We start from the raw sequence: 72,089 nt of genomic DNA, 5'->3' as shown, positions 1-72,089 counted from the left end.
ATCATCTTCTCCGTAAATTATAACTCAGACAAGCGGCAACCTAAGTACTATTATTTCCTCCTTTACAGAAGCAGCAGCCGAGACAGAGAGGGGGTTGCCGCCTTAGTAATGCCACTTTTTAGGAAGGAGCAGGGCAGAGTGGACGGGCCTGTCCTAGAGAAGATTACTTTGACTCAGGTGTTACTCAGACAACTGGTGCCACCTTTCTTTGTATCCCCCTTATCTGTAGAATCCATGATAAAAAATAAATAGCTTGTTGGGTTGCGGTGAGCATCAAGTTACCAGGTGGCTAGAAACTGCTCCGAGCCACATCTAGAACACAGTAAGTCCTCAACAAACACCTCCTTCCTCCTCTGGAGTCAATACTGCACTCGCTCTGCTCCAGATTTTGTCATGAGAACTTTTCAGATGACTTTCCTTCTGGAAGCAGTGGTCAGCTTCTCCAGCTAGAGGCAGCATGACAAAGAGGAGCCCTTTGCTCATTAAATAAATCCCCTCACAAAGCTAAACGGGAGGGGGCTCCTGGAGCAGAGCTGCAGTGAAGAGGGGGGAGGCTGTCATTTTCATTGGAAATACATCAATGCATGAATCAGAGCAATGCAGCTCAGAGACCAGGGTGGGAAGCATTTTTAGAACTGTCATTTTAAAAATATGTTCCCTCCTGCCTTGCAGCTCTCTCAGTGGGCAGATTTTAAAATAGAAACAAGTAACTTTAATTAGGCTCTAATTAGCCCCACAAGTTTGGTGAGCTAGGATGGTTTATTTTAGAAAAAAAATTATAATAACAGACAGAGGATTTTCCAGGCATCACAACTTTAATTACAATCCCAAACACCTCAAGCGTGCTTTCTGGGCCAATTAAATCAGCAGGACAATGGCAAGACTCAGGCACTCTACACCAGACCCAAGCTATGATGATGCTTCCTGCTTGAGTTTGTTTCCAAAGTAATTTGAAAAGCAGATAACTTACAATGCTTACTTAAACAGAAGCAGGAGGCCCTTAAACCGTGGTTCACACACAGTTAACAGGGATCTCCTCTTTGCATCTGCTACCCACAAAGATGGAGCTGCTTGGCCTCCTCTTTGGTCTCCCGCTTGACCCTTGGTAGGAAATCAGGTAACTGACCAATCCGAAGAGAAAGAGACCAGAGAGAAAGACTGCTCTAGATGCCCTCCTGGCATCATCTGACGCATCAGGGAACCAGCCCACAGTGGCTTTCCTCTGAATTCAGAAAAGGGTCGTAGGTCAAGGAAAGAGTTCCTCCTCCAATTCCAGGTACACAGATAAGAAGGGAAAGGAAGTGAAAGTGGCCTTACATTTTCCTGACCAGGTTGAAATGAGAAGTCCATCCATGGAAGGACACATTTTATATTCATTCTCAAGAAAATGCATTTTTCACATCACTTGAGAGGAATACATTTGTAGCCAATGAATGGCTGGGTGGGCCCCTGCCCCCGGGTGGGCCTCACCCTCCCCTGGGTACACCCCATCCCACCCCCATGGGCACCACCCCACCCCAACCCCCACTCACAGATCTAGGGAACCCCCTCCAAACAGAAGCCTTTGCTGCTGTTTTTCAGAAGAGTATTCTGGTGCCTTCCTTTTGTTTTTTTCAAGGTTATGTTGAAAAAGAGCCACTACATATACACAATGGAATATCATTCAGCCACAAGAAGAAAACAGATCCTATCATTTGCAACAACATGCATGGAGCTAGAGGGTATTATGCTCAGTGAAATAAGCCAGGCGAAGAAAGACAAGTATCAAATGATTTCACTCATCTGTGGAGTATAAGAACAAAGCAAAAACTGAAGGAACAGAACGGCAGCAGACTCACAGAACCCAAGAATGGACCAACAGTTACCAAAGGGAAAGGGACTGGGGAGGGTAGGTTGGAATGGAGGGATAAGGGGGAAAAGGGGCATTACGATTAGCACACATAACGTAGGGGTGTGGGCGTGTGAAGGGCAGTATAGCACAGAAAAGACACGTAGTGACTCTATAGCATCTTACTACGCTGACGGACAGTGACTGTAATTGGGGTATGTGGGGGGGACTTGATAATGGGGGGAATCTAGTAACCACAATGTTGCCCATGTAATTGTATATCAATGATACCATAAAAAAAAGAGCCACTGCAGCAAGTTAATGTTGTCATCTCAAACGACTAATTTGATGGGAATAACAGTAATAATATGTGGGTAGTCCTGTATACAGCCACCACTGAATACTGGGAAGGGTACAATGTGTGTGAGGGACCATACACTGAATGACTCTTTTACTTTTCTTTGTTTTCCATGGCATTGCTCACTGGTCTGAACCTAGTGCTCCATGTAATTCATTTATTCACCTAACAAACAGTTAACTAAGTGCCAAAGGAGAGTCTGAAGGCACATAAAGGAATGAGGAAGGGTCCCTCCACTCAAGGAGCAGGCTGCCTGGCAAGGGTAGAATGGAGGGCAGAGTGTCAGGGAAGGAAAGAGAATGGGGAGGCACTCGCCAAAGCAATGCTATTTGAAACCATTAGGTCTAGTAGATGCCATTGAGATCAACTAAATAAAACAAACTTGGATAAACAGAAAAAAAGTAACTTGCTCCACCTTTCAAGTCACCAAAGGAAAGCATCCCAAGGCCAGTGACCTCCCCAGCCCATTAACTGTAACTCACGCTTTTCAGGCCTCTGCTGCCTACGAGAAGGATAACAGCCTCAAAATGATCTTTCTCCAGTTCCAGATAACTTCTCACTCCTTCCAAATAATTACAGGAATGCTCAGGAAGTTTCACAGTCTTACACATACTCTGACTACTGAAAGGCATGCCATTTTGTCTTTTCAGTTCTGTCTTACATAAGTTTGGCTTCTGGTCTCTGACAACACCAAAACTTGACATTAATACGAAGCAACATTTAATAAGTGTGTACTATGTGCCAGGGCATTGTGCTGCGAAATTTACATTTGATTATGAATCTAGAGCTTATTTAATCCTCACAACAACCTTCTGAAATAGACACTATTGTTTTCTCTGTTTTTCCATATAAGTAAACTGAGGCTCTGAGAAACAATCTTACCCAAAATAGAAAGTAGTGGAGGCACAATTGTAACACAGAAAATCTAAATGTCGAGCAAACATTCTGCTGTCACTAGGTACCACAGCTCCTGCACAGAGGCTGATTGTATTAAAGGTCACTGGTGCTACTGTTTGTGCCAAGAGCCCTGATGCCCACTGTCACGGACTGAGGCAATGACACCACGTAGCACTGTTGACCTTACTGGGTGGCTCACCAGCATCTGTAATGAGACACTAGTGCTGTCATCACTGTCATCAAGCTGGATGAAGCCCTTCCAATATCCCCCATTAAAGCAGAAAAGGTCTTTTTTTAAGAGCTCTTTTTAACTCTTATTAGATTCTTGGCTGCCCCATCCTCTCAGAAGAATTGAGGTGAATTCACAGGAGCTGTGCGAGAGGACAATTGGAGTGGCAGACACTACATTGTTCTTGAAATCACTATCCTCTGGAGTCACTGGCCTATTTTATTTGAATCCACTATCTCCCCTCAAATCTTACCTCTCCAAACAGGAGTTCTTCCCCAAGGAGCTTCCCAAAGCATCCTATAAAGGCTCCCTAGTGAACGTACATGATCATACTCTAGACAGTGCAGATACTGTGGACACCTCCAGAAGGAGAATGGATGCCACCCTAAATTTAGATTTATGTTGAGACTGATGGAGCCACATATGCATGAAGAGGATATGAAAAGGTTTATTACCTACCTTACTCTCTAAGGAGAGCAGGGCAGGCTCACCAGGTGTTCTCAAGTGGCTTGATAGAGGCAGCAAAGGAGACTGGCTGGGGCCTGCATGGTTGGGCTGGCAGCAAAGGCAGGAGCGTCAGGGTTTCTTATCAGGGAACCAGAAGCGGTGAGACTTGAACCCCATTAGCCATCAAACATTAAAAATGGAGTCAGACTCCTTATTACAGCAGACGTGTGAATCTTAGGATAAAATGGAGTTTAGGCCAAGTTAGAAAAACACTTCTGCCCAACTTCATACATATTTTGCTAATGGAAATCCAGAAGACCATACTCCACCAATGTATTCTCAAAAGTCCTGTCTGTATAAAGGCACAACTTGATGTATTTCTTCATCATAAAGATCATCTATATTTAAGGCATTTGGAAGCAACATTATCTAATTCACATCATTTGAATCTTTGTATCATTTGGGGGGTTTTGTAGATTTAAAAGGCTATTTCTTGTTCTGTTAATAATAGAAATTCTCTTGACTCTCAATTTTGAAATTCTCCCACCTTTCTACCTCCAAGTTTTATCAACTGAAACTTTACTTATACATTGTATAGGCTGAAAACACTTACATTCTTTTTGTTAATATAATTTTCTGTGCTTTAACTCTAAGTTGATGCTAAAAGTTAAAAGATTAACAGCATCAGTCTATTTGAAGTCAGTCAGTATCATAATGTGTAAAGCCAAGTCATGGGCTATGATTATATTGTCTACTCTGTGCTTCCAAGGTCTTGACAACTGTGGCTCTCAGAAAGAGCATTGACATAAATTCTCCTTTCTTTAGTTCAAATTTATGCCACAGTCTAGCTTATTTCATAATGGAACAGCCCTGTTCCTTGCATTTTTGTATTTTTTCCCGACTTTCAGACTTCCTTTCTTCTTTTCTTGTTGGGAAGGGAAATTACATACAGTACTTTCTTCACCACATCCCTAATGCCTTCCAATTTCTTACTCATTTTCTCTAATGTTTGGAATGTATTCTTTTTTCTTTTTTCTTTTCTTGAAGCTCACTAACCACCTAAACTGATTGCTTTCTATTTGGAACACAGCTTCTTATATAAGTCTTTCTTTATCTTGGACTTTGGAGTTGTCTTTCTATTTCTGTTCTGTTTGGTTTTTTTTTTTTTTCCTTAATCACATCCTCTTGTTCTTCTGTAAATCACTTCATTCTAAGAAATCCCTGTTGTCCCTGGAGCCTTTCTTCCCAAAGCGCTCTGTTCTCCCGAGCCTATCTGCACTGATCTACTGCAGTCTAAATTCTGGGACTTTATTTACTCCTCTCAAGAGACACTGCTTTATTTTAATCCATCCTCTTTCTTGGTTTACTCCCTTGGTTGGATGGCTTAAATCACTAACTTTGCTAAGAAAGAGAGCAGGAAAAGTGAATTTTCTGAGTCCTTGCATATCTGAAAAGTGTCTCATACTCCATTAAAAAGTATTGGCTGGGTGGCAAAACTATTAGTAGTCTCCTATCATCTATTCTCTGTTCTTCCATATTAAAAAACTATTTAGCTGGCCACACAGCTGCTAGAATAAAGACCACACTGCCCAGCCTCCCTTCTGGGTAGATTTGGCCAACGAATATAAGAAGTGTTATGTGACAGTTGCCTGGAATCATGAGTGAGAGGCGGTTTACATGACCCATTGGTACTCCTCCTTGTCGAACTTTCTTTCCAACTGCTGCCTGTAACATGAATGCTATCATCTTGTACCATGGAGTCAAGGCCACACATTAGGAAAAGCCTAGGTCTCTGAATGTCAGAGCAGCTCATGAACACTTACCAGGACTTTTACATAAGAAAGAAGGAAATGAAGTATTTTCAAGCCACTGTTATTTTGGGGTTTCTGACACAGCTACACCCAACCCAGGGTGAAACAGTTTGGGTATAGAAACCTCTGATGAAATCATTTTCCCTGATTTCTACCATCTAGTGATATTGATGTAAAAACCAGTTCTCATTCTTTATATGTGACCTGTTTTTTCCCCTCTGATGGTTCCAAGGAACTTATCTACCTCTGACCTTCTGAAGTTCACAATGGGTCTTTTTTCATTCCTCCTGATTTGCACTGGTTACGCCTTTTCAATTGAAAGACTCAACTTTCCATTCAGCTCTAAGATTCTTATTTTATTTATAAGTGCATTCCTTCCCTTTCATTATTTCTAGTCTGTCAGTCAAAAGAGATCCTTTTTCTACTAATTGGATGCTAGACCTCCTGATTTGAGGCTCTTGAGTTTCATATTTCTTTCATAATTTCTTTTAAAATTTTTTCCTATGGTCCGATGCTACTGAAACTTAAATATGGTAACCATGTTTTAATTCCCAAGGGTTTTCTTGTTTCCTAATTGAACATAGCATCCTGTTCTGGTAGACCTATACAATTTCTTCTTGAGTCACTCTACTCATTTTTATCAATATGTAGTGATACCCCAAACTCAGCGGTTAAGAATAACAAACATTCATTTCCTCAGTTTCTGTGAGCCAGGCATGCAGGGACTACTGAGCTGGGTGGTTCTTGCTGAGAGTCTCTCACAAGTATGCAATCAAGATGTTGGCTGAAGCTGTAGCCATCCCAAGGCTTGGCTGGTGGAGGATCCACTTCTAAACCCACACACATGACTATTGGCAAGACTCAGAAGATCTGTTTCCAAGCTCACTCACATGTTTGCTGGCAGGCCTCAGTTTCTTCCCACATGGATCTCTTCTCACAATATGGATGGTGGCTCCCTTCTTCCTTGGGTTGCCTTGCAACATGGCAGTTGGCTTCATCTGGAGGAGTGAGTGTAGAGAGAGGGTGAGGAGGAGAGATGGAGAAACAGCACCCAAAATTAAAGCCCCAGGCTCTCAGTATGTTTTAACCTAATATTGGAAGTGGCCTCTCATCACCTCTGCCATATTCTATTTGCTCATTAGAGATGATTCACCAAGTTCAGGCCACACTTGAGGAAAAAGGATTAAGGGGAAGTGTATCAAAAAATCCATGGACATAACTTTAAACTACTACCTTTTCTAGGATGCTAAAGAGTTTGTTTTTAAAAGCTGCTTTGTGACCTCTAATTAACTCTGTTTGCTCCTGAGTCAGTTCTGCTTTCATCTTGCCTTTTCTTGGTCATGCTACGGGCTTTCTTCAAATATCTAGAAAATCTTACTAGTTCATTAAATGATATGATAGGGAAAATGTGAAGGTTGACTGGGCTTACACATGGACACATTTAGGACTGGTAGGTTTCAGGGTGAATAGTCAGTCAAGGAACTGGTTTGTCCCTAATTCCGTAGTGAAGAGGTCTGTACACTGAAGCACACTCCCTGAACCACCTGCCTTAGTTCTTCTGACCCCAACAGTTCAAATACGTTAGGAGAGTCCCTGTTCAAGTTTTTGCTTGGAAGTAAATGCCCAGTCACGAAGTCTACAGGAAGGGAAGCAAAGAGATTGACTAATCTATGCACAGATTTTCAATTAATCCTAGTCTTTTCAGCCCCTCAGAGGCACCTGCCATTTCCAGGTCTGGCCACATAGAGATGACAATGCAGAGATTTTGCAAGGAGCCCATTTTCTCCCATTTCCCAGAAGGCAGACTGCTCTGGAGCTACAGAATTGCTAAAATGAGAATCCAGAACTTATTGTTAATAGCTCTGTAATCTTAGCAAAGAATTTTCCTACATTTATGTCATTTATAAAATCAGAAGAATGGACTAGGTGAACCTTAAGTTTCCTCACAATCATGGTAATCCAATTCAGCCACGATTTGGAACCTTTCTTGCAGCTCTATTATTTTTGAAACATAAAAAATCTAGTACATAGTAAAAGATAGATAAAATGAATTCAACCTGAGAATATGTAGGACAATTAAGAACAAGCTTCCAAACTGGAGAGGACTCTACTTTTCCCAGATGACAAATATTACAAGAAACCCTCCTATACTTATCGCTGGAACTCTGTGATAAACACTGAAACAAATTAAGAGTATTTTCCATGAAGGTGCAATTTTTAAAGCACTGTGTTTTTTTTCATCTTTATATCCCCTTACCACAGGATAGGCCCTCAGTAAAATGTTTCAGGAAGGAAGGAAGAAAGAAGGAAGGAAGGGATGATATATCCTCTGTATTCCAGAATCAACAACTGTCCCCCCTTCAAAGTCCCTACCTGAGGGTGCCTCTTTGTCCTGCAGGAGGCCCAGCATCCGTGATACACAAGGCAGACAGTTAGTCCTTTTCATGGTTCAGATGAAGGACTTGACTTCCAGGAAGGGACTGTGCCCTTCCAGGAAGGGGATCACAGAACCAGGAGTGAAAATGAATCTGCCAGAAGGAACTACTTTAGAAAAACATTAGACATTAAGAAAATAAAATGACTTACTGTCACTGTGACCCAAAACAAGTCAAGATGGAAGCAAAGAAGGCTAGGACAAAACGTTTCCTTCTGAGCATCTATTCACTCCCTGGATCACTCTTGTCCTCCAGGATTCCACTTGCACTGTAATAAAGCCTCATTCATTCAATCCCCACTAACTGGGAACTGATGATAATTTAGTTAGACACTCAACTGAAGTTACTATTACTCAGCAAACTCTGTGTTCAAAGATTGAGCAAATTAGCCCTAGAAATACAATTAGAGGCAGTAAGCTTGCAAAACTTAAAAAAAGTAAGCAGGTTTCAAGTAACACTAAACACATTAGAAATGCTTGACAAACCTGTCATCCTTCAAGGCTGAGTTCAAGTGCTGCCTATTTCCTGTGGCTTTCACTGATTCATCAGATAAAACTGACAACTATGTTGCCTGCTTTCCTCAGCAATCAGATCCTACCTCCATTTCCCTCATTATGTCTAGTTATTTAAGGCTTGACCACCTCCTCTGCTGGGTTGTGAGCTCTTGGAAACCCCTGGTCTGGCAATGAACAGTGAGCATATGTTGTGACTAGAGCAAAGGGCATGTCTGTGGGTCGGGGTATCTGGACACGAGCTCAAGATGAGAGTTGAGGCCCATGTCTAAAATCCCAGCTTTCACAAAAGCAATATGACATAGCAGTGTCAGAAAATAGCCAGTAGGTCCTTAGGGCTAGAACACAGGGCAAAAGTGTGTGGGAAGCAGGGTAGCAGGGGAGAAGTGGATAGTGTTGAGGTAGTCAAGGACCAAACAGGAAGTGCATTGTGAGTCACATTAGAACTTTATCAGGTAGTAATTGGGCATCCACTGGAGGCTTTTGAAGCAGGGACTTGAAATGATCTGATTTCTGTTTAAAAGCTTACCTCTGGCTGATTGTGAATTGAGGAGGAGCAGTAATGGACAGAGGTAGACCAGTAGGGGTTGCTGAGGGTCTTAAGTAGAGTGCAGGGAGTGGTGCTAGGGAGCAGGAAGGTGATATTTAGGAGGTGGAAGCACTAAGACTATGTTTCTGGCTTGAACAATATGGGTGACTGCTACCCCTTTCAGCTGACTGGCAACTCCTTATATTACACACACACACACACCCTAACTCCTTATATCTCACACACACACACACACACACACACACACCAGGTGTTTGTTCAATAAAGAGTTAAAGAATGAACCAGGTGACTAGCATCTGTCTTTGTTACTGGTTCGCTGTTCAGTTTTAACCCCATCTGCCCAGGGAGAGAGTCCTCTCTGCTGACCCTTACCCCCATGCCCAGGTCTGATCCTAACCTTGTCATCTCCCAAAGAAGAGCAAATGCTAGACACCCAGTATTGCCCTCTCTCAACGCCATTCAGTTTGGATCTAGCCTTCCTGTCTTCCATGCTGGATATACAGTGATGCCCTCAAGAAGCTTCCAGGCTGTTGGGGGTGGGTGGGGGGCAGATATATAAACCAACAAGTTATGATGCAAATGAAGGTAGTTCTTATTCATTCATCTGTCCATTCATCCATTCAACAAATATAGTTGCCATGTCAATCCACTAATTGCTGTTTTTTTTGTTTTAGAGGTAGCAGTGCAAAGAATACAGCTCAGGCCCTGTGTTAAGAGGCTTTCAGTTGCCTGGTGCCACTGATCCTATTCCTGACTTCCTCCATTTCCAACATGTCTGCCACTAAGTTATCAAGAAGCTTTGTGACAAAGCCTTTCTAAGACACATATTACACAGATCCTCTATTTCTGACTTCACAACTCAAGCTAATATAAGATGAGATACTGCAGAAAACGTAAGGGAAACCTGATATCAGAGCAAGCTCATAGAAATAACTCTCATAAACTATTCCATCTAGAAGAACTAGGTCTCTGCGGAGGCATCTGTCCCTCAGAGTCCTCTGCTATAGAAATATCTGAGCAATCTGTGTGTCTTTTCAGTGGCCAAGATACTGCTTTCCTCAGACACACTCTATGGGCTCTGGGCTTCCTTTGAATTCTGAAGTCCCCTCTGCAAATCTGCAGGATTCCCAAAAATTGGGAAAAAATCTCCAAAACCAAATTGGGTTTCAGGACCTGTGGGTTTTGTTGCTAAGTACAGATCTTTGGTATCCAGATACTGTCCCCGCCAACTCCACTGATTTTATTCATGTCAGTAAACTATTAGGATGCAACAAATTTTCCTGGTCTTCTTTATTGGTTCTACTTTTATCTTAAAATTAAACCTGACTTAGCAGTCTTGGTAGAGGATTAGGAAGCACTAGAGAAATATCATGACCTATGAACAGAGAAGAGGCATCTTTCTGGACAGTTACATTCTCTCCTCTAGCATATTCATGAGGCTTGCAAAGCACCCTAAACTAAGAGTTGGGTCTTGGACCATGGTGCATACCCAAAAAACACATGAAGAATGTCGTCTCCAATGAAGTAAATTCTTGTTTCACTCATATGGCATCAATGAAAAGTCAACATACACACTGAATTGATTTGAAAAGCCTTTACAAGGAACATATGTTCAGATGCTAGGGTGGGAGATAGCCTAGGCAAGCCAGTAATAACATGTGCTGCCATTTATCTCCTTCCCATGTGACAGGCACAATTTCTAATTTCATCCTTACAACCAACTTGGGACACTGGTATTGTTCTTGCTGTCATCATCATCCCATTTTATGTATAAGGAATCTGAGGCCCTTTGAGATGAGGTGACTTACCCAAGGTCACATAGCAGCTAAGTGGCAGAGCTGCAATTTGAATCTAGCTCTATTTGAGTCCAGAACCTCTTGGCCACTGTGATTTATGTTCTCTTAACAAGAAAGCATGCTCCTTTATTTCTTTCTTTTAAAACCATAACCAATAAAATTCAAGAATCCAATAAGTACAAACCAGTTCAAAGATAGTCACACTATGTGGTAGGGAGCCATTTATTACCAGACCATGGGATGGGGGAGGTTCTGTGATTGATTGGAACTGATGCAGTCCCATGACTTCTGATCTTGCTCCACCATTTCTGGTTCCTTTTAGCTGGGCCCACCTGTCCCTGGACCTGGAAGTTCAGTCTCAGTTTCTGGGAGGCTCTTCATGACAGAAGAAAGACAATGCACCTGCCCTCTCCCCACCTGCTTGCAAGGAGGACTTTGACCTCATTCCCTGTGCTGACTCTGGGCCCCACAGTTACAGTTTCCTGCTGCCCTCCCCACCATGCATGAAGCACAGCTCTTTGCACCCAGTGAACTCCTGTTCCCAGGACTGGGTTTTTCCGCTGCTCCTTGGTGCTCTGTCTGATCTTCTGGAACTGCTACCCCAGGGCCTGCGGCTACACCCCTAGCTCCTGCCTAGGCTTCTGCTCTATAATCAAGCTAAGGTCCTGGGTGGGACCTCCTAAGGTGTTTGGTTGCTTGACTCCCAGGTTTCCCCCAGCTGCATTACCCCTGCCTGAAGAAACCCAAGCTACCTCATCTCGAATACTCCATGCCAGCCATTGGACACTGGGCTTCACACCTGTGGCATCCATTCACAACTGATGCCTACACTGGGTCATTTCCCCAGCTTCTGTCCCATTATAAAGGACAAATCTCCAATAGGATCCCAAGTCCCTTCTTTTATGCATGCCTGGTGCTTTACTGTTTAGTTATGATAAGATCAAAGAATTAAACCGTCTGGCAGTAGAGGAATGTGAAGATTAAAAGATGTCACTTTTGGAAAAGACTTCAGAGATTATTCTTCCAAATATATTATAGATGCCCAAACTGCAGCTCAGGCAGATGCCTGAAGCAAAGATGCCGAAGAACCGGCTGAACTACAGTACCTGCACTGTGCTGACTAGGCACTTGACCTCAACAGTCTTGCTCTCTCATTCCCTGAGCAGAGAGGGTTTACACCTCAGAATTGGAGCATTTACTATCTTGATTTCACATCAGTTACTTTAATCATCAGCCCTGAGGAGGTCAATACTTGAGAAGACCACATGGATAATATAAACAGAAAGAAAGGGCCAAGCCAAAGTGGGCTGCCATATGTAAATTGCTCTCTCAAACAATTCTGAAAAATCTCAGGAGGTCACTACAGATTAAGGAAGATTCAATGTACAGTTAATACAATGGCTAATCAAAATGATGGGCAAATAACTTTGAAGCAAATTTTGTCATTAGGAAAGCAAGACAATCTTGGGTATGGGAGCGGGCCTATGTCATTCAGAAAAGCAAACAGGAAATGGATTATGACAAGTCAAAAGCAGCAAAACAGTTTTAAAATTCAGAGTCAGGTATGAATTTCTCTCTGAGAGATAAATGCTGGGGAAAGAATGATCCTGTGGTCCTTGCTAACTACTGTAAAGAAAGCAAGCTCCTAGTTACACTGCCTGGGCTGGAATCTTGCCTCAGGAAGTGGAATTAAACTCTCTGAGCTCTATTTTTCTAATCTTTGAAGCAGGGATAATAATATATGATGGTTACCAAGATCAAATGAAATAATAAGAACATATACCTCATACAATGTCTAAATACTCTTAGGAGCTCACTCAATGTCAGGACTCTACCCCTAAATGACAGCTAATGGTATCTGGACAAAACTAGGCCAAATATCTCGATGCCTTTTCATGACATGGGCAGGACAGTATCTCACAATCCCACAAAAGGGAGAGACCCTCTAGGTCAATATTACATCAAAGATGGTCATAAGTGTGCTCTCCACTTAGAAACTCCCTCCTGCTTGTATCCCCACACCAATGGCAAATGCAATTTTGGCCTTTTCACATTAATCTTGTGGTGTCAAGGCAGGCAAAGCTTTAGAGTTACAGGAGCCAAGCTTAAGTCCCACCTTTACCACTTAACTAATTATAAGGTAAATAACCTCGAACAAGTGTCTAATATAACAGAAGCTCCATTTCTTTAGTTGCCATGATAAATTTGAAGAATGGCAGTGGAAACACTGGCCACTAGAAAGCGTCAGGTTTGTGAGAGAGCCCTCGTAAACAGCGTGGATGGGCTAGGAGACGATAATATCCACCATAATCCCTTCCACAGGTGTTAAGTTCTGCTCTCAGCCTATTGATAACGAATGTGTGGCTGCACCAGCCCTTGGGGGTCTTATGATTCAAAGACGCCCTTCAGCAGTAACCATCAGGGAACTTGGGGGAAAAAGGCTCATTACTTACTAGAAGTTTCATGGCACACTTGGGCCACACAGCAAGGTCATGGGTGGAGACAGAGAGAAAAGAGTATGGGTCTGGGGTTCTGCTTTTACTGGGTCAAGGGTGGAGGCCTAGGGTTTCACGGACTCTTTACTGGTGAATTTAAAAACATAAGAGCAGAAGAAATAAGTCACAGGGTTGAAAAACAGAATAGAGAATATAGCCAGTAGTACTGTGATAACTTTGCTGACAGTAACTACACTTACGGTGAACAGTTCATAATGTATGCAGTTGTCAAATCACTATGTCGTATACCTGAAATAACACTGTATATCAACTATACTTCAATAAAAAATAAAGTAAAACAAAACATAAGAGCAGGAATTTAAAGCACTGGAAGGGAAAAAAATAAGTGGTTAGTTACCTAAATCAACCAATATCTCTAAAACAAACCAGCCTGCGGAATGAGGGGTGGGGTGAACACAGGCATGGCCTGGCTCCTTATCTAGTCTGGTGGCTGGCAATATGTTTATTTGAAATCATCTTCGAAGTGGATGCCTCTTTGAAGTGGATGCCTGGGCAATCAAAGCATAAGTCAGGCACTTGCATTACAAAAAAGAAACAACTGTCAGGATTTACACTATAGCAGGCAAAACGGGGTACTTTTGCTCTATCTAACCTTGTCCTGTCTCCAGATAAAGTACTAGTGTTCATTCAGTTTGGTCTGGTAAAGGTCTCATGCCCACCCCGTTAACCAGTCACTGTTGTCAGGGGGAAAGATTTATGCTGATTTGCCTGGGACTGGAGCACAGACTACAAAGATTAAGAATGAATCAATAACTAAAACTCAGAACTTTTTCTGGTAGAAGATAGAATGGGGAGGCAGACAATACATGCCCACTGGAGCATTTCAGCTTGAAAAGGTAGAGAAGTGAGTGGATCCTGCCCCCCTCCCCAAGAGGTCCAGGTCCTAATCCCTGGAGCCTGTGAATGTGATACCTGACATGGCAAAGGGGAATTTGTGGGTGTGAATAATGAAGGATCCTGGGATGAAGAGGTGATCCTGGTTTATCCTGGTTGGCCTATCATCTCACAAATGTTCTTAAAATCAGGAGAGGAAGAAGCCAGAGTGATGCACTATGAGGACCTGTCTCTCCTTTGCTGGCTTTGAAGATGGAGGAAGGGAACCATGAGCCAAGGAATGCAGGCACACTAACAGCTGGAAAAGGCAAGAGACTGGATTCTCCCCTACATCCTCCAGGTCTGTAGTCTGGCCGACATTTTGACTTTAGCCCAGTGAGTCTGCTGACCTCCAGAACTGTAAGGTAATCAGTTTGTATTGTTTAAGCCACTAAGTCTGTGATGATGTATTACACAGATACAGGAAACCAACATACCATCCTATTACTTACTAAGACATACCACGGTGAAAACCTACTAGTTACCTATGAAGCCAAAGCAATTTACTGTTTAGATGCACATTTTCAGTGTAAGACGACCCCGAGGAGGGCCAGTCCCAGCCCTTAGAGTCCAGAACTGAAGCAGGGTAAAGGGGACCAAACCTATAGTCCATCCAGACCCCATAAAGATATTTTGGGTTTTCAGTTGCTTTGAAGTTTCTCATGGGTTCTGACATAAGTCTGCTGTCATGGAGCCAATAGGATGTTTTGTAGGGTTTCCAGGTTGAGCCTTACTTTTGGGGTAGGAGCTCTCAGTTGGCCTATAATGAACTGAGAGGGCAGATTTCTATATCTCACAGGGGAACTTGAACAAGACAAGTTCAAAGACCAGAGAGTTCTGCATATCAACATCACTCATGAGGAGGGTTTTGCTAAACACTGCACATTTCCACCCCAGTTATAGACACAGGAAATTATGGGAGCTGAAAGAAGACCCCATTTAGAATACACAGTTAAAAGGAAAAAAAAAAACTAGAAAATGTGCTGAAAAGGAAAAGACAGGAAATGAACTGAGACAAACAGCAAAATTTGACAAGTCAATTTAAGATCCATTAAATATTTGTTCATGTCATAACTGGATTTTTGAAGTTGATTGCATTAAAATACCCATAAGCTTTAAAGGATCTGAGCTTTCTGAAATAATTAAGGTTTATGTTGACCTAAGTCCTATTCTCTTAGCAGATATTCAACCTCTAAAAAAGTTCTTTATCAGGGAGAGAACGCGCTCAATCTGAGGGGGATGAGAACTGGGCTGCACGGCCCGCTGCACCCAAAGTGTGCTGGGGAAGTGATGCCTGAGCAGTGCGCTCTGACTCTGCCAACTGAACCAGTGGCAGAAATGCCACACTTGATTTCCACAGGGAAAGTAGGGACTGACTTCTTCTAGAAGCCGTCCCTGTCAGCAGTAGGGGAGCTGCTGCTGACAGCACCAGCCGGGCCTTACGGTGCCACAGGAAAAGACAGGGTTTGAGCAGCAGGTGGAGGAGAGAACACAGTGCAGACCAAGGAATCCAGGAGATTCACCGCACACGCAGTTGCTGGCCTTCCTAGGACAGCGTCACATGGGCAGTGCCAAAGCCTGCAAGCTCCATACTCAGGGGACTTGAAATGTGTTTGAGTCAGAAAAGGTCAGGAGCAAGGAATGGCAATACAAACTACAGCCGGAGAGGTTTCACTGTGCCATGAAAAGAAAAATAAGACTCCTTGTTTGCCTAGCAGTGGGGGATTTATTATAATACCTTGGTTTTAGAGTTAAATCTGGGGTGGTTTAGCTGCTCACTACCCAGAGCCTAGACCCTAGAACAGCGATGTTGTCACCACCAGAGAGGTCAACGGAAATGCTAAATTTCAGCCCCCACCTCAATTCTGAATTGGAATCTGCATTTTAATAAAATGCTCAGGTGATTCATATGCACACTAACGCGAGAGGGGAACTGAGCAAGTCTATTCCTCTCTCTGTGTGTATGGGGAAATTGAGGTGACTAGCTCAGAGCCACTAGGACTGTTGTGAACAGAGCCAGGATTAGGGCTCAGGCCCTGTGTTTTCTAACTTTCTAAAATCATATTTCCTAATTCTTCTTGTTTTGTTTCTAAGCTTTTTTAAAAGTAACATTTGATCATTTTATAGAAGGGAATTATTCCAAAATATATCACACAATACCTTTACCTTGACAAATGAAACCTCTGAAGCAAATGGGACGTTTGGACGTTCCTAATGGTTCACTGTTTCCACCCATTAGATTCTGCACTGTTAGTAAAGTTCTCCATCACCTTGTGACTACCAGCTATGGTATATAACTTAGTGTAGGGATGAGAGCCGGGGCTTTGCAGTCTGACAGACCTGGATTCAAATCTGAATTCTGCCATTCTTAGGCTGTGCTACTTTGGTTAAGTGACTTAACCTCTCTCTGCCAAATTTTCTTCACCTGTAAAACAGAGCTAATAATATTCCATAGGACTGTTGTAAAAAGTTGGTGAAATAACACATGTACAGCCCTTAGCACAAGGTTGAACATGGAATGAAAAGTCATTAAACCTTAGCTCCCATGCCTCATACCCCTAACAATGATTAGCAGCCCTGAAAAGGCTCATGGGGAGCAACACACTGTGGGACAGTCATTGGCCTGAATGCTGTGCAGGTATAGAGACTTTCGTTTTCCTTCCAACCACTTAGCTTTATACCGGATGAATGAGGTCAGCAGATTGTGACCTTCATGATCTCTGCAGTGGGATCCCCAAGAGAAATGAAACAAGCGGAGCTGCATTTGGATCTTGGCTCCACCTGCCACTCAGCTGAGTGAGCCAGAGCGCTCATTTCCTTGCCTACATAGTAACAGCCTCCGGGTCTGCCTCCGAAGGTGGAGGGCTGGAAACACAATCACAGGTAAGGAAGGTGCATGTTTATTTCAGCACAAATCTTAGAAAGCTAGAAAGGAGAAGGTTCCTTAGGAGACATCTAGTTCAACCTCCTCACTTACAGTGGAGAAACTGAGCCCAAGAGAATGAGTGGGCCGTACTTATTCAAGGTCCCAGGTATCAGAGCCAGGGGCAAATGATAGTAGACGTGACAATAAACAATAGCTACAACTTGAGCACCTGCTACATTAGAGAGTATCTTATAAACTTAATCTCATTAAATCCTCACACTTTTCTTAGACAAATACTGTAAGTGTTCCCATTTTGTAAGTGCAGAAACTGAGACACAGAGAAATTAACCAACGAACCCAAGGTCATCCTGCCATGAAGTGGAAGGCCAGGGTTTGGGCCTAAGCCTGAACACTCCAAAGCCTGTGGCCTTTGTGTGGGGCCCCACTCCCTGCCCACGCTTTGCTCAACGATCTGGAGATGAACACTGCAGAAAGGAGAAAGTCAGAGCTAGTGGAACTGCACTCTGCAAAGTCGGGCCGATTCTTCCTTGTGATTCCATATGGGACTCCACTCCTGAGTTGCTGAGTTTCCTGAAAACTGAATTTATCCACTCAGGCCCAAGGTTGGAGCTTTGTTTCTTAGCTGCTTGTGCCAGTACTTGGTCAAGCCTTAAAGCTGTTGGCTCCTTGACATACTGCTTGAATTACAAGTACCATTCCTAAGGCATCCCAGGGCCAGAAATTCCAGGGTTGTGATTACCTTACTTGAGTATAATTCCCCAGTTACAGTCCCAGTCTTCCCCATAGGAGCTATGAAGTCACAGTATGCAGCTTCCTGCAATAATGTAGAATATCAATAAGAACCCAGAATGGGTGCCCAGAGAGTTGGAGCTACCAGCTACCACTACCATGGGACCTCGGACAAATCACTTTCCCTCTCTGGGCCATACCTGCCTGACACCACAATGTCTCATCCCCAGCCAAGGATGGGCAAAGGGCCCCTCATCTGGGCTACGACTGACTCATAGGCTTCACTCCACCATAGCACTTAGCATTCGATGTTGCCAATATTCATTGACTTTTCATTCTCTGCCCATCATCCTTTAGGTTCCCCAAAGTCATGGAGCATATCATACTCATTTCTGCATCCCCGGGGCCTAGCATGGTGCTCAGCTTGTAACTGGTACTAGATAATGAGCTGTCAGCTCCCTTATGTTTCTCACAGTGTCTGCTGGTATTTTACCCTGAATAATAAAGAAAGAGAGTAACTGAGTTTCTCAATAGCAAAGCTGAATTTGCTGTGGTTATTTCTGTATATAAAAATCACCCAACACTTCACTAGGGGAAACCATAAAATAACTGGAGAAAATCAGTCATGTTAACAGGGAATCTTAGGTTTCAGTAAGACAAATGAGTTTGAAATTAAAGGCAGGGCTGAGATCAATCTATCATGATCAAAAGCACTGATGCCCCCCGCATAGCCGTAATTTCTCTCCTATCTTTTATTGCTAAAATAGGACAGAAGACAAGGCATAACATGATGATACTTTCTGAAAGCTTCTGGTAAATTTCATTCTCATTTCTAATGATATCCAAACCACGCAGAATTTCAAGGGCAGAGTCCAGAAAGCAAATTACTAGGATTCAGTCTGAATCCCCTGCACCTTGGAGCTAAATATTCTACAGGTTACCCTTTCATTCAGTCAGCCACACAGACATACTGGGAAGTGTGCTTTTGTGTTCATCACTGTGCGGGGGTACATGGAACCCAAGATGAGAAAAATTTACACTTTTGATGGGTTCAGGGTCGTTGAGAGGCACAGTGTTTTTGACATAGAAAAAATGATACTCCTAGCATAGTAACTTTATAATGGAATGAAAACTGCCTGCTGTGGAGATGAGAGGAGATAGTGACTAGTGTGCCTGCGGGCATGGAGCTTCCAGGGAAGGGGAGGAAAGAGAAGGGGAAGGTGAGGATCAAAAGCCTAAGAGGGGGGAGGACATCTGAGGAGGTCCAGGAGACTTAGCACAGAATTGCCAGGTGGAGCAGAGGCCTGGGTAGTGGGAGCATTTGTGACAGAAAGAAGCCCCTGGATGTGGAAGGGCAAGACGACAGAGTGTGTGCAAGAAAGAATGAGCAGGTTCGTGTAGCTCACAATCCTGCGGGGGAGCTGTGGAAGGGAAGGGGGGCAGAGGAGCAACTTGCCAGCAAAGGGGCCATGCAGGCGGGAGAAGAATGGAGAACTCAGAGAAGAGGAAAAAGTGGGAAGACAAGTCAGAAAGTCCTGGGGAAGGCATGAGAGCCTGGATGACGTTGGTGGAAATGGTGGTAGGGAGCCAAGGAGAAAGAATAGTTTCTTTAAATCTAGAAATGATTGAGAAGTTCTGAGGTGTCTGACTTAGGTGGAGAGACACTATGGAAAAATTAGTTTCAGTTAGTTTCACCAGTTAACTAAATCAATTAGCACCAACTGAATCCCAACTGCAAAATAGCCACTCCGTGGGGCAATAGAATCAGTGGTCCCTTGAGCCAGGAATAAGAGAGTACCCAGATGACTCCCATTTCCCAACAGAGTAACTACCCAATTCCTGACCCTCTGATGCATAGTGATCCCACCCTAATTTTTTCCTATGATAGCAAACCATCTTCCTAGAAGAAACACCCAGGAAATGTCTGGATGTACTCTCTCAAAGCCAAGTTTTCTATTAGTTTTCTGTTGCTGCCTAATAATCACAATGTAGTGGCTTAAAGCAGCACTTCTATTATCTCCCGATTTCTATAGATCTGAAAATCTATACAGGCACAGCTTCGCTGAGCCCTCTGCTTCAGGTCTCACCAAGCTGCATCCAGGAGACAGCCAGCGCCGTGGTCTTATCAGAGGCTCTAGTATCCCTCCAAGCTCCTTCCAAATGCTGGCAGAATTCCTCCTCTTATTATTGCAGAACTAATGTTCCCATTTTCTTGCTGCCTGTTGGCCAGGAGACTACTCAGCTCCTGAAGGCCATCTGCAGCTTCTTGCTCCCTGGCCTTCTCCATAGGCTCTCTCACAACATGGAAGATTGTTTCTTCAAGGCCAGCACTGGAGAGGTTTTCTGATCTCAAGAAGGGTCCAGTTCTTCTTTTAAGTGTGTTTGCCTGATTAATTGAGGCTCACCCAAGATAACCTCCCTTTTGATTAATTCAAAATCAACTGATATGGGAGGAGGCAGGAGTCACTGGGGGATACCTCAGCAACTATCCACCACACCACATTCTGCTCTTGGGCAAACTTGATAACTCCCCAAATAAACACATCATAGACATGAACAGAACAAACTGTATATGAAAATAATAACCTTGTTTTGTGTCTGTACTCAATTTTCTTGCTGGATTTCTACTTTTACAAATCCTCAAATCCCTAGTCTCTTGATAAAATGTATTCACCAGTTAACTGTAACGTAAGACTGGCTGTTGAAGTTGTTTTTTTTTTTTTTAAGCAAGTATAAGTCCAGGGAGAGGAAATCCTTGGTCAAAATACCTCTAAAAACCAAAATCAGTCAAAGGGAGAAATAAAGTTTAAAATCAGTTTATTGCTTACAAACTGCAGTCTGGCACCTTCTCTCTTTCCTGCTCCAGCAGAAGCAAACCTGGTCCTCCTCCTCACCTACAGACTCCAACCCAGGCCCTCTCTCTCCTCTGCTCCACAAGAAGCAAGCCAGCAAGCAAGCCAGCGCCTCCCCTTAACCTCTCAGGTTCAGACACACCCTCGGATGCCTAGATAATTACCCATTGCTATGAAGATGAACTTCTCTCCACCCCTGAGGAATGATGCAAATGCACTAAAGCCATACTTCTCTCCACCCTTGAGTGTCTCTTGATATGCAGATGTACTAAAGCCAGGCTAGACATTCTGAAAATATTACAATTTTACCCAAAGCAAGTTTATTCCTATCCCCCAAGTTATTACTCCATTCCCCAAATTGTACCATCTTTGGACAATGAAACTAATACAAGGCAGATTCTGAGTCTCTTTTAATATAATCCTAACAGGTTTTGAAAGCCTCATTGTTTCGTGTTAGGACAAGATGTTCCAGGGTCACCTTCTATGTTTATTAAGCAAAAACCCAAATCAGCCATCTCTTCAAACAGCCAGGTTCTTTTAAGTGGGAAATTGTATCCTCTACTGCCTGCAGCCGTAAGAGTCATCATCATCAATAGATTTTCATGGTCACACACTGCTCCATTAATCCTGTCAAGCTTGACCTGAAGTGGATATTATTCCCACTTTTTTCCCCTCTTTTTGTTCTTTTTTTTAAAGGTATTTTTGATATACACTCTTATGAAGGTTTCACATGACAAAAACGATATGTTTATTACATTCACCCATATAATCAAGTACCCCCCCCATATTCCATTGCAGTCACTGTCCATCAGTGTAGTAAGATGCCACAGATGCACGATTTGCCTTCTCTGTGCTACACTGTCTTCCCCATGACCCCCCACACCATGTGGACTAAACATAATACCCCTCAATCCCCTTCTCCCTCCCTCCCCACCCGCCCTCCCACACCCCTCCCCTTTGGTAATCACTAGTTGCTTCTTCAAGTCTGTGAGTCTGCTGCTGTTTTATTCCTTCAGTTTTGCTTCATTGTTATACTCCACAAATGAGGGAAATCATTTGGCACTTGTCTTTCTCCACCTGGCTTATTTCACTGAGCATATCCTCCAGCTCCATCCATGTTGCTGCAAATGGTAAGATTTCTTTCTTTCTTATGGCTGAATAGTATTCTACTGTGTATATGTACCACCTCTTCTTTATCCAGTCATCTCCTGATGGACACTCAGGTTGCTTCCATTTCTTGGCTATTGTAAATAGTGCTGTGATAGACATCGGGGTGCAGATGTCTTTTTGAATCGGGGTTCCTGCATTCTTAGGGTAAATTCCTAAGAGTGGAATTCCTGGGTCAAATGGTATTTCTATTTTGAGTTTTTTGAGGAACCTCCATATTGCTTTCCACAATGGTTGAACTAATTTACATTCCCACCTGCAGTGTAGGAGGGTTCCCTTTTCTCTGCATCCTCACAGGCATTTGTTGTTCTTAGTCTTTTCGATGCTGGCCATCCTAACTGGTGTGAGGTGATATCTCACTATAGTTTTTATTTGCGTTTCCCTGATAATTAGCAATGTGGAGCATCTTTTCATGTGTCTGTTGGCCATCTAAATTTCTTCTTTGGAGAACTGTCTCTTCATATCCACCACCCATTTTTTAATTACGTTACTTGCTTTTTGGGTGTTGAGGCATGTGAGTTCTTTATATATTTTGGATGTTAACCCCTTGTTATGTCATTTACAAATATATTCTCCCATACTGTAGGATGCCTTTTTGTTCTGTTGATGGTGTCCTTTGATGTACAGAAGCTTTTTAGTTTGATGTAGTCCCATTTGTTCATTTCAGCTTTTGTTTCCCTTGATTGAAGATATGCATTCAAGAAGATGACCATGTTTATATTAAGGAGACTTTTGCCTATGTTGTCTTCTAAGAGTTACATGGTTTCATAACTTACATTCAGGTCTTTGATACATTTCAAGTTTACTTTTGTGTATGGGATTAAACAAGAATCCAGTTTCATTCTCTTGCATGTAGCTGTCCAGTTTTGCCAACACCAGCTGTTGAAGAGGCTGTCATTTCCCCATTGTATGTCCATAGCTCCTTTATTGTATATTCATTGACCATATATGCTTGGGTTTATATCTGGGCTCTCTAATCTGTTCCATTGGTCTATTATTCTGTTTTTGTGCCAGAACCAAATTATTTTGATTACTGTGGTTTTGTAGTAGAGTTTGAATTTGGGAAGTGAGACACCCCCAGCTTTATTCTTCCTTCTCAGGACTTCTTTGGCTTTTAGGAGTATTCTGTGGTTCCATATGAATTTTAGAACTATTTGTTCCAGTTCATTGAAGAATGCTATTGGTATTTTGATAGGAATTGCATTGAATCTGTAGATTGCTTTAGGCAGGATGGCCATTTTGAAAATATTAATTCTCCCTACCGAAGAGCATGGGATGAATTTCCATTTGTTCATGTGCTATTTAATTTCTCTTAAGAGTGTCTTGTAGTTTTCAAGGTATAGGTCTTTCATTTCCTTGGTTAGGCTTATTCCTAGGTATTTTATTCTTTTTGATGCAATTGTGAATGGATTTGTTTTCCTGATTTCTCTTTCTGCTACTTCATTGTTAGTGTATAGGAATACAACAGATTTCTGTGTATTAATTTTGTATCCCACAAATTTGCTGAATTCAGATATTAGTTCTAATAGTTTTGGAGTGGATTCTTTAGGGTTTTTTATGTACAATATCATGTCATCTGCAAAGAGTGACAGTTTGAATTCTTCCTTACCAATCTGGATGCCTTTTTTATTTCTTTGTTTTGCCTGATGGCTGTGGCTAGGACCTCCAGCACTATGTTGAATAGAAGTGGGGAGAGTGGGCATCCCTGCCTTGTTCCTGATCTTAGCTGAAAAGCTTTCAACTTCTGGCTTTAGGTATGATGTTGGGTGTGGGTTTGTCATATATGGCCTTTATTATGTTGAGGTACTTGCCCTCTATACCCATTTTGTTGAGAGTTTTTATCATGAATGAATGTTGAGTTTTGTCAAATGCTTTTTCAGCATCTATGGAGATGATCATGTGGTTTTTGTCCTTCTTTTTGTTGATGTCGTGGATGATGTTGATGGATTTTCGAACATTGTACCATCCTTGCATCCCTGAAATGAATCCCACTTGATCATGGTGTATGATCCTCTTGATGTATTTTTGAATTTGGTTTGCTAATATTTTGTTGAGTATTTTTGCAACTATGTTCATCAGGGATTTTGGTCTGTAATTTTCTTTTTTTGTGGTATCTTTCCCTGGTTTTGGTGTTAGAGTGATACTGGCTTCATAGAATGAGTTTTGAAGTATTCCCTCCTCTTCTATTTTTTGTAAAACTTTGAGAATGGGTATTATGTCTTCTCTATAGGACTGATAAAATTCAGTGGTGAATCCATCTGGTCCAGGGGTATTGCTCTTGGGTAGTTTTTTGACTCCCAATTCAATTTCGTTGCTGGTAATTGTTCTGTTTAGATTTTCTGTTTCTTCCTTGGTCAGTCTCCGAAGGTTGTATTTTTCTAGAAAGTTGTCCATTTCTTCTAGGTTATCCAGCTTGTTAGCATGTAGATTTCATGGTATTCTCTAATAATTCTTGGTATTTTGGTGATGTCCATAGTGATTTTTCCTTTCTCACTTTTTATTCTGTTTGTGTGTATAGATTCTTTTTTCTTGATAAATCTGCCTAGGGGTTTATCTATTTTATTTTCTCGAAGAACCAGCTCCTGCTTTCATTGATTTTTCTACTGTTTTATTCTTCTCGATTTTATTTATTTCTGTACTAATCTTTATTACGTCCCTCCTTCTAGTGACTTTGGGCCTCATTTGTTCTTCTTTTTCTAGTTTCATTAATTGTGAGTTTAGACTGTTCATATGACATTGTTCTTATTTCCTGAGATAGACCTATATTGCAATATATTTCCCTCTTAGCACAGCCTTCACTGTATTCCACAGATTTTGTGATGTTGAATTACTGTTTTCATTTTTCTCCATATATTGCTTTATCTCTGTTTTTATTTTGTCATTGATCCTTTGGTTATTTAGGAGCATGTTGTGAAGCCTCCATGTGATTGTAGGATTTTTTGTTTTCTTTGTGTAATTTATTTCTAGTTTCATACCTTTGTGATCTAAGAAGCTGGTTGGTACAATTTCAATCTTTTTTAATTTACTGAGGCACTTTTTGTGGTCTAGTATATGATCTATTCTTGAAAATGTTCCATGTGCACTTGAGAAGAATGTGTATTCTGTTGCTTTTGGGTGTAGAGTTCTATAGATGTTCGTTAGGTCCATCTGTTCTAGTGTGTTGTTCAGTGCCTCTGTGTCCTTACTTATCTTCTGTCTGGTTGATCTGTCCTTCAGAGTGAGTGGAGTGTTGAAGTCTCCTAGAATGAATGCATTGCATTCTACTTCCACTTTTAATTATGTTAGTATTTTTTTCACAAATGTAGGTGCTCCTGTGTTGGGAGCATAGATATTTATAACGGTTATATCCTTTTGTTGGATTGACCCTTTTATCATTATGTAATGTCCTTCTTTGTCTCTTGTGACTTTCTTTGTTTTGAAGTCTACTTTGTCTGATACAAGTACTGCAACTCCTGCTCTTTTCTCCCTATTAGTTGCCTGAAATATCCTTTTCCATCCCTTCACTTTCAGTCTGTATGAAGTGAGTCTCTTGTAGGCAGCATATAGATGGGTCTTGTTTTTTTATCCATTCACTGACTCTGTGTCTTTTGATTGATGCATTCAGACCATTTACATTTAGGGTAATTATCAATAGGTATGTACTTATTGCCATTGCAGGCTTTAGATTTGTGATTACCAAATGTTCAAGGGTAACTTCTTTACTATCTAAGAGTCTAACTTAACTCACTTAGTATTCTATTACAAACACAATCTAAAGCTTTTTTTTCACTCCTTTTTCTTCCTCCTCCATTCTCTATATATTTGGTGTCATATTCTGTACTCTTTTTCTATCTCTTGACTGACTTTGGGGATAGTTGATTTAATTTTGCATTTGCTTAGTAATTAATTGCTCTACTTTCTTTACTGTGTTTCATTACCCCTGGTGACAGCTGTTTAATCTTAGGAACACTTCCTGATATAGCTTTCCGTCAAAAATACAGTGTAGAGATGGTTTGTGGGAGGTAAATTCTCTCAGCTTTTGTTTATCTGAAAATTATTTAATCCCTTCTTCAAATTTAAATGATAATCTTTCTGGATAGAGTATTCTTGATTCGAGGTCCTTCTGCTTCATTGCATTAAATATATCATGCCACTCCCTCTGGCCTGTAAAGTTTCTGCTGAGAAGTCTGATAATAGCCTGATGGGCTTTCCTTTGTATATGATCTTATTTCTCTCTCTGGCTGCTTTTAATAGTCTGTCTTTATCCTTGATCTTTGCCATTTTAATTCTTATATGTCTTAGTGTTGTCTTCCTTGGGTCCCTTGTGTTGGGAGATCTGTGGATTGCCATGCCTGCGAGACTAACTCCTTCCCCAGATTCGGGAAGTTTTCAGCAATTACATCTTCAAAGACACTTTCTATCCATTTTTCTCTCTCCTCTTCTTCTTATATCCCTATAATACAAATATTGTTCCATTTGGATTGGTCACACAGTTCTCTCAATATTCTTTCATTCTTAGAGATCCTTTTTTCTCTCTGTGCCTCAGCTTCTTTATATTCCTCTTCTCTAATTTCTATTTCATTTATCATCTCCTCCACCATATCTAATCTTCTTTCAAAACCCTTCACTATATTCCTTAAAGATTGGATCTCCCACTGGAATTTGTTCCTGAGTTCTTAAATATTTTTCTGTACCTCCATAAGCATGTTTATGATTTTTATTTGGAAATCTGTATCAGAAAGATTGATGAGATCAGTATCATTTAACTCTTTTTCTGCTCTTTGTATATTTTGGGTTGAACCAAAATTGACATTTCATATTTGTATACTGTGCCCTCTAGTGCCCAGAAGCTCTACTCTCTGGAGGTGCTTAGCCCCTGGAGCATTGTCAGGGATTGCAGGGGAGCAGTGTTGGTGCCTGGGGGAGTGGGGGAGGAAAGAGCTGTTTCCTGCTTCCCGGCTGCTATGCCTGTCTCCACTGCCAGAACCAGTGGGCCGAACACACAGGTATAAGCCTCTATGCTTTGTGATTGTAGTTGCTGTAGGCAGGGCTTCCCTCTGGCTGGCCTGACACCAGGGCACGGGCTGCAGGTTTGTGAGCCGGTGTTGGCTGGCCAGGATGAAGGCGGCGCAGCTGGCTGCGTGTCATGGTGTGGGGCCTTGGAGCTGTGTATCCAGCCAGGGGGATGGAGTGCCTGAAGCTTCTGAATGTTCCCAACCTGCTGGGCAGAGCATGCCCAGACAATTTTGTCTACCTGTCCTTTCTCCTGAGCAGTAAGCTCAGTGCAATCTTTATCCCTTTAGCAGCCCTTTCACTGTTAGGAAGTCTCTCAGACTGCAAACCTTTCTTTTGTCCCAGAGCAGCCGGATATGGGTCCCTGTTTTCCACAAGTAGAAGAATCTCAGTCTCTCCAGGTGGTCCACCTGTCTTAGCTTTCCAACCCCCCTAATAACCAGAACACCATGCAGTGTAGGTTTGTGCTCTCAGAGCAGATATCCAGAGCTAGGTGTTCAGCAGTCCCAGGCCTCCACTCCCCTGCTACTCCATTTCTCTTCCTCCCACCTGTGAGCTGGGGTGGGGGAAGGGCTTGGGTCCCACCGGATCACAGCTTTGGTACGTTATCCTGTTTCATGAGGTCTGTTCTTTTCTCCAGGTGTATGCAGTCTGGTGCAGCCTTCTTTCCTGTTGCTCTTTCAGGATTAGTTGTATTAATTATATTTTTTTATTATATGTGGTTTTAGGAGGAGGCCTCTTTCTCACCTGTCACACAGCAATATTTAATCCTATTCCCACTTGTAGAATTGGCTGTTGGTGTTATTTATTAAAAGAAGTTTTCCCTTCAATCTCAGTCAGCATTCTAACAGTCCTGCCACAAACTGCTGCTCCACAGGGGACTCCTGTTGCCAAAGTGCCAACAAACTCAGTTTCACTGAACTGAGCTCATATGCAAGTTTACCTTACAGCTCTCCATAGGTACGGTCCCAAGTTATACTTTATTGAATCTTCCCCTGCATTATAACAACAAAATAACAAAGGAAGCGATGACAATGGTTAAGTGATTTCAAAATGTTCTGGAGATCGCCATTTAAATTCTAAGTTCTTTTCAAAGAGACCGAACTTGCCCTGTGCTTCTGAAATGAGCAAGAACAGCATTCTCTGTTTGCACAGCCCTGATTACACAAAGGGCCATGGGAACAGAGAAGAGCCACCAGTAATTGTGAGAATTTTCTGAAAAATGCTTACTGTACACATGCACATGAGAACAAAGACAGTCTTTCCAGCTGTTTAAATTTTCTAGAGGTTACTCCTTCTGAATTATTTCAGGCATGAAGTCAATAGGAAAATTCTCATGTTATGCATGTACGAGCAGTAGCCCCCAAAGTCGTGATATAAATATAAAGACATGAAACAGAATTATGATTCTATTTTAAAAGTGAGAGTCATTCTTCCATTAAAAAGTACTAAACAGGTCACAATCTTTTGGGGGGCATCACAACCTCCCCCTAATATGTACACGTTCAGAATCACTGCATTTCCACTGGATGACAAAAGTTCCTAGCTGAGGCACGTGTACTTAGCAGGAAATTTCCTCACGCCATGCCCTTGGCTCTACCTTCCCATCAATCAATGACAATTCTAGAGAAGTGGCCTAAAAATTTCATCTAAAACTAAAAAGGATACACTGCACCTAGGACAGGGCCTAGCATGTCATAGCTACTGAATCAATATTCTGTGAATAAATGAGTAACAAATGAAGGGAGGGAGATGTTCTGAAGTCAGACAAACCTAAATTCCAATCCTGTTCTGCCCCTTACATGTTGTGGACCTTAGCAAAATGGCAACATCTGAATCTTTATTCCTATACTTACAAATTTCCATGTCTATAAATTGTAAAGAGCAATACCTCCCTCACAAGAAGCAGAGCAAGGTAGTCCCGAGCCGACTCCTGGATTTGATTCACAGCTCTCACACTCATTCATCACTGAACTCTTAAAGAATTGGGGGTGGGGTGGGGATATTCCATCCCTTGAGAATTCTTGTTGTATAAGACAACCATTCTTCTTATTGTTTAGGCCAGTATTTCTCAAAAAGTATCAGCATCATCTTGTCTAAAATGCAAATGGTCCATTGCCACCCAAAGCCACTCACTCGGGAACTTCTGGGGTTGGAGGCCAGCGCTCTGAGTCTACAAGCCCTCAGGTAATGCTATGCATGCTCAGGTCTGAGGACCACTTTGAACCAAGACATTCCACATTGGGTTTTCTTTGATTCATAGCCAAGCACCTTAACTCATACTAAAATCTCTACAAAATCTCAAAGCCTAAGACTATTCTTTCGGTTTTTATGCACTCATTGATGGTAGTCCCTCTGCCTATGGCTGAGAGCTGAGTTCACAGGTTTGGTCCAGGGACAGTGCAAGTGGCTGGCCATGAGGTCACTGTCCTCACAGTCCTACTCTCCCATCCCCCTCTTCCTTCTAACACAGGCTCATGACTCTCAGCCAAAGTGTAACATGTCTCATTCTTTCCCTTTCTCTACCTTCTTCAAAGCAGTTGCGCCACCCTCAGTCCCTCCTGCACATGGACTTATAGGCTTGCCTAGGCCTTCAAAGATGTCCTAACATGAAAGCCCTTGCTAGCCTCAAGCTGTCCTTAAGCCTACAGAAACCCTTTGAGACAAGAGTTATTGCTGTATTTTTCATATGGGGAAAAAAACCCAAGGTTCTGAAAAAACAAGGAACTTTTCAAGGTCACTCGGCTAGCAGGGTATGGAGCCTGGGTATGGGCCTGCATCTTATTGATTCCAATCACTACTCTTTCCCAAGCAGCCATACCACAACTGACGGTGGCTATCTGAATCACATTTTGGTAATTTCTGTTGGAGAGATGTGAACCAGCCCAAAGTAACTCAGAGGGGTCAGAACCCACCTGCAACCTGACTGCATAGGGTGTTATGCAAATATCCCCAGTACTTGTCCTACTTTTCAGATAAGGTTACTGCCATTAGGGACTCCTTTTTGGGAGGTCTCAAACTAAAAAGGTGGTGGAAAAGATCAATCAGGTCCTGGAAACTCAATTAGATATGCTTAAAGACTATGAGATGTATACAGCTCAGAGGCCACAAAAAAAGTGTTATGTACACTTTCCACTTCAACTGTGATTGGGACCTATAGGAGGCAGCCATTCATTGAATAACTTAGCCTCTGAGGGAAAAATTCTAAATACAGCCCTATCTTTCTTTGAAAATAATAAAAGGCAATTGAGACTCAGTTAAAGAAAGATGTCCTGTGAAAGCTACCTTCTCTCTCTTCCTCCATGACTTCTGGCACATACCTTCTCTTAACAGAGAAGCAGTGATGGTGAAAAGACCCAGAGTCAGAAAACAGGTCGACTTTCCAGCTATGCCACTTACTAGTCAGTAGTGGTACTTAGTGCAACTCACGTAACCTCTCTGAGCCAGTTTCTCATCTGCGAAATGGGAATTATAATCCCACCACCATCGCCATAGATCTTTTATTCATGGGAAACACTAAATGAGATAATACACAAGTACCTAATCAGTGGTAGCATAGGTTGGCATTAAATATCAATAAAATATAATAGTGTCCACATATAAGTTTTCACTCCTTGCCAGGCACTATACTAAGACTTCACATGTATTATTTCTTTGGATCCTCCATAGTCACTGGTCACAAGTCTCTCTCAATTACTATCTCGTCTTCTCTTTTGCATGTTTTTTTACTCCAGCCTCCTAGGAAGGCCTCTTCCCTTTAACCAGTGGGTAACACTGCAGCTCAGTGCCTCCCCACCGGCGGACTGGTTCAGACCCACACCCCACCGTAGTATATGGGAAACTGAAAGCAAAAACCTTTCCGTTAGGCTACTGCTGTGCTGACTACCTAGGTTTCAGTGTCAGAAGTTTGTTCATTTGTGGATTGGGTCACCCATGGCCCTGTAACAGAACAGATTGATAGGAAACACTGGCATCTTATCAGAACAGAGCAACATAGAGATCTAGATCCAAAGAGAGGCAGAGACAACCAGAGAGGAAATGAGGACAGGACCACATGAAAAGCAGAGCATACTGACAAATGGAAATAAAACACAAAGCAGTCAGGGTCAGGATGCCTGTGGAGCCATGCTCCCAGGGAAGGCAACAAAGCTGGGTAGTTAAAAACACGTTCCAGAACTGGGCAGGTCTGAATTCAAAGCCCTGTTTTTCTATGTACTCTGAGACTTTGGGCAAGTCACCTCACTCAGTTTCTATGTTCAAAAGGCAGGGGTGGGGGTTACCCCTTCTTCCCAGTGTTAACGCTGGGGGATGAGTGAGATGAAAAGGATGCAGAGGTCCTGGCACACCATATGCACACACAAATTGGCTGCTGACATTCCATTCATTCCTTTCCATAAGCAGCAGAGCGAGAGACAAGACGAAGAACCACGGCAGATGGGTAAGGACCAGAGGATGCCACACCCGCTCAGCTTTGCCAGGAAAGCTGCCCCCTCAGGGATCGGCTCACTTTCCAACCAGGCAAGCCCAGTACACCCGCTTCACTGTAGGTTTTCCACAGTTGGTCTTCACATAGATTTTTAATACAACAACTAGTAGTAGCAGATTCTTGTTTCTACTGTACTTGAGGGTACTCGAACATTAAGGTTTTTTTGATCAAAACATACTTAATGAATATTTTAAACTATTTGACTCAAGAGAACCTCTCATAATTCACACGTGATGGAGACCAAAACTGCGGAGGAGGAGGAAGAAGGAGCAGATAGGGTGAAAAAGGACCATGGATTTTAGCATTCATATAGCTCTGGGAAATCACCACAGCAAAGTGAACCAAACGCAGAAACAAAAAGTGAAGACATTTGGAATGGTCTTTGCATTCGCTGGAGGGTAGAACATACTTAGACCCTTTTCAACATCTCTTACAAAGTTCCAAATACTTTCATGTAATAGATGATATGAAATCCTTTAGAATAACTGTCTCATCAGACTTAAATCAACTGCTAAAGATACTTAAAATTTGATCAATTTTGTGTTGTACCATGTTTCTTCTATAGCTTAAAATCACACAAAATGTGTTTTGGGGGCATTTCTGCCCCAGGACATCTGACAAAAAGGGGTTCTTACAATATCCCACTCCTGAGGCTGACAACTGTATATTCTAGAAAGGAAGTCTCAGAAGGCAAACTCATAACTCAGAAGAGAAATGAGTCATCCAACATATTTAAAAGGGAATTTGAATTAAACCAACCCACCCATTGACTTGGTTAGAATTAGTGACAGGGCATGATTCAATTTACAAATAAAACTTTTCTTTTTTCCTTTTTATTCAAATTAAGGTATCTGTCATTAGTATATTCAAATTAAGACCCAAGGAATTTGGTTACTTATATATGCCTATGAGGTCATATGAAACTCATTGTATTTGTGTCGCGGGAAATCATTTCCCTTTCAGCATGAATAAAATTTAAAAACTAATGGTTTTACAGTAAATCATTTAATCAGGGTATAATTTCAAAAACTTACTTTTTAATTACAATATTAAAGGCACCTTTAATTGCTCTGCCTGTTTAAAATGAACAATGCTAGTGAAAGAGCACTAGAAACCATTAAAATAATCCTGTCAAAATGACTACAAGTGGCATATTCTTATCAGCCCAAATGCCTGCTAGAATCTAGGATTCTGTTCTCTTGGTTACACTTCCCTATTCTTCTTACAGGGCAACCACAAAAAAGCAGTCCATTCCCTGGTCGGTTCACAGCCCCAGCTAAAGCTGGGCAGAGGAAGAGTCTAAAGCACAGGTCACACGGAGGGGTAAGGATTTGCTGCCCCTCCATTTCCTCCGGTATGATAGTACAGTCTACTGGAGGCAAAAGGTGAGGCAGCTCTTTAGGAAGAAAGATTGTCATTAATTAAGCCAGGGATATTTTCCTAAGGATGAAGCTCCACAGATTTTCAACTCAAGCCATTGAGGGCCACCCAATTCTAGTGAAAAAGTGTCGTGCTTTGAGATGAATAGGTGTCCTTCTGCAAGCAGCACACTGTTCCTGGTTTTTTTATGGTCCTAAGGGTTTTTAGAGGAAGTTTGTTTTAGGCAGAACATGCATTCCATCCCCTTTATTAAGCACTATGCTTGTTTTACTTCATGCAGCCTTTAAAACAATCCCATGTGAAGGTTTAGCCGAGCCTGTTGGCTTCCTGTCAAATACCCATTCTTCTATCTTGCTTCATAAAGAGAACTATGATCTTATTTGGGGTAATACTGCCACTAACTAAACACATTTCCTAGACTCTCACGCAGCAATGTGTGGTCATGCTAAGTTCTGGTCAATTATATGACTTGAGGTATTATGACTATGTTAGAGTTTAAGACAGACCTTTTAAAGGTCTCAACACAGAAATGGCCTCTTTCTGCCTTCTGACCACTCTTTCTTTCTACTACAGGGAATGCAGTCCAAATGGCTGGAGCTTCTGCAGCAGTCTATGAGGTGACTTGAAGCTGGAAGCCAAGTGCTAGGGTGGTCAAGCACAAATACACCAGGGCACTGGGTCCCTAATGATGTTGGAGGTGCCATGCTAGGCTTGGACTTCCTGCTTCTAGACTTCTTTCATATGCAAGATAAATTTCCATCTCTTCTGACTGTTATTTTTGGTCTTCTGTTGTATGATGTCAAACCTAACCAATCCTAACTTATTCAGAAGAACACTATTTTACAAATGGGAAAATTGCAACTTATAGAGGTTCGTTACCTCACCTAAGGGCCCAAGAACTACTAAATGGTAAAGCATGGCTTTGAACCCAAGTATGAAAGTATGAGCTGCATGTGTGCAGTGTGTGGGATGCATGCACACACAAGCATATGCATCCACTTATCGTCTTGAGTGAATACTAGTTACATTTACATTTCGTTCTATTTTTGGTATGCCCTTCTCTCTAAAAGAAATCACATAGTTAACATTTAGTGAGCACCTAAAATGTATCAGGCATGTTGCTAAGCACTTTCCATTCAATCCTCATAGCAACTACATGAAAACATTTTCTCTCCATTTTAGAGATGAGGAAAATGAAAATCAGAGAGGTAAGTAGCTTGCCCAAGGCCTCACAGCTAGTAAACAACAGAGTCAGTACTCAAACTTAAGTCTGTCCAATATATTTCCATGGAAACTGTACTGCTAAAGGTGTCTGCTTACAACCCACAAAGAAGTGTGTAATATCCATCTCTCATAGTCCTGGGCTCTGGTAGCCAAGAAGAGTTGGCAGTCCCAAGAATGAAGACAATACATATAGGCATTCCAATCCCTAAAAGAGAAACCAATTCAGATTGTCATCCTTGAGTTATTACCCACCAATGACTTATTGCCTTCAGAATCAACATCAGGCTGTTCCCCAGGGACTAGAAAGCCCTGCCTCATCTAACCTTTGTGTTATTCTACACTTTGTTCAGTATGTCACAGTCACACAGGCTGGCAACTTTTCATACTAGTTAAGCTCATTTTGGCATAAAGAACTTGAAGTTTCTGTTCCCTATGCCTGTAGTTTTCTTTCCCCACTATTTTCACATGGCTTTTTCCTTTTCACCATTTAGATCTCTGCTAAATGCCACTCTCTCAAGGAGAAAGCATTTCCCTGAAAATCTAACCTAAAGGATCTACTGTCAACTCTATCACTTGTTTTCATTTTCTAATATTGTCTAGTTTGTTAACTTGCATGTTGGTCATCTCAATCTACTCAAATGTAAGTTCCATCAAATTTAATTTCTAGAATGGCTCATTTTTCTTTAATCTTTTATGCAACAATAATTCACTCAGCAAACATTTACTCAGTGTCTCTTCTATACTGGTTCACCTGATTCTTTTGCATTTTATGACTGCTTAACTTGAGAAACTAAGGAAGGATGATAATGACAGACACCTTTATAGAAGCAGAAAATTTAGTCCTACTCTCCAATGACTATGTTGCAGGCATAACCACTAGGTCTCTCTTCAAGGAACTCTTCTGGTATTAGAACATTGCTCTGCACAAATAAAGGCAACACTCCTGATCGTCCAAAATTTGAAGTTTTGTTCATTCCCCTATCCTTTCTCTCTCATGATAAAAGACACACTTTACCAGATAGTCACCAATGAAGGAGGATGGGGGAATCTGTGGTCAGGAATTAGTATAAATATAAAGAACCTAAGTGAGGAGAAAATTCATGACGTCATGCTCTGGATTCGAAGCAGATGAATTACATGATATTCATAGTTTCAAAGAAGATGCTCTTAAATATGCATCCATTTGGAAATTAAGCTCTTCTTTCTTACAGTACGGATATGGTTCTTACATTATATGCCCTCATGATCAGATATTCATAACCTGGAAGCTGAAGAAAGTCAATTCTCTCATTCTTAAGTCACCTATCAAATAGGACAGAGCTTTGAGGGAACAAACGATGAGGTCATTCTCTTTCTAGTTACCAGACTGCTCTTTTTTTTAAATTATATGTTTTATTTTGATATAATCTCATATTCAATGCAGTTATTTGAAATAATACAGCGAGGTCCTGTGTACCCTTTACTTAGGTCCCACCAATATCTTTTGGGAACTGTAACAATAATACTGTATCTTCTCTAATCAGGGAATTGGTGAAAAGCAAGCATGTATCTTTTTCTCCCAGTATTTTGGAGTTAAACAACTGTCCACACAGGTCAACATGGAAGAACCTTACTTATAAGATGAGCATTGCCTTAACCTATAAGGCCAAATCAATGCTTTTTGAATTCCTAACACAATCTATACTGGAGATATGAGATTAAAAACAAGCATGTTGGCAGTGAATAAAGCACTAGCTATTTTATCAGAATACCACACTGGGCCCAGGACTTGTAAACAGTCTCTGTAAAAGAGAAAATTTGTCCAATTATCATTTCATAAAAAGTTTGTCATATATTTTTAAAGCTAAAAGTACATTCCCTAAATTTTAAACACACACACACACCAAGCAGAATCACAAAACAGCTTTATTGGACATATTATACTGACTGTGAGCTGCATAAGAGATCACGTCTGTCTTATTCACTGCTAGAGCCCCAGCTTAGTGTCCAGCCCTTAAGATGGTCATTTATTAAATGTTGAATGACTTTTTGAGCAGATAAATACCTCATCAGCAAGTCACAATTTTAAGCATATTAAGAGGCTAATAATTGCTAGAGAAGATATAAGGTCTCTTTTTCACAATTGCAATAGTTTCCCCAAAAATACTCAGCACAAATTCCTGTTACAATAAGGAAACTTAGATAATCTACCTTTATTTAGAACATCCTGGCTGTTAATCAGGCTATACTACACTTTTACTATAACTTGACAGGAATAAACTTCATGTTTTACACAGTCCATCGAGTGTGGAAAAAAAAGTTTATATATCAACTACGGTACACACAAGTTTCTTGAACAATGTTAAGATCTTAGCTGCCAATTCAGCCTCTCCAACCAGAAAAATAAACATCTACAGAGAAGACACTATCCTGCCTCACAGTTTTTGTTCTGTTGTATGACTGGCTCAAGGCTTTAAGGCATATCATTTGTTGCCTGCTTATAAGTAGAAGCTGAGAATGTTGAGAAAAAAGTATCAATACCATAGCTATTAATATGATTGCTGATTACTTTCTCTTTTACATAGATTTCATTTTATATACAATATATGCTTTTAATGATTCATTGGAATCTGGTTTTAAAATTTATAAGTAATTTTACCAATCAATAATTTTGCCAATATCCACTTTTAAATCCTATTAGTCTTCAAAGTACTTTCTTATTCTCATATCCATCCTATAGGTAATGAGAAGTACATCACTCTGAACATGCAAAATCACAGTAGTCTTGAAATTTCTGTTGCCAATTCAAACAATGCATTGAGTAGAAATTAGGTAAATTGGTTGCTCAGCTGAATTCAGTTATTAGCATTAGTTTCACTTCCTATTTTATCAAGCATCTTGAGTGCTTTATACTAACAGTGACCATAAAATGTCTTTGCAAGTGAAAATAGGTGTAATTAATAAGCACACCAGGACAACAAGCAGATATCAGGACAGTCACAGGCAAACCAGGACATATGGCTGCCCTATTTACAGTTCACAAAGCACTTTCACTCACACATACTGTCCTAGGTCAAGTTCTCACAGAAGCAGACTGAGCCAAGGATTTAAGTGTAAGTGATTTATTAAGGAAGTGCTCCCAGGAGAAAAGAGAGCGTAGAGGAAACAGGACAGGGGAAGAAGCCACACAGCGGTGTAATTTCAAGTGGAGTCCCACTTCTCCCTGATCCTGGAAGGGAACACTGGAGTTTATCTTCTTTCAGGCACGGAATCTGGGCTTTATCCTCCCACACCAGGAAGCCCTTGCCTTCCAGCAACCCCCAACAGAGATGGACAAACTCTCAGGCACTCTAACTCTTCAAAGTGGCAAGGTAATCCCCGCCCAAGTACAATCCTCTGAAAGTTGTGAAGCATGCAGAAACTTGGGAACGGGCCAGGTACCACCACTGTAAACTGTATCTCCATTAATTTATGTAATCCTCCCAACAGCTCTGCAGAGGTACATTTTTTAAATCTCCATTTTAAAGGTATGGAAACTACTGTGAGTCCATTCAAAGAGACTCCTCCAGGATCACACAGCTTTTCACCAGCAGAGCTGTGATTTAAGCCCAGATCTCTGGACTCAAGACGGATAGATTTTCTAATGCATAATACCTACCGGGAAGTGCAGGTAAATAAGTCCATAATATATGTAGACCTTGGTAGAAAACACTAACATTAAACAAGCAACAGTCATGAAAGTTTCTTTTGTCCAGCCTTGGTGTACTTTTGCTTACATGTCTCATTTTACAGGCACATTTTTCTACTTAAAACTATGAGCTTGGGACAAAATCTTTTATGTTAATGATCTCTCATCTGAGGGCTTCAACCCGGGCAAGTTCATTGTGGACCCAGTGAGACAGAAAAACGACAACGAATGTTCTTGGGGTGAAAGGGTTTAGCCAAGCTTTATTCTCATGGTGGCAGGTCTAGAATCCAGTCCACCTCAGCCCAAGTCTTCACACAGCAAGCCAGTCTATGCCTCCAGGCCTCTCTGTCTCCTCGCAGACCCCCAGCCCTGAAGCACTGGGTAGAGCATTTTATATAGAGTCAATAACTCATTGCCCACACGATTGCAAGCCTGTGCCTGCGAGCATCGCACGTGCACAGTGGGCAAGCACACCAGGGCCAGGTGAGACTCCTGGCCATGGAACTTCCATCTACTCTACAATAGCTAACAAGGAAAATTTGTGCATTATTCAGATTTCTTAAGAGAAACAGAACCAATAGGATGTGTGAATATATACAAACATCATAAAGAATTGGCTCACAGGATTATGGAGACTGACAAATCCAAAGATTTGCAGGGTTAGCCAGCTGGTGCCCCCAGAGAGCTCATGGTGTACTTCCAAGCAGAAGACCAGCAGGCTAGAGACCCAAGAAGAGTCCATGTTTCAGTCTTAGTCTGAAGGCAGGAGAAAAATGGTGTCGCAATTCAAAGGCATTCAGGCCAAAGGAATTCTTTCTTGAGGGAGGCACACACCTTCAATGGATTGGAAGAGGGTCACTTTAAATCTGTTTTACTCAGTCTACTGATTTAAACATTAATCTTATCCTAAAACACTCTCACAGAAACACCCAGAACATAATGTTGACCAAATATCTGAGCACCCTGTGGCCCAGTGATGTTTATATGAAATTAACCATCAGTTAGTATTGCCCCAGTGCTCTGTGCATGATTATAAAGAAACACATCATTAAAAGAAATTGAGTTCCAACATTTAAGCACATTTCATTCAGCTGCCTAAATTTAAACACACACACTTTTCTAATGATCTAGTATCAGAGACTATTTCCATGTCATTTAATGAAAATCACATGTGCTTTCTCTGCATCTCTTCTAGGGTTTTGTCTTTTTTCAATTAATGTGCATCTGCTTATGTGTTAGAAATGGATTATAAATGAATGGAATAGATTTTAATACTATCAACTTCTATAAGAAAGGAAGTGTGGATAAAGTGAAGGTTTTTATGGCCAGGATTCTCACCTGGCCCTGGTTGGCTTGCTCACTACACACATGTAGGCAATACGTGGTTATCAACTCTATATAGAGCTCTCTGCCCAGTGCTCTGAGTGACAGGGTGGCACAGCTGTAAGGCTGCAGGAGAGCAGAGATGAGACTGGAGTGGGGGCAGCACCAAGGACAGAGACTGAGACAGCTGCGGGGGCAGAGGGGCCCAGAGGCAGAGACCAGCTTGCTGCATGCAGACTCGCTCTGAGTGGACGGGATTCTAGTGATTGACATGCCACCGTGGAAATAAAGTTGGGTATAACCCTTTCACCCCAAGAACATTCTATTGTCATGTCTTTGGTCACACTGAATCCATAGTGAACTTGCCCAGGGCTGAAACCCATTGGTAAGACAGAAGCAAAAAAAAACAAAAGGAAAAGAAAAAGAAATTCTGTCCACAAATCATTATTTTAGTATAGTCCTACTTTTGGCAGACATTTTTTTTAATATTTAGATCTACTTAAGGTTATATTTCTACAAGGTGAAACCACAACTGCCATTATTAGGGGAAAGTAAAATTTTTCCTTTGAACTAAATTGATTGATCCAGCTAAATTACAAGGTCACAAAACTAGTAAATAACATAGCTAGCACTCAAATCAGCTCTTACCCACTGAGCTTCACTGCCTCCTTAAAACAGAATGCTTAGTTTGCCATGTGCATTATTTTCAAAGGTTTTGTTTATAGTTAGCATTTTCTTAGTTTAAAAATATCTTTCGTCTCCTCCTCTTGCTACTGAAATCTTATCTCTTGGTAACTCAACACAAAAGCCAGCTCATCAAGGAAACCTTCCCTGCTGTCCAGGTGGAGCGCCTCTCTGCTCCTTCGGCTTTTTCAGCATCATCCTATGGAGGTCTCTGTCATAGCTCTTATTGATTTTACATCTGTCTCCCTGCTGGATGGTGAGACCCACGTGAGTTCACAGCATCTACCACTGTGTCCTGTAGGTAGGTGTTCAATAACTATTGAGTGAGTGCTTCTCATCCAAATTTACTTAGGTAGCAGAGAGCCAACAAAGCTCCTCAATGCTACAGAAGCACTGGAAGGGAGCAAAAAGACCTGGGCTTGGGTGCCACTCGGACTTCTTCCGAGCTACAAGCTTGGGACCTTGGAGAACTCATTTCGTTACTTTGAGTTCACTTTAAAATGGAGGGATCACACAGGATGATGTTTCCATTTCCTTCTTGTTCCAAATGTGACATAATACTTTTCTATTTCTTTCATCAAGCCCTTATTGAATATTTACTATGTACTAGGCACTCAAGACAGTTCAATTGTGACCTCATTCTTTTAATGGGAATATATCCATTTTTTAAATCGCCACTATTTCAAGGTATACTGTTTCTTAATTCATTGGGGTGGGATTCAGTGGATGAGTCAGGAATTTATTAGCTTTTCACAAGTAGAGGCTACAGCAATGAGCTGTCCTAAAATCTGTAAAGTGTTTCAGGAAATCTGCCAACCCATATAGTGTTTTTTTTTTTCTCGTAGTTCAGGAACATCTAGACAGACCAAAAGAACAAATCCCAGAAAAAAATGTAATGATTCAATTCTGTTATTGCTGCCCTGACTTAAGACACTGGTTATACTAGCAGATTCACCTCTAGTATTTTTCAAAAAATCATTGTACTAAATAGTTTCTACCTTCATCCTCAAGTTACTTAGGCTCATGAAACCATGACCCAATAAGAGACAGCTCCAATGAAAATATGTCAGTACCAAGGTCATCTTAGTGTGAACCGGATTTGAAGCTAATAAAATTTTACACCTATCACACTTGCAACTATTCAAAAGAACAATAATACCCAATTTGGTGAAGTATGGTAAGACTAGCACTCATATATACTGCATCATCTTTCTGGGCGAAATTTTTTAAGATATATATAAGCCTTGAAAACCCCCAAATTGTTTTACCTATTAATTTCATTTCTAGGAATTTATCTTAAGAAAATTATCAGAAATTTCCATTAGAACTTACACATAATATTTATCATAGCATTATTTATATTAGCAAAATAACAATAGGGAATTGTCAAATCATGGTATATCCATACAATATTCTGTATACCTACATTAGTGAGGATAGGATAGGTGATTCTGCCATAACAAATTAACCTAGAAATCCCAGTGGCTTACTGAAATAAAGGTCTACTTCTCACTTGTTGAACATGGAGTGACAAGAGTCTCAACTCCACATAGCCATTCTGAGACAAAAGCTTATGGAAAATCCAGCACAGAATGCCCTCATCATTCAGCAGAAAAAGAAACTGGTGGATGGCACATGCCAGTTCTTCCATGCTTTGGTTCAGAGATTTATTCCTGCTTTTGTCTTTCTGCTTATGCCTATTGGTCAGAATTAACCATGTACCACTATTTAACTGCAGAGGGAATGGGCAATACTGAGGACCAAATGGAATGCTCAGTAAGCACCAATATCTCTATCACAGCAGTTTAAAAAAATACATTTTTGTAGCATTATAACAGAGTCTTATGATCTTTAAGTGAAAGAACAAGCTTAAATGCTCTGTGTTGAGTATAACTTCAAATTTGTAAAAAATATTATATACCTTTTCACAATGCATTTCTAAATGTTCTTCAATTGAATGGGTCACTTTTACAATAAAACTATCTTTGAATAATCATCTGGCTTTTGATATTCAATTTAAACTTTTTTTCTTTCTACTTTAGTCAGACACTTACCTGTTAGGCACTGAGGATACAGAGATGGACCTTATAGTCCTTACCCTGAAGAAGTTCACAGTCAAACAGGGGTGAAAAACACATGACTCAATTGCAAGGTAGCATTGGTACTTTGATGTGATATATAGGTACATACAGTACGTGGGAGAGCAGAGACCAGAGGAAGGCAAAGGTAAGGGTTAAAGAATGCTAACAATGAGAAGATATTTGTTCTGGGCTTTAAAGGGGTATAGGAGTTTACAACATAAGAAGTCCCCAAAAGGTCTTGTCCTTGACTTTGAAAATTACATTCCTTTGCTATATTGCCTTAACCTACTGTGGGGAAGTTGGGGTTCCTATGGCCAGGATCCTCACTGAACTTAAACCACCTGATGATGTAACTGGCCTGTTGCTAGGCTACTGCTTCCACACCCGTAGGCAATAAGCTATTATTGCACTATATACAGAGCATGGCCTAGTGCTCTGGGGAGAGGCAGAGACGCTAGTCCTTGACCTACTGCCAGGAGAACAAGCCGGGTAATAAACCCTTTCACCCCAAGAACATTCTGCTGTCATTTCTTTGGTCACACTGAATCCACAGCAAACTTGCCAGGGACTGAAATCCAATGGCAAGACACCTACAGCCTGGTAAGATATTAGAAGCCTCTCCTCCATAAGTAATGGGGAGTAGAGTAGTTATATGCTAGGATCTAGGATAGACCCACAAGCACCCATGTGGTCATTGCCCTGCACCCTATATTATGTTCCTAGTTTCTAATGATATCTGCTTAACTTCTTCCCTGGAAAATTTTTCAGCCATACCACACAAGGCATGGATTACTAGAAGGCCCCTGTCCCCTTCCCTTGGTCCTCAGACAACCAATCACTGACTTGGTTTCCATTCTACAACTTCCCTCCCTCCCCTGCCAAGTCAACCATGACAAAGTAATTCACCTGACCCCAAGTATCTCAACCCCAGTGTCTGCCACCTTGTCACTTCCACCAGATGTAGAATAACAGATATCAATATCAGCCCCAACTGAACACAAACTCAAAGCACCCTCATTGGACAGCATGATTTGGACGACTGCCTGCGTGTGAGGGTGATGGGAAGATAATGTCAACCACTGGAGGATCTCATCACTTGAAGTCCCAGCATACTCCTGCATCAAAGCCGTTTTGGTTATGCCACAGTTCTCAACTAGACCAGAGATAGGACTTCTGACCAGTGTCCCATAAATATTTAACATCTTCAGCAAGCACATTTACAGCCATTTCAGTGTGATGGCTTGTTAAACTGGCACAATAATGATTTTTGAATGCAAATTGTGTCCATAAGAAATGTGCAGTCATTTGCATCTATAAAATATGATTATCTTTAGATTGCCCACTTTAGAGGAAAACATTTTGTGCCTAGCACAGTGAGAGATTACTCTATGACTCCTTACTCTTTTTAATGGTTAATGACACAAAATAATAATGCCCCAGCAGGTCATTCATTATTTCAAGAGGGATAGCATAACTGGAAATGTTCCCAACTTAATACAACATATATAAAATGTTAGTCCAGACAGCTATTGAGAAAACAACAAAAATAAAAGGAGTTAAATTAAATGGGACTGACCACACACATTTTTCTTGTGTTGATAGAGTTCACGTACCAAGAGAAAGTAAACCCACTGCCAAAACCACTGAGTTGGGAGGTTAGTATTTCAAAAGTATTTAACTGCATGGTACAAATGGCAATGCAGTAAAGATTTCAAGACTGAAAAAGCATGCGTGAATGTGTGTGTAGAACAGCTATCCGATAGACATAATAATAAACATTCATGGGCAACAATTTTAAATAATAACAGAACATTAGGTTTCAAATTTTAAATGACAATTTGTTCATGGAATTTTTATGGATGAAAAGCAAAACTAATGTTTTATGCAGTTCAGATTTAAATTTAAAGAAAGGTATTTATTTCAGTCTCCGGAATATGCTTCAGGTTATTTTTTAAATCTTTCTTTTAACATCATCAAATTATACTCTAAAGCGGAGGTCTGCAAACCACAACATACAAGCCAAATCCGGGCTACTTTTGTCAATAAAGTTTTAGTAGAATATAGCCATGCCTATTCACTTATGCATTGTCTCTGTTTCTCTATTTTTTTTTCACGTTACTATAGCAGAGTTGAGGACTTATGACAGACTCCACAGGACCCACAAAGCCTAAAATATTTACTATTTGGCTCTTTGCAGAAAAAGTTCGCTGGTTGGTCCCGACTCTAGAGCTGCATTGGCTAGTATGATAGCCAATAGCCACATATGACTACTTAAATTTAATTAAACTAATTAAAAATAAAAATTCAGTTTGGTCAGTCACAGTAGCTCCATTTCAAATGTTCAACAGCCACACATAGCCAATGGCTACTGTATTAGACAGTGCAGATTACAGAACATTTCATCATTGCAGAAACTCCTATTGGACAGCAAGGCTTAATGAGAGCCTTGCTTCTCAAAGTGCGGTCCATGCACCAGCAGCACTTTCATTACTAGGGAGCTTGTTAGAAATGCAGAATGTGGGTCCCCTAATTCATCAGAATCTACAGTTCAACAAGATCCCCAGGTGATTCCTGTGCACATTGAGAAACTAGTTCTAGGGGGATGAGGAACAAGGTAAATTGATGTGGAACCGATGATTTAGTAAGGAGAAGAGAGAGTGCCATCCCCTAGGGAAAATAAAATACAGAAAAGTCCCCCACAATAGAGACCCTGCTAGCTGACAGACCATTCTTCCCTGAGCACCTCCTGTGTGCAAGTCCCAGAAACCCATCCTGAACACTGTATGCATTCAAGGGACAGTGATGTTGTCTTACCAATGGGTTTCAGCTCTGGGCAAGTTCACTATGGATTCAGTGTGACCAAAGTTATCAATAGCAAAACGTTCTTGGGGTGAAAGGGTTTATTACCCGGCTTGTTCTCCAGCAGTAGGTTGAGCACTAGCATCTCTGCCTCCGCCCCTCTGTCCGCACAGCCGTCATCTGAGCCTCTCTGCAGTCGTCCCACACAGCTGTCCTCCAGGCCTCTCTGCACAGTCGTCCCACACAGCCGTCCTCTGGGCCTCTGTCCTCGGCTCTGCCACCACTCCAGCCTCTGCTCTGCTCTCCTGCAGCCCTGCCACCATGTCGTGCCCAGAGCACTGGGCAGAGCTCTTTTTATAGTCAAATTGCCCACAGGTGTGCAGTGAGCTAGTCAACCAGGTCCAAGTGAGAATCCTGGCCACAGGAACTCTCATTTTATCAACACTCCACCCCTCCAGGATTCTCTCCTCTCAATCTATGTGCCCTCAATCCTCTGCAACGGTCCCTGTGTAAGGAAGCTCAAACATAGTTCTCCAGCCTCTCCAGCAAAGAGTCTTGCAGACACACAGGTGGGACTTGAGGCTCTGTCTCTGACCTCTGCCTCTTTGGTCTTAATGGCTGGACCTGCTGCTCTGTTTTCAGTTGTTGCCATAGCTCCAGTAAGATCCTACTTGGCTTCCCATCTAATTTCCTTCCATCTACTCCTGCCCATATCAAATCAGCCCACATCTGGGTCCTTGTAACCCTCACGAGGCCCCTCAAATTCCTTCTGTGAGTAACAGCTCTTATTTCTTTCCAGGTTCTCATTGCTTCAGCTACTATATGTGTCACCTCGCATTGTGGAATCGCTGCCTCAAGGTGGGCTGCACTGTCAGGGAAGACAGTTCTCCCATCTCTGACCCCGACAGAACAATTCCATCCACCCCTAAGTCCCACAGCCACCGGCTCAGCCTGAGTATAGGGGCAGACCATAGAGTGCTCCACAACCTGGGGAGGGAGCTGCTCCTCTCCTTGGGGAACTTTCAGCTGCTGGGTTTTTATTTTCTTTACAACCACTGGGTGTGCTTTCAATACAAGAGGGGACAGTGCCTCCAGCACCACCCCTTCATCCTTCCCCTGCTCCTCCATTTCTGGGGCTGATGGCACCTTTTTCTCCCCTCCCCCGAGTGCCTCCTCTGCTACAACCTTTACCTTGTCTACTGTGCCTCGCAGCAATGCCAGCTCAGTGTTCAGAAGGTCTCTTACCTTCAGCTCAATACTTCGCAGCTGACGTTCTCATGCCACCTCCACCTGTGCTTTTCTTAGGAGTTCGTCCTTTTCCTTGATGACCTCTTCCTCCTTCAGAGCACCTGGCAGCGTTACTGTCTCGTCTCCAATGGCACCTTGCTGCCGGCGTTCTCGTGCTGCCGGCGTTCTCGTGCTGCCTCCTCCCGCATCAAGGCCAACTCCTTCCTCAGGGAATCCACAGAGGTTTGCAGCTCGTGTTCTCGTGCCGCCTCCTCCCGCATCAATGCCATTTCCCTCCTCAGGGCATCCACGGAAGTCTGCAGTTCGCATTCTCATGCCGCCTCTTGCAACAACACCACTTGCCTCATCAGGGAATCTACTGAAGTTTGCAGCTCACGTTCTCACACCGCCATTTCTTGGGTCTCCTCTGTAGATGTTTTTAGGACTCCACAGTCCCCGCTGCCTCCCGGGCACTCTGCTTCTCAGAGGACCTGCTACTATACCAAGGGCCACCCCCTATTGCCTCAGGTGTCATCTCCACTTGCCTCCATTCCTGGGCTGGGGTCCAGTCCTCTAGGAGGCAAGCCACCTAAGACCACATACCCATTGGGGGATGATCCACTGTCTCCCCATTCACAGGGGCAGCCCGCTGAAGCACCCCTCCCATCAGGGCAGCCTGTCTTTTCCCTTGGTCAACAATGAACTCTGCTGACTTTCGCCAATTGTCTTGCCAATGGGTTTTAGCCCCCGGGAGGTTCACTATGGATTCAGTGTGACCAAAGGAATCAACAGCAAATCGTTCTTGGGGTGAAAGGGTTTATTACCTGGCTCGTTCTCTGGCGGTAGGTCGAGCACTAGGGCCTCTGCCTCGGCCCCTTTGTCCACACAGCCATCCTTTGAGCCTCTCTGCACAGTCATCCCACACAGCTGCCCTCTGGGCCTCTGTCCTCGGCACTGCCACCACTCCAGCCTCTGCTCTGCTCTCCTTCAGCTTTGCAGCCCTGCCACCATGTCATGTCATGCCCAGAGCACTGGGCGGAGCTCTTTTTATAGTTAAATTGCCCACAGGCGTGCAGTGGGCTAGTCAAGCAGGGCCAGGTGAGAATCCTGGCCACAGGAACTCTCATTTTATCCACAGATATCCAGAAGGGCAAATTCCTTTCAATTTTGTGTTCTTGTTGCTGGTATTATTGCCATTAATATTATGGCTCCTGATGATGTTATGATCTGAGGACAGCTACACAAAATGAAAGCCTGGGAAGCCCTGAGCCTCTGGAAGAGATGCCACTGTAGACATCCCTGTGCTGAGGACCTGTCTGCACATATGTGTGCTACAGGCATACCAGGGAAATGTTTCTTGGTGTCTGAGTGGCTTCAGCCTAGGACTCAAATTCTCTTCTCTTCCTCCAACCTCATGGAGAGCTATAGACTAAACTAATGGAAATGCCTCTTGGTTTTTTTTTTATTTTGTTCTGTTTGTTTTTGTTTTGATTTATTCTGGATTCAAAGCATTGGAAGTCTATGGAAGCAATGAAAGAAATCTTCAAATAATCCTATTCTGAAAAGGTTTCCTCGTTTCAGAGGCTAAGACTAATGCATAGAAGTTGGGAGGCGGCAGATGCTGGTCCACTATAAAGAGGTCCTGTCTGTCACAGCCGAAGGCCAGAGGAACTGTGTACCTTGCAAGTGTGCTAACAGTGGGCTCCGTTGGAGCAGTGTCTTTCAATTGAATGGACAAACCAGAATCACTAAGTGAGGAAAGATAAGGGGGCAGTTTGTGTGGTGCAAGAAAGGAAATTATGAAGTGATCTTCACCTAGGTATTTCAAAATTTTAAATCACAATGAAGGGCACTTGACTGATGAGAGAGTTTTGTTTTTTAAAATGTGGTATGGATTAAAAAATGTTAATAGCCTATTTTTCAGGTAGAGGTGGAAATGGCTTCACAGGGTTGTCCTAATGACCTTAGTAAATTTGCTCTGGTCCAAGATCTAACACTTGGCATTGAAGGCTCAGAAACCTGAGTGAGTCACATATGGAGGGCAGAGGTGGTAACTCAAGAGTACACTTGTCTTAATCAAGCTCACAAGAATATTTAAAAGCCAAGCGCTAATTTATTAACATACAAGGAAAAATATGTCGCAGGAATCAAATAGTTGGCACAATTAGTTCATTTTCTTCCTTTTCTCCCTATAAGGTATTTGTACCTATAATTCAAAGTATAATCTGAATGTCAGTTTGTTAATACACAGGAAGACTTACTACTGTCACAATACCTAGGTCATTTGAAGGACAACATATTCATTCTTTCCTCTGGCAAACACATATTTGAATCCAAACCTTAATCAAATAATTATTTTGTGACATTTTATGGACTCAGTTAAAGATAACCTTTTGTGCTGCTTTTGTGGTAGGAATTTCTTGCCAAAGAAATAGGAAAACTTGCTTCTGTCATTCCCTTGCAGTTACTCATCCCGTTACCCATTCATTCACTGAGTCAACATTTATAAGTGTCTACTCCGTCCTGGGCTCTCTGTAATAGGCATTAGGGATACAGGTATGAACAAAACAGGCACAAAACCAGACTCTTCTCATAGTACTTAAATTTTAGATAGCCACTAACATGAAGGGAAACCGAGCAAGGAAGGAGACAGAGATCAGAGGGTGGAAGTGAAATTTCAAACGGGTAGTCAGAAAACAGCTCAAAGACCAGCTTTTCGCCAGTTTCCTTAGCTAACCAAACCATTTTCCCCTTCTTAATGAAAGACACATTCTTTAGCAGCATTCAAGGATGTGAATGAATCCTGAAGCCTTAAAACCTACTCTGTCTCCGTAAAGACAATCATTTTCAAACCAACCACAGGGGAGAATCACCTGGGGAGCTTTTAGTAAAACACCAGGGCCCTACCCTAGCCCAACTAAATAAGAATCTCAGGGTGGCCAGCCTGGGGCATCAGAATGTTTTGAAAGCACCCCAGGTGATCTTAACGTGCAGCCCAGGTTGAGAATTAACCACTTTAAGGTGACTTTGTTTTGATCCAATACACGCTGAGATTAAACCTTGTTTCCTACTTTGGGGGCAACATACCTGGTTTCTCCAATCTTCTGTAGGAAAATAAAGTGTATTCTCTTTAAACTGCTACATGCAGAGCAGAGAGTTTTGATGGGTATGATGCAAGACCCTTTCTCAGTTTCTACAAACAGATTCAGGAAAAAAACACCAAACTACCCTTTCTAAAAATAAATTTGAAACTGTAAAAATAAAAAACCTCTCCAAGATTAGGATATCCTCTTCCTGGAAGATTTCTTCTTACCAATAATAAAGCTCCCACTCTTGTTCAGCAGGCTCTTCAGTATTAAGGGCTGCACCTCTTTCCCCCTTGGAGACTAGAAGATTGATTTAGTAATCTAGCTGCAGTCACATTTAGCTATTGATTTGTTTCAGCTGCAAGACAGGTGCAGCACTGAGAAAAACAACACTTGGTTGCTGGGTACTGAGGAGATTCCCACATAACTACTATGGGGAAACTGTTTACAAGAAATTCACAAAGTTGTAATGCACATCTGGTGGCTAACTGGGTAATTTATATGGATTAGACCAGATCTGTGTAATAGCGAGGCAATCCACGAGGACAGTGTGATCCTGAACTTCAGAGAGGAGACTTAGCTGATTATACGTTCCAAAGCAATGGGGAGTGGGGCTGGAATTCGCTAACTTGCCACACTACCTAGTTGGTCTGAAAATTGCCAACAATGGCATCAGCTAGAAAACCCCAAATTTGATTCACCGCAAAGCTAACCTCTGCCAAGATTTGCTTATGAGAAAGTTGAAATGTGGTACCTGTCTCACTTTCTCTTGAAATATATATGGTCTCATAGTAAAGGAAAAGCTGTCCTTCAGGGGTACAACCGAAAGCCACAGCCCACTGGAATTTCCCTAAAAATATTCATCCTTTCCCCATACAAGCACGACATCAGCAGAGAGGACAGAATGAGAGCTTGAGTACAACCACCGCACTGTGAGAAACTTCCCGCCTATGGCTTATTTCTTTTCATTCATTTGTTCCTTAGCTTGAAAGGAACTTTTGCTACAAAATGCAGAGAGGAAAAAAGGACTGGTTTAGCTCCAGGATGCATGTCGTGAAAGCAATCTTCTTCCCGTGTGTCCTAGTGAAGGAGATGCCCCTCTGTCAAAATGGGGAATATCCACTTTGAGATTCCAGTTACAATTCCCCCTCTATGCTGGGCTCCTGGGTCATTTGAATAAAAGGGGGAAAGAGGGAAGGGAAACATGTTAAGGGCTCACAATGTGCCAGACAGTTTACTTATACTGGTATAATCTTTGGTGGATTGAATAGTGCCCCCCCCCCCACCAAAATTCATGATCATCCAAAAGTTCAGAATGTGAACTGCTTTGGAAATAAGGCCGCTGCAGATGTAATTAATTAAGGATCTTGAAATGATAAAATACTGGAATCAGGGTGATCCCTTGATTGGAAGACTGCTTCCTTACAAGAAAAGGAGGAGACGCACAGAGAGGGAGACCATGTGAAGATGGAGTCAGAGATTAATATTATGTAACCGCCGCCAAGGGATGCCTGGGACCACCAGCAGCTAGAAGGGGAAAGGAAGGATTTTCTACAGGGAGGATGGCCCTGCGGACTCACTGATTTCAGACTTCCAGCCTCCAGATCTGTGAGAGAAAAAATTTCTGTTGTTTTAAGCCATCAAGTTTGTGGTAATTTGTTAGGGCAGCTGTGCATAGTTAACACAACAACCAATCCAAAAGAAATGTATGAGGAACACATGCTTATCCTCCCTTTACAGGCGAGGAGGCTGAAGCCACTCAGCAGCTGAAACAGAATTTTAAATTCGTAACTGTCTGAACTTAGTGCTTATTCCCTTTCCAGTAACTGACACTGCTTGTCTAAGAGAAAAACTTCATCAGTTGCCCTCTGAGCCTCAGCCGCTCAAGCTCTAATGTGCATATGAATTAACAAGAGCTCTTGGTAAAATGCAGCCGCTGAGCCCACAGGTCTAGAAAGTGCCTGAGATTCTGCATTTCAAACACCCTCCGTGGATCAGCTCTTAGGTAGTGCTTTATAGGGAGCAAGGGCTGAAATCAATGGTCAGAAAAGTGCTTCTGTGAAGTGTTTACAATTTCAGATGGTAAATACAGTAGTCTGCTCTTATCCATGGGGCATATGCTCAAAGACCCCCAGGGAATGCCTGAAACCATGCATAGTACCAAACCTTATATATACTATAGTATATATACTATGATTTTTCCTACGCATACATACCCAAGATAAAGTTTAAGTTATAAATTAGGCACAGTAACAGATTAACAATAACTAATAATAATATAGAACAATTATAACGATGCACTGTAATAAAAGCTATATGAATGTGATCTCTCTCAAAAGATTGGATTGTACTGAACTCACCCTTCCTTCGGTGAAGAGGTAAGATGATAAAACGGCTGCCTGACTAGATGAAGCGAGGGGAATGACGCAGACATTGTGACGTAGCATTAGACGACGTGGCGTAAGGCAATAAAGTGTGAGGCAACGTCAGAGTAAACGTCCGGAGGAGGAGCATCTGCTTCAGAGCCGCGGTTTTTCAGGAGTAACTGAGACTTCAGAAAGCGAAACCGCGGGTAAGGGGGAATTCCTGTCCTTTCGGCTTTGTGGCCATACGGTCTCTGTTGCAGCTACTCAGCTCTGCTGTTACAGTATGAAACCTCCTATAGATAATACATACATGGGTGGGCCCAGCTGTGTCTCTTTAAAAAGTATTTATAGACATGGAAATTTGAATTTCATCTAATTTTCATGACCCATGAAATATTATTCTTTCAATTTTTTTAAACATTAAAAATGGTAAAAGAAAATTCTTAGTCACTGGTGATACAGAAAGAGGTAGCAGGCTGGATTTGGCCCACAGGCCATGGGTTCCTGATCCCTGGTCTAAATTACTAAGACCGGGTTGTTGCGTGGTATGAAGAGGTGATCTTATTTTTTAAGAAGGTAGCATATTGATAAAACATCCTGGTGGGATAGAAAGAGCATTGGAATGAGGATGAGACAAATCTAGATTTCAAACCCTACCTGTGCTCCTTATGAGCAAATGACTTACCTGAGCTGTCTCCTTTATTCAGTTCTTCACTGGAGTCAATAATAAAACTTTCTTCTTTATCATTCTGGGTTATTTGCAGATTAAATGGTAAGATACTCTTGAGCTCCCCTTTCTTCTCCTCCTACCAGCTTCTTCACACTTGAGAATGAATTTATACTCCCTCCAGGTAAATTAGTTGAGATAATAAGAACATTAAGTGGACTTGTGCCAACATCAATCTTGGAAACGAAGGGGCCAGTGTGCTTTGAAGGCCTGTACATAGTAACACTAAAAGCACTGGAAACAGAAACACATACACCTATAACAAACCAACCCTGATGCCAAACAGGCATCTGAAGTTATAGTCAACAGAGGGACTATGAGGACCTGGAGGCAGACGCGTGCAAAGGGAATAGAGAGTGTAAGGAAAAGAAGCCAGGAGCAAAGATTGAGGCTGAGGATGCAATACCTTTATCAATGAGCACCAGAACTCAATCATTGGGAAGGTGAACCTACGTATACCACAATGTAGACAACGTAGGCATTTGAATCTAATGTTTCAGCTCCAAAGTCATCTTGTAGAGCCAGGACAGGCTTAACTCAGGTTCACACTTGCTTCCATCTTGATTAAAATCCTCCTTCACTGGTGAGCCACAGAAATGGCCCAGGAGATATTTGACCCACATCAATTAATTGCTCAAAGATAACCTCTAATTTGGAAATCTACCTTTTAATTTGCCAGTTGGAAGTAAATGAGACATGGCAGTGAGGTCAAAGAAAAATACCTTATACTCAAGCTTCTACTAGTAAGAGAAATTTGACCCAAGCTTCTACTAGTAAGAAAAATTTGACCCTAAAGTTAATGACAAATTGCCATTCTTGTCACACACCTTCCATTCAGTTCAGCAAGCATTCTTGGAGTGCTTATCATGCATTAGGCACTGCACAACACCCCACCCCCTGGGTTCAGAGAGAAGGACATGCCCCCAAGGAGCTTACAATCTACAATGAGAGATGGGCATGCCAATAAGTAACTTTAAATAATATGAAACACACCCAAAATGAAAGTATATACAAGGTACAGCAGCAGAGGTGGGGAATAAGTAATTTAGTCTAGCTGGGACCAAGGGAGCAAGTGTAATGGTGTGTAGACTGGGCAGAGAACAGTCAAGTAAGGTTTTGGAGAAGAGGGACAGCAAATACACGCAGAGTGCTTTTCATGTGCCAAGCATGAGGCTAGGCTGACCCATATGACCCTCAACACAATCCAGTCTCTCTCTTTCCCTAGAAGTTGGAATTGGGATTGAGAGACACTAGTCAGTCTCTGCTAGCAGCCTGGACTCAAGACACAGAAGCACATGAGGTATGGATCAGCCATGTCAGGCTATGTGCCCACTGAAGCCCTCCAAACCAGCCTACGGAGAAGGGCAGAGAAAAACGGAGAATGAAAATGAATGAAGTAGTGTGCAAACAGAAACAAAGATGACAAGATGGGGTGAGCAAGTAAGAGAAAAGGAGAAAGGCTACCTGCTCAAACAGGTGTTGGCAAGTTTTCTCTCAAGTTTACATGGTCTTAGCTTAAGTAGCCCATAGAAGTAACTCATAGTAAGTCTCCAAAAGAAATTTATTGGCTCAGCTCTGGTCTATTTCCAATCCCAATCCTCTTATCCACAGCTGATTCGACCAGAATTGGCCATGTGACCCACCTCAGCCCTATGGATGCCAAGTGAGTCAAAAATGCCTAAATAGGAGCAGAATTGAAGCAGCAACAGCTAGTGGAAGCCTGGGACTCCTGAGGGCTTCCCAGCACCTGCTTTCTCTTTGTGATGCACAGCTGTCCTCTGCCCTCCGACTCCCTGAGACACCTTAGGATGTTGCCAATAAAATTCCTGGGTTTTTTTGCTTGGGGTATTTTATAGTGGAAGTTTCAGTTAGTTGCAACCGCAAGAATCTTACTTAAAACATAAAAGAAGAATCTGGGCAATTATTTTTCAGGAGAATAACTTCATTGTACTAGCAAGCTCCTGAGTGAAGCTTTTGTTTCATTCGTAGCAGTGCATTCTGACTTTGCAAAATTTGGCAGACAATAAAATTATTTCACAGAATAGTATAATATTAAAGAATAAAAACTTAAGTGTTTTGGGTAATATGATTTAGCATTCCTCTGTCTGTGCAGCATTCCCTATTTTTAGATCTTGTATTATAAGACTGCTGATTTTAACAATTACAGATGAGAGATGGAGGCAGGCGAGAAGCAGCCATATATTAAAAACTCCTTTGTGTATGAAACTCAACTCAACGTGATAGGTGAGACTAGTTAAGGGATCCCTTTTCCCATGTTTCTTGCCCATAAAATACAAGACCCAGTTGCCAGTTGATGAAAGCCTGCCCAATACTAGATGAACTTTCTTATATGCTCAGTTCTTCCAAAAGGATCTCATTGTGTCTTACTTGTAATATGTAATATTACTTGTAATATGAACAATGGAGAGAAAAGAGTCTTTGAGATTGGGTTTGAAACTCATTCAGGTGTGTGAGGGTATAGCCAGGCCTGATGGAAACCAAGGCCTTTTATTTGTCCTCATTTTGCTTGCCTTGTAGGGCAATTTTGAGGAGCAGATGAGGCCTTGGAAATTAAGGTGCTTTGTAATCCTAACAATGTATGAGTATAAAATGTGAGAAATTCAAGGGGGCGGGTAAGGAGGAAGGTTGACAAGGAAACTGACATTTGTTGACTTCTGTGACTTCTGATTTAGCCTGCAAAACAATACTGCAGCCAGGCATTATTTCTTACCCATTTTACAGATGATGAAATGGGGGTTCATGAAAGCTCTTAAGTTATATCAACAATCATAACAGAGAAAATACCTTCTCCATACTAAAGTACTATTTTTTGTGTCTCAACATTCAAATTAATTTATCATTAATTTCAAAGGTAGCTTTGAGAACCCTTGAGCACAATTCAATTATGAGTCATGTATATTCCATAATGAAATCAATGAATGTTACTCCCCTGCATCAAACAACCCATTCTGTGTTATTCTGGCTGTGAGGGCTGACTTTGAGTATCCCATCTGGATGCAAGAGCTTGTTCCACTGAGTCACAGGGAAGTTACAGGACAGGGCTTTTTGATTCTTAAAGAGGTTAAAGGAAGATAATGCCCACACTCACCAACCTTCCCATAATGCCTACTGGTACTCAAGTGTGTTAGCATAAAAGGCAGCCAGCAGAGGGGTGAGTGGGACTGAAATCCAGCCATTGCTCTCTGCTAGCCAAGCCTGGCACAAGGGTGTGGAGTTATTGCCTCTCAGAGCGAGTGTTTTTCTGCCAGTCTTCTCAGGGGCACTGTACAGTTGCTGAGCCCTGTGCACCTGGAACTGCATGAGCCTACAAGGGGTGGCTTTCTCATTCAAGGTACTCCTAAGAAGGCACCCTACCAACTAGTAGCTCCTCTCTTTTTTCAAAGGCACATCTCTTTTTTCTCAGAGACATCTTAATCCTACAGTAAAAGCAGCTCCTGTGCAAGGAAAAACCAAACCAAACTCCAGTGTATAGTCCATACCTGTCAGGTGTCCCCAAAATAACATGTATAATACAAGTGACTGATTTTTAGAGGCAGCAAAGTAACAGAAACCCAATTGCAGAGACAAAGGAAGTCCTTTGCTTCTGGTCACCCCATAAGGAGCTACTCCACATGGAGGTGGATCAAAAGGAGAAGGCCCCTGAGATGATGGCCTGCCTCTCTTTGTGCAAGGCTCTGTGAGACAGCTCCTGATTCTACCCAGGTAGCACATCATGAGACTCTGGGCCTGGCCTTTGCTTAGGAATCTTGGCTCTGCTGGGGCAAGGAAAAGCAGAAAGAAACTTTGGGGAAAGAGAGGCAGCACTCCAGATGCTCTCTAGAAGGGGGCACAGTATCAGTTTTCAGCATGGTATTGGGCTTTCATGATCAGCTTTTATCTATCCTAATAACAGCTTTATTTGACATTTGCTTATGATTTACTTAGAAAATATATTAATAGAGGTGATTCTCATCCATTATTTTGGGCTGCATGTTTGTGTGCCCCCAAATCTCATGTTTAGATCCTAGCCTCCAAGGTGATGATAATAGGAGGTGGGGCTTTGGGAGGTAAGTAGGCCAGGAGGGTGGAGTCCTCATCATAGAATTAGTGCCTGTATTGGAAGAGAGCTTGCTTTCTCCATTCTCTATCATGTGAGAATACCAAAGGAAATGGCCATCTGCAAACCAGGAGGCAGGCCTTCGCCCGACAGTGGATGTGCCCACACCTTGATCTTGGACTTCCCAGCCTCCAGAACATGAGAAATGAAAGTTTGTTGTTTAAGCCACCCACTCTTCTATAATTTGTTACAGCAGCTGGAACTAAGACATCTATATTCTAATATACTCTATGTATATGTGAGAGAGATTATATAACTAGGGTGTTCAGAATTACACATAACTGCAGGAGGACCATGGGATGTGGTTCTTAGGTGATGTGCAGGAAGGATTTAGCACAGCAAGCCAGAGACTGCTGTCCTTAGACAGGCTTGCTTGTAGAGTTGGCTATTGGTGGTGGTAGTCTGAGAACTTGGATTATGGGAGGGTTCCCATCACTTTCTAGCTGAAAGTAGTCACTGTGCCTAAACAAACAATGTGGTTTATGCAGAACACGTGCTTTCCTCCTGGGAGTCTGCGATTCTGATAGGTGCTAGGCAAAGGGTGCCTACAATTCTAGCCCATTATAAACCTTGAACACTGAGTCTCTAATAAGCTTCCCTGGGAGACGACACTTCACATGTGTTGTCACAATTTCGTGCTAGAAGAATTCAGTGCATTCTTTGTGACTCCACTGGGTGAGAGCGCTTGAAGCCTTGTGCCAGATTTCCTCCAGACTTGTTTTCCATGCTACTTTTGCTTTTGCTGATTTTGCTTTAATAAGCCTTTGCTGCAAGTCACTCCTGTGAGCAGTCCCATCAGATCATTGAACCTGGCGGTGGTCTTGGGGATCCACAACATAGGTGAACACCAAGTGTCATGGGAGTAACAGAAGGAAACAAATAGGTGGGATCCGCTGACCTAAACAATCAGACGCTCAAAGAAAAATGTCTTCAAAGCAATGAATACACGTTAATTTCTATCTTGTTTTTTCCTCAAATGTTTAGAGGTAGCTTACGACAAGAATATGAATAATAATACCACATGATCTCATTATGTAAAAATATACATATAGGCATAGGGAAAAAGACTGGAAAGAATACACCAAACATTAACACTTGTTTTCTCCAAATGAAGTGCTAGAATTCTAAAGCTTAATTTTTCTTCTTTTGCCTAACTGTATTTTCCACATTTTCCAAAATGGATATAGATTGCTTTTATAATGAGACTAGAAACAGATTACATCAAATTGAATATTAAAACATAATTCAGAATAGAAAAATCAGGTGAAATATACAAAGATGCAGGAAGCCATGACTAAAACATTGAAAATAGATGAAAAGACTGTCAAGACCTCTAAATAATTTTTAACATTTCTGCCTCAAATTTGACTCCAGGTTTCTGATAATGAAGACAAACCAGAGACGCAGTTTACTCAGTCATCGAGAAGACATAGTACTTCTGTCACTGTAATATCAAGTGACCACAAAGTCAGTGGCTTAAAACAACACCCATTCATTAGCTCACAATTCTATGTAGGTCACAAATCCCGCTGGGCTGAAATGAGGGATTCAGCCAGGCCTGAGTTTTCCTCTGGAGTGCTGGGAAAACTATGCTCCCAATTTCATTAATTCTTGTTGGCAGAATTTAGTTCTTTGTGGTTGTTGGACTGAGCTGTCAATTTCCTTGCTATATAGCCTCCTCCATCTTTAAGCAAGCCATAGTGGATCAAATCTGCCTTGTGCTTCAAGTCTCTGACTTCTCTGTCTATCACCTTTGATTTAAATTGCCCATATGGTTAGGTCAGGATCAGCCAGAAAATCTGCCTTCCTTAAAATGAACTGTTCCATAGAATGCAATCAAATCACAGGAATAAAATCTATCATATTCACAGTCTCTGCGTTTTACAGGAAGTGTCCACCACCAAGTTGTAGGGAATCTTGGGGACCATCTTAGAGTTCTGCCTATCACATATAGCATGTATAGTTTGTATGTTTCAGAAAAAATGGAATTTAACCACTTTGCATACATAGTAATACTCTCTCCCCTCATTCTGTGCCCAGACATAGTCTTAGGGAAATATACAGAGTAACTTGTGTGAACACCCATCACACTGAAATGCTCCTTTTATTTCTAATGTTTATCTTTTGAGGAAATCTGCTGAAAACAAGCTCCAAAACAGAGATATTTTGGCTAGAGATAGTAGAAAGAATGGGTACTTTGGCAAAATAGAAGGTGATTGACAGGAAGCAGCCACAGGTCAGGGAATGAGAGCTTAACTGAAAGTCTGAAACCCGGAATTCCTAGTCCCTTATTCTACCTAGTCCTGTGGACTTTACCAAGTCCTTTTCTTCCCCATTATAGGCCCAGCTTTTCTGTCCTTACTTTTGTTTGTTTGTTTTGTTTTGGTATAAGGAACAGTCTGAATAAATCTAAGTGATGTCTCAGCTTCCTATTTTGGGCTACTAGATAGATGTTAATGGCAACTATGCCTGGCCCAGGGACCAGAAGCACTGGCATTACCTAGGAGCTGTTAGAAATAAAGCTTCAGGCCCCACCTGAGACCCACTAAATCAGAACCTGATTTACAATCAGGTCACTGAGTGAGTCGTTAAAGCTTGAGAAGTGCTTCTTCAGAGCCTTGCTGCTCCCTTTGTGAATCCTGCTGCCCAGACTCACTACAGTCCTGAAGGCCTGGGACCTGTAGCCTTGTGGTCTGCCCTGTCCCTCATTTTCGCCTCTTCAACAGTAAAAAGACCTGCTAACTGCCAGTGGACTGGGGTTGTAGCTGTAAGCTTAGCCCACTTTAGGAAGCTGCGGTCAAAGTGATCCTGAAAGTCAGATGAAGATACGAGAGACCCTGCATAGCCAAAAGAGAACAAAGTTGGCAGACTCAGACTTCTCGATTTCTTACCTTCGTATAAAAATACAGTCATTAAGCAAGTGTAGTACAGGCATAAGAACAGACATATAGAACAATGGAATAGAATTGAGAGTACAGAAATAAATCCATATATCTATATATAATTAGTTTTTGACATGGGTGCTAAGATGGTCCAGTGGAAAGGAATAGTCTTTTCAAGAAATGGCACTGGAACAATTGGATATCCATATGCAAGAGAATAAGTTTGAGCTCTACCTCACACCATAATCAAAAATTAATTCAAAATGGATTAAAAACCTAAATGCAAGAGCTAAAACTTTCAAACTCTTTAAAGTAAATATAGGGGCAAATCTGTATTAATTTGAATTTGGTGATGGTTTATTAAATTTGACAGCAAAATCATGGGCAACAATAACAACAAAATAAGAGCATTAGAGTTGATACAATTGAAAACATCCATGCATTGAAGGATATTATCAAGAGAGTAAAAAGACAACCCACAAATGGGAGAAATATTTGCAAATCATATACCTGATAAGGGCTTAGTAGCCAGAAAATACTAAAAAAAACTCCTATAACTCAACAACAAAAGGACAACCCAGTCAGAACTTGGGCAAAGGACTGGACAAGACATTGCTCCAAACATAGACAAATGACTGACAAGCCAATGAAAAGAATCTCTGCATCATTAGTTATTAGGGAGTTGCAAATCAAAATCACAATGAGATAACATTTCACACCCACTAAGACAATTATAATAGAAAAAAGACACTGGAAAGTAACAAGTGTTGGAAAACATGAAGAGAAATTGGAACCCTCATACATTGCTGGTCAGAATATAAAATGGCACAGCCCCCAGAAAGTATCCGTTTCTCAAAATGTTAAACAGAATTACCATATGACTTAGCAAAGGAACTCCTAGATATATACCCAAGATAACTGAAAACATATTCCCATGCAAAAATATCTTCACAAATGTTCATAAAAGCATTATTCTTGATAGCCAACAAAAGGGGAAACACCACAAATATCCATCAATGGATGAATGGACAAAGAAAATGTGGTATGACTATATTATGGAATATTATTCAGCCATAAAAGGAGTGAACTACTAATAGGTATTACAACATGAAAGAACCTTGGAAACATTATGTTAAGTGAAGAAGTCAGACACAAAAGGCACATATTGTATGATTCCATTGTTATGAAATGTCCAGAATAGGCAAATCCGTATAGACAGAAAGCTGATTAATGGCTCCCAAGTGATGGAGAAAGAAGAGAATTAGAATTGGGATTGACTGCTAACAGGGTTTTTTTGGGTGGTGAGAGGATGGTAAATTCTAGAATTAGATAGTGATGATGGTTATACAACCAGTGAATATACTGAAAACCATTGAATTGTACACATTAAAATGGTAAATTTAATGTTATGTAAACTATACCTCAATAATATAATATAATATATATAAAGCTACAGAGCCCACTTCTTGATTCTGGTCCTCTGACCTCAGGCATTAGAGGTCAGGCTAGAATCTCCCCTCACTACACACTGAGGGAAGAGGCAGAAGGAAGGCAGTATTTGATTAGTTTAAGAGAAATGAAATTAAATCGCAACATAAAATGAGATGATGAAATGCCTCCCCATTCAGAGGGATATATAAACTGTAAAAACGAAACTCTCTTCTCTAGGGATAGAAGCAAATGCTGCTTCTCTCAATTGAAGTGTCAGCTGGTCCCTTCCTAAGGAAGGAATTCAATCATCTAGTTGTTTGGTCTCCAAGACAGTTGACAGAAATTTTTTTCTCTCTCCACTGAATGGACTATTTTCAAACTTCTGGTGGTGATGAATTATTTCACTGCCATCTGCGAAAGGCCTAAAAGCTGGTGGGGTCAATGAAATGTACTATGGGACACTCTCAGTCGGATGTTCTGCCAAAGAAGCTGTTAATGGCAGGAGGGATTTCCATTTCCTTTTTTATGAATATGATAAGTCCCAGTGCTTTTGAAAAGTGTTTTGTGGTGTCTCAAGCGAGTTTAAGGCTTCTCCGTGACACATTTATATTCCTCTTTGCCTAGATAATTGCGTCCCATCTTATGTCTCAGCTTATACATCACCTCCTTTAGGCAGCTACCCAGAACACCTTCAGCAGGTAAGGGGCCTGGGGTGGGGGTGGGGTTTGATATTTTAGCCTGACCAAAACAGGAGAAGGACACTGTATTCACTTTTTATTTTTCCATTACAAATTACCTTACACTTTGCAGCTTAAAGCAGCACATCCTTAAAAAAAATTGCATCACAGTTTCTATGGGTCAGTAGTCTGAATTGGATCTTCTGCTCAGCGTCTCATAAGGTGTAAATCATTTGTGTCCACTATGCTATGTGCTAAGCTAGAACTCAGGGTCCTTTTCCATGCTCATTTAGGTTGTTGGCAAAATTCAGTTCCTTGCTGCAGCAGGACAGAGGACCTTGGCTCCTAGTGGTTTCCTCTCTACATGGGAAGTTCACCGTCTGTTAGTTGGCTTCTTCAAGGCCAGGAAGACAGCATCTCTCTTGCTTTGAGACTCTGACTTTAGGAAAGGCCTAGGCCCTTTTTTAAAAGGACTTACCTAATTAGGTCAGGCCCACCCAGTATGCTTTCCCTTTTGATTGGTTCATAATCAGCAGATTAGTGACCTTACCTACATCTGAAAAATCCTTTCACTTTTCCCATATAATTTTACATATCACAACAGTGATATGACATCATATTCCCAGGCCCTGTCCACACTCAAATGGAGAAGATTATACTGGTTGTATACACCAGGGGCAGGAACTTGGGGATCATTTTGGAATTCAGAGTACTACAGATGTTCTTGATGTTATTTTAGGGACAATACTTGCCCCTCAAGTCCTTGAGGTTTGGGTAGACCTGAGTCAGTGTCTATCATCCCAACCGGTTTTTATAGAAAATTCAATAATGATCTGTTCTTTATCTAATACAAGGCAGATCATGTCTGACTGCTCTGTAGGGGGCCCTGGAGATCACCTGGTACAGGCAAAAGTATACTGATCAAACCTGGGTTGGAGTCTCCTGCTTTACTACTCATTGTCTGTGTGACCTTTGGCAACTCACATAATCTAGTTGAGCCCTGGTTCCATAAGCACAAAAGTGTTGTGAAGAATAAAAATGACTGAGAAAGTAAATATTGAGCAAGAGAATCCTAGTCCTTCTTATGTTTGCAATAAAACTCAAGTAAAAATTGTAATAAATATACACATCTTAGTAGAACTTTGTTCTGACACATTTTCTGGTGGAAATCTGGAATAGTGGCACAAGCACTATGCTGGTTGCATGTTTATCAATGACTTTCCTAAGACCTAGAGGGTTCCTGGAAAAAGTCTCTGAAGGCAGAAAACTTTGAAGCAGAGGAAACCCACTTGCTCTGGAATACCCGAACTTCCAGGTGCCAGACAATACAAGATGGCCATGTTCTCTCTTGAGGTCCTAAGTCAGCTGCTGCCTGGGTTTAGCTCCACTGGACCACAGACTTGGACACCGTCCATCATCAGCACCACTGATCTCAATGATCAGCACCGGCACAGAATCTCCTACCTTTCCAGAAGTAGTACTTACACACTAGCCTGGGCCCAAGCCATATCTGATCATTGTGCACTGCATTGTGCGCGCGCATGTGCGCGCGCGCGCACGCACACACACACACTTACTTAATAATTCAACAACTCTATAAAACAGATGCTATCATTAATTTTATTCATGTTATGTTAACTGTTGCTAACATGATCAGATTCCTCCTCTCAAAGATAGAGAAAGAGAGAAAGAAAGAGGGAAAATGCCTTTTTTTCTAATCTTTCTTATCTTAGTAAATGACACCACCTAGTTATCTGATTGCACAAACCCAATACTTGGGAATTACTGTTGCTATCTATGTCATCCTCATCTCCATATCCAGTGCATTACCAAGTCTTGTTGGCTCACTGACACAGAAAACCTGAATTCATCCACTTCTTTCCATGTATACCAAGATCAGTCTAGCCCAAGCCATCACCATCTCTTGTCTAAATAATTATAATAGTCTCTGAATGGTCCTTTGACTTCCCCTCCTGCTGGCTTCCCTATAGTCTTAATTTCTATGAAGCACCCAGAATTATCTTTCCAAGGTTTAATCATATCATGCTACTCTACTGCTTAAAATCTTGAACTCTTACAACTAAGTCCAAAATCCTTGATGTGACTGGAAAGTTTCAACATGATCTGGCTCCTGCCACAATGTCCAACCTCATCTTGTCCTACTCGCCCCTATCTTCATCAATCACTCTAGCTATATTGGCCTATTTGTGAACATGCTATTTCCTCCTCAGAACTTGAGCCCTGGTTGTTCCCTCTACCTGGGGCATTTTTCTCCTTGAAGTTTGCCCCCCCAACTGACTCCGTTATGCCATTCAGCTTTCAGCTCAAATGTCACCTGCTCAGTAATAATTTCTTAAGTCCCTCAATCTAAATGAGCTCTAAGCCCAAGTCCCTCACTAATAAGTCACCTCGTTTACATTCTTAAGCATTTATATTATTTTATTCTCCATCACTGTTTTCTTATTGAAATACAGCTGCTATATATAATTGTTTTTATGTTCTGACCTTGTTTCCTACTACAGTGTAAGCACCATGAAAGCAGGGACCTTACAAACCTTGTTCGATTTTCTGTCCTCTGAACCTGGATGATTCTTTGGTATATATTAGGGGATATTTGTATCCAAATATATAATTATTGGATAAATATTGGGGGACATTTGTTAAATGGGTTTTCTCCATTTTCAATGAGAAAGTAAGCTTGAAGAAGTAATAGTATTTTCTTCGGGTTATACAGCCAGTAAACAGCTTGGAAGCTGAGAAATTCTTCAAAACGAAGAGTGGTAATAGTAACAACTTCTGTAACGGCATGTACGAGATGCTGACCTTACATAGCGTTCTAAACCTCTGAAGATGTGGAGTATTAAGTGGGGCTGGGTGGGGGAGGGTTAACACACAATGATTCATATCTTGCACATTGCACAGTCTGAAGCAATCAGTCGGACCTGTCTCCTCTTATTGCGTGGCCTTTGCAAGCTTATTGGGCCTCAGAGGCTGGATTCTTTGCATCTGGATTGTAAGCAAAGAAAAATAAAATGTTCAACTGCATCTCATGAATTTCTGGGACCAGAGGCCCCTTTAAACCCAGTGGTGCAAGGTACTGGTTAAAGCATGTTTCCTCCCTAATTTTGAAACAATGTAAGCCCACATGTATCATAAAAGTGGGAGGCAGGTAGGGCGAGGCTTCTGGAGGAAGTGGCTTCTATTCCTGCAATTTCATTGGTCAGGACTCAGTCACGTAACGCAAATCAATGGGCGGGGATATGTGGGGCTTCCCATGAGCCGAGAAGGAGATCATTCCTTTGTCCTCTTGATGAGACGCCGCTGGGGAAGCCGTTAATTTAGGGGAGCTCTAGCTGTCCAGCCTGCGGGTGGGAAAAAGTTGCGGTAAGTCAAAAAGGAGGCCAAATCAGTTTTTTTTCTTCATATTCCTGCTGCCTAATTTACAAACAAATGACGTTCCATTTTTTCTACCCCGCCATTTTTGTTTTTTGTCTTGAGCCCAAGTCAATGGGTGGGGATATGTGGGGTTTCCGGTGAGCCGAGAAGGAGATCATTCCTTTGTGCTCTTGAACAACCACCACTGGGGAAGCCGTTAATTTTGGGGAGCTCTAGCCATCCAGGCTGCAGGTGGGAAGAAGTTGCGGTAAGTCAAAAAGGAGGCCAAAATAAGCGTTTTTTCTTCATATTCCTGCTGCCTAATTTACAAACAAATGACGTTCCATTTTTTCTACCCTGTCATTTTTGTTTTTTGTCTTGAGCCCAAGTCAATGGGCGGGGATATGTGGGGTTTCCGGTGAGCCGAGAAGGCGATCGATCATTCCTTTGTCCTCTTGACAAACCGCCAGTGGGGAAGCGGTTAATTTTGGGGAGCTCTAGCCATCCAGGCTGCGGGTGGGAAGATGTTGCGGTAAGTCAAAAAGGAGGCCAAAATAAGCGTTTTTTTCTTCATATTCCTGCTGCCTAATTTACAAACAAATGACGTTCCATTTTCTACCCCGCCATTTTTGTTTTTTGTCTTGAGCCCAAATCAATGGGCAGGGATATGTGGGGTTTCCGGTGAGCCGAGAAGGAGATCATTCCTTTGTCCTCTTGACAAACACCACTGGGGAAGCCGTTAATTTTGGGGAGCTCTAGCCATCCAGGCTGCGGGTGGGAAGATGTTGCGGTAAGTCAAAAAGGAGGCCAAAATATGCGTTTTTTCTTCATATTCCTGCTGCCTAATTTACAAACAAATGACGTTCCATTTTTTCTACCCCGCCATTTTTGTTTTTTGTCTTGAGCCCAAGTCAATGGGCAGGGATATGTGGGGTTTCCGGTGAGCCGAGGAGGAGATCATTCCTTTGTCCTCTTGATGAAATGCCACTGGGGAAGCCTTTAATTTTGGGGAGCTCTAGCCGTCCAGGCTGCGGGTGGGAAAAAGTTGTGGTAAGTCAATAAGGAGGCCAAAATAAGCGTTTTTTTCCATCATATTCCTGCTGCCTAATTTACAAGCAAATGGCATTCCCTTTTTTCCCTGCCGCCATTTTTTTTTCGTTTGTCTTGAACCCAAGTCAATGGGCTAGGATATGTGGGGCTTCTGGTGAGCCGAGGAGGAGATCATTTGTCCTCTTGAGGAGAAGCTACTGATTAACACACAATGATTCATATCTTACACAGTGATTCATATCTTGCACATTGCACAGTTTGAAGCAATCAGTCAGACCTGTCTCTTGTTGGTTTAGCTAGCTTCTTGGGCCTCAGAGTCTGGATTCTACTTGAAGTAGACTTGTACGGTCTTCTAGAACTCAGTACCTGATTTCCCTAGAAACGAAGACGAGTCAGTTTTTCTCTGTGCTCTGTATTCTGCTGTCCTTCCTTCTCAGAAACTAAGCTCTTCACAGACACAGGTTTTGCCGTTAGAAGAGTGAACCATGTAATTTCCAAATTTCGAAGAGTTTCCTAAAAGATATGATTTTAAAATTTGTGTTTGTATTGTGGAATATGAGCTTAAATAACAAAAGTTCAATCGCATAGAAAATAATTTGAAAGTAATAGAAAGGAATTATAACTATTTAGACAAGGTATGAAAGCAGGTATTTTAACAACTTATGTACCATTTTGAGGACAAATAAAGCATAGCCAGGAAGATTCAGGTAGATGGAGCCATATAAAGGTAAACTGAAAAACTGCAAATCTTGTGATATTTTTCTCTCTCATATTATAGACAGTAATTTTAAAGGAGGAAATGCCTTGTTAAAATGGTAATTTTTAAAATTTTGAAACTTTTCCTCTGGAAATGATTCCAAGTTTTAAAAAATTTGCAAAGTTAAGAACAACATAAGCAAACCATACATACACCCTTACCCAGATATCACTTTCATATTTTACATTTACTCCATTTGCTTCATCATCTACTCTCAATATTTTGGAACCACTTGGGAGTCAGTTGTATGCATCATGGCACCACTTTTCCTAAAAATAGGAATATTCATATAGTGATTATATCTACATAGTACCCCTGGCATTTTGAAGAGCAAGAAACCCCAGTAGTCAACACCTGCTGTGTTGCAAGTCTCACTGTATTTATAGCAATTGTTTATCTTTCTTTTTCTTTTGCCAGACTAATTGCTTTTGAAGGCAAGGACCATAGCTGATTAGCTCTGAATCCCTATGGCCTATCTCAGGGTAGGTACCTGTAACATTTTTTTATTATAGTTTCTAATGGTGGAAGGATTGCAAATATCAGTTTTCTTTGCATGACAACAAGAAATGCATTTGATTTTTATTAGTCATTTCTAGTTTAACTGCTTTATGATCAGAGAGGGTTGTTCATAATATTTTTCCTTTGTGAAATTTATTGATGTTTTCTTGTAACTTAAGATACAATCAGTTACTGCAAATATGCCGTGGGCTATAGAAAAGAAGGCATATTCTCTATGGGAAGAGTTCAGAGTTTTACATATATTCATAAATTCTACCCTTTGATTGTGTTGGTTAGGTTTTCTCTCTGTCTTGCATGAGAGTGGAGTAGTAAAGTGTCCTCCTCTTATTGTGTTTCTGTTTCTGTCTTGCAATTTCTGTACTTTTTACTTCATCAAGGTTGTTGCCTATTACTTGGTGGTAATAAATATTCTTAAATGTTATATCATTCTGCAGAGTGGCCTTTAACATAACAATTGCTCCTCTTTGGTCATGTCTTTTGCTTTGGGAACCTGAATTTTACTTTGCAGATGCCAGGATATCTTGCTCTTTTTCTGTTTGTATTTTCTATTTCCATTCTTCCTGTTTGCATTTGTCTGGTATACCTTTGCTCCTCCCTTTATATTTAGCCTTTTTGAATCACTGCTTGAGCTATGTCTCTTGTGTATAAGATTTAGGTTTTGCTCTGTGAGTGAAATTGAAAATTATCTCCTTTTACTAATCAAATAAAGCCTATTTCCATTTAATATTATGAATTACATGTGTAGTTTCAATTTTGTCATAATCTTTTGCAATTATGTGTATGTTATTATATTTGCTATGTTTCCTTATAAGATGTTTATCTTTGGCCCTTTAATAAATGTGTATTTTAAGTATTTAGGAGAGTTTGCATTTTTGTTCTAGTGGTTATCTTTGTATTGATTCCTTTATAAGTACTCAATGTCTCTTGTTTTCTTAAGTAACCTATTGGTAGCTGGTTTATCATCTTTTGATTAGTATCATTACTCTACCTTTTACCTGTTGTAATTTCCTTTTCTTCCATTTTCCCTTATGCCATTTATTGGTTGCATTGCTTTTACTTTGTCAAAATATTTAACTTTTATACACGAGGCATAGTTCTCCCAAATTTGTTTTGTTTTTTAGATCAACTTCTGTACTAGAAGGAAAGCTAGATCTCTTTCCAACCAAGAGATGTCTGGAAAACTTCAGTAAAAGGACTTGTGGTAAATATTCCTCAAACAGGACTCATAGGTGCAGAGTTCACTAAGCTTTTGTATGTTCAAAATTCTGTGTGTGTGTGTGTGCGTGTTGGTTATAGCCTTGATACTTGAAGGGCAGCTTTGTTGAATAAAATACTTGATTCATACTTCCTTTCATTGTGTATTTTAAGAATGCTATTCCATTTTTGCCTTGCTTTATATATCATTTTTCAATGTCTGATACCAGTCCACATCTTTTGCCTTTATATGTTACTTGATCTTTTTGCCTGGAGGCTTTCAAAATTTTATCTTTATCTTAGATCTCTAAGTTGATTATGCGTTTTCAATGTATAGGTAGACATAGGTCTTTTTTTATTTCTGGAAAGTTTTCTTGGATTATAACTTTAAGTAATAGTTTTGCTCTGCTGATTACCTTTTCACCAGGACTATAATAATAGATCATTCCTTCTTTGCTTGTCTTGTATTTCTGTTACTTCCTACTCATAGTTTCATTCTTTTCCCCTCCCTTAATACTCTTCTGTGGCCCCTATTAAATTTTACTGAGATCTGCTCTCACTTGAGCATCTCATAATTTATTCATCATTTGGAAAATTACTCTTTTTCTTCCGTTTTTTCCCGAGTTTTATCAGTTCTTTTCATTTCTTCTGTGTTTTGTCCATTTCTATTTTTAGCTTTTGAATTTCTGATGCAAGGTTAATTTTATTTAAATATCACCAAATGTTCATTTGTGTCTAATTCTGTTGGGAGTATTATCTGACTTTAATGTTTTTTGGCTTCATGATTGTTTTTCTGGCTTTGGGGTTACCTCAGTTGATATATATTGAATCTAGTTTCTAGTTTTTTTGCCAAACTCCATATGGACCAGTTAATCTTTCTGCTCATTTTTGCGGTAATTGTATGTTTTACAGGATTCCTAGTTTAATGACACACTCTTACATCCAAATACTTGAGTGGATTTGTTTTGGCTGATGGGGAGAGGTTGTGTCTCCTCTGCTTTCATGGGATTTTTTGGCTTCCATGACCCTAAACTTTTCTTTGTTGCTTCTTTTCAGTTTCACCAACCAATTGCCAATGGATGCATTTCCCTTTTACTACTTTTTCTCTTTTAGAAGCTATGAATTTTGAAGACTGCTCTGTTAAATTGTATGTATTTTTAAGTCCTCTCCCTATCCTCTATGTTCAGACACTTGTGTTTTTAGTATTTTCAGACTAAGGATTGATTTTTTGCTTTCTCACAGTGTTTTTAGATCCATCTTAGGTCCTATTGCTCTTTCCTCTCTTATCTCTTAGCCTGCTTTTTGTGTAGGCTTATTTTTTCCTTCTTGTTCTTTTTGTTTGCTTTTGGAGGAAACATGCCAGATGGCGACCTAGGTGGCCTTGGTTATCTTCAGCTACCATAAAAGTCCCTAAAAATTGATACACTTTGAAAGGAAGACTTCTTTTATGTTATGGGAGAGAAAATCTGGTAAAATAAAATTTGTATTTTTGCAAAGACCACCACTACAATGCTGCCAAGGTCAGAGACCTTAATTATTTCAATTTATGATAAGTCACACCACTGTTCCTGAGAAACCTCGAAAAACCCACAATAGCTATTTTATGACTTCATGGAAACTTTTAAAACTTGAGCTGTTTGTCCATATTTGCCTCAGTCATTTGGATACTGCCAGAAACTTTACTTTGGGGTACTGACATTTTGAGTAATCCATACTGTTGACTCATGTTCAATTAATGTAATTATAAAAGTTAGATTAATGGGTTTTTTTAAACTCCTGGTAATGTCAAATGACAAACAAATCACCTGAATTATCAATAATTTGAGATAAGTTCCATCAGTCATTTTAGTTGTACTAGGAAATTTTTTTTCATAATTATTGTACATTTTATTAGCATACTGACATAGGTATCTTTATTATATTGTCATGCTTACATTTTCCACACATGTTTAGAATCCTTGGAGGTAATCATTAATAAGTATGAAGGAATTTTGAAAATTAAGGTAGGAAATTTCTCATAGTCTCATACTTTGTCTTTTTTTTGGTATCATTAATCTACAATTACATGAAGAACATTATGTTTACTAGGCTCCCCCCTTCACCAAGTCGCCCCAACAAACCCCATTACAGTCACTGTCCATCAGCATAGTAAGATGCTGTAGACTCACTTCTTGTCTTCTCTGTGTTGCACATCCCTCCCCGTGCCCCCCACATTATACATGCTAATCGTAATGCACCCCTTCTTCTTCCTCACCCATATCCCTCCCTTCCCACCCATCCTCCCCAGTCCCATTCCCTTTGGTAACTGTTACTCCATTCTTGGGTTCTGTGATTCTGCTGCTGTTTTGTTCCTTCAGTTTTTCTGTATTCTTATACTCCACATATGAGTGAAATCATTTGGTACTTGTCTTTCTCCACCTGGCTTATTTCACTGAGCATAATACCCTCTAGCTCCATCCATGTTGTTGCAAATGGTAGGATTTGTTTTCTTCTTATGGCTGAATAATATTCCATTGTGTATATGTACTACATCTTCTTTATCCATTCATCTACTGATGGACACTTAGGTTCCTTCCATTTCTTGGCTATTGTAAATAGTGCTGTGATAAACAGGGGTGCATCTGTCTTTTTCAAACTGGGCTGCTGTATTCTTAGGGTAAATAGAATATTGTAGATTAAAAAATGCCTGTGCTGTATATAGGTAGAATAGAATATTATCAATAAAAATATTTGCTGTAATATATATAAAATAAATGTTACTATGTTCAAATACCAAAGCAAATAAATAATAATTCCCTAATGATTCTGACTGTGATGGCTCAGTGATAATGTTTATAAAATGATCTGCTTAAACTCTTGTAGCTCATTAGGAGTAGCTTAACCCTTCCCCAAATCAATTAATTAGAATTTACAAGAAACCAATACAGTTAATGTTCAATATGTAATTTTACATTCTGTTACATTTTAAAGGAATATTATGAGCTATTTTTTGCAAAACTAAGACATAGCTGACAATTATGTCTTTGAAAGTTCTATATCTGATAGGTCCCTAAAATAGGAATAAAGTAAATGAAGTCAAAATTTGCTCCTGCACCAATTACTAAGAATTTTCCCTTTGGAAAGTTATGTTAACTCTTTCTTGCCTAATTGATGATATACACACACTTGTCTTTTACACTAATGCACTATTTCAGCCAAGAAATGATGGTGACTTGGACAAAGGGAGTGGTACTGGGTATCTACCTCATTCTGATGATTCTAAAATAAATCTATATATTGATGAGCACAGAGCTTCCAGCAAGATTAAAGAATATATATATATATATATCTCCTTGTAGCTATATTGGCTTGCTTGTAGGCCTTCATTCATTCATCAATATTTATTAAGCACTTATTCTGTCTTGAGCACTTTAAATATAGAAACTATACTTGTCAAATGGCATATAAAGCCTTTGTTCTAAAGGCAGCTTCTGTTTTAGTTGGGGGGCACATGTAAAGGAAAATAGTAATGAATTATTAATAAGTAAAAAAATCAATAAATCATAATTACCAATTATGAAGCAAATGAAGCAATGGCATGTGTTAGAAAGTGATGGTATGTGGAAGGCACCATTAGATAAGGTTGTCAGTGATGTCTTTGTGAAGATGACATTGTAGGTGACACCTGACTGGCAGGAAAGAACCAACCCTGAGGAGTTGAAAGTGTTTTTCAGACAAAGGGAAGAATGTGTGCAAAGGCCCTAAAGCTAAAACAAGCTTGGAATGGTCTTAACTTCTTTGTGCTAATTACTGTTCTAGGATCTGCAGACGTTGTGATAAAGAGATCCTTTTATCTCTCTCTGCCTCAGCTTCTCTGTATTCTTGTTCTCTGATTTCTATTCCATTAATAATTTCTTGCACCTCATCCAGTCTGCTCTTAAGTCCTTCCATTGACTGTTCCATTTCTGTTATCTCCCTCCAGACTTCATCCCTTAGCTCTTGCATATTTCTCTGCAGCTCCATCAGCACAGTTATGACTTCTATTTTGAATTCTTTTTCAGGAAGATTGGTTATATCTATCTTGCCAGACTCTCTCTCTCTCGCATTGTTTCAGTGATTTTGGACTGAACCAGATTCTTCTGCCTTTTCATGGCGATAAAAGTGATTGCCGGCAAGTGG

This window comes from Manis javanica, chromosome X (genome assembly GCF_040802235.1).
Source record: "Manis javanica isolate MJ-LG chromosome X, MJ_LKY, whole genome shotgun sequence".
NCBI classification, from domain to species: Eukaryota; Metazoa; Chordata; class Mammalia; order Pholidota; family Manidae; genus Manis; species Manis javanica.
This window is presented reverse-complemented; position numbering follows the sequence as displayed.